Raw genomic sequence first — 72,089 nt, forward strand, 5'->3', positions numbered from 1 at the left:
GGAAAGAAATGTTCTAGATCTGAAAGTTAAAAACAAAGAGAAAGAAGGAAATTGAGAAAATAATTCAATTGCCAAAAAATTTAAATTTGATTTTGAAATAAATACTTACTGTTTTTAAGTCATCACAAATATTCAATGAACACTTTATTACTTAATAGACGATAAATATTTAAAACAAAAATTTTCAAATATTAGAAGTGTAAAAGCGTAAATGAAAAAAATATATCAAAAGACAAAATCTGACTATATATTAAGGATAAAAATATATTTAAGTATTTTTTTAATTATATATCACAAATTCATAATTTAAAATATAAAATATATATTTTTTAAAATTATACGGTATATTCCAATTACTAAGCGGATGCCCGTAAATAATTTCATCACCTCTTAAGTTATGACCCAAGAACTAACAACTCAATGATATGAGTAATAATGAACTCGATCTTTAAGTAAAATTCTCGGATTTGAGGGTAGTCGATAACTCTCTACACAATGATTTTAAATAATAATAAAAAAACAAAACTCAAGAGCCAAGAGGTCAGAAGTGACATGTGTACCTGCCCTGCACTGCACTACAAACTACAAACCTGAGAAACAGCACCACCCTTCCTTCCTTCCTTCGAGAAAAGAAATGGAAGACGTGATAACAGAAGCAGCACCCCCATCAAGGTTCCTGGAAGAAGACCTAAACATCTTCACACCCCCATCCCCACCTCTCCCCACACCCTTCCTCATCTTCCCACACAACAAACTACCCCTCAAACCCTCTCTTCTCATCATCGCCCTCTCCCCCTCCTCCCTCGCCCTCTTCAACCAAACCCTAACCCTAACCCTAACCCCTCTCGCCTCCCTCATCCTCCCAGAACTCCCCCTCTCCCTCCCCGACCACAACGCTTCCATCCTCCCCCTCTCCCCCGACACCCTCCTCGCCGTCGTGCCATTCCCCGTCCCTCCCCACCGCGCCCACGCCGTCGCCCGCACCCTCCTCTCGATCCGGCCCTACTCCGTCCTCGTCCTCGACTCCCTCGACCCCACCAACTTCCGCGGCAAGCTCTCCTCCGACGAGGCCGTGGCGTTCAAGCTCGAGACCTCCGCCGAGAGAAAAATGACCTCCTCCGAGAAGCTCTTGGGGGAAGAATTGGATTACTACCCTTCCGGGAGCGTTGTGGACGGGCTGGGTGCCGCGATCCTCGCGCGGTGCCAGGTGATGAACGTTAGGGCGAGCTTGTGCTTCTCGTGGCCTCGGTTTGATATGTCTGTGGTGGCGTTGATTAAGGGCTTGCTTCGGCGGGGCGTGCTTCGGGGGTTCGAGTTTGGTTTGAGTGATGACGGGGTTTTGAAAATTGGGAAGGGTAGGGATAGGGTTTTGCATTCTGAGTTGTATATTTGATTTACAGTGTAATTTTGGATAATATGAATGTTTTGATGCATGGGGACTAGTTCGGTATATGAATTAGTCGCAAACACAGATTTTAGAATTTAAACATTATGACTGAAGTAATTGATTTTTGAAGTTTACCAAAGGGGATTGTTGGTTTTTGGTTTTTCTTTGATTTATAGCTTTGATTATTTATTTTAGACATGGCCATGGATTGGATGCACATTTGTACTAGTACAAAGCTTAGATGCTGTGTTTTTTGTGATTTTGATGTTGTTCTCCGTTTAGAATTGAGATTTTATCTTGGTTTTACTTTTAATGTAGATTATCAAGGTGAAATTCTGATTCTAATTGGAATACAACTGTAATGACACTTAAAGTATTGTATCTAAATTTTATCCTCTGCAGTATCTTTTGATTGGCTAATTATAGCTTTGTCAATGTATTTTACAAATGCTTATGGATGCCTAATTTGCATTAGCTGCAGGTGTTCTTGCAATTGATGCCTCACTGCCTTGCAATATGTGATCTATGGCGACGGTGGATTCCTTGTTAGATAGGAACCCACTATCAATGATTTATCTCTTTCTCCTAGGCTGTGTGCTGTTTTTATCTTGTGTGGTCGATTGCTTGAATGTTTCTGCTTATAGCCAATGAACGAACTACTGATCTAAATACTCTGTTGGATTGAATGTTTCTCCTAGGCTGTGTTCAATAATTGCAATATGTCAATTGCTTGAATGTGTTGTGATATTAAAACTAATGGTTGCTATCTTGGATCATAACTGCATTCCGCCATGGCATATCAGTTGCTGTTGTTGTCAAAACTGGATTAAGCTATGAAATGTAATTGTGTCTGCAATGTAATTGTGTCTGTGGTCTGTGTGAAATGTGTCTCAGAATCAGTTTTCAAGTTAGTTGTGAAGCAGTAGATGTTGGTTAGTTACTGGCCATAACAAACATATAGCTGAAAGATCTCAGATGGTTGGTAATACAGGTAGTGATGCATATATAGATGTATAATTTTTTTTTCATTATCTAACTGAGATATATGCTAAACCTTCTGCAATAACACTGAAACTTTATACTGTGAAAAATCAAAGTGAACAGATATATTGAGGGTGTGAGCAACAGAGATAAAGCTAGGGGTTCTTGGAATTATTTTTTAAAGAGTGAAACAGAAGAGACAAGAGCAGCCAAGGGAGATAGGCTCTGTATTAAAGAAACTTGATCTTGAATCTTGATTACAATAAATATATAGTAAAATTGCCATCTCTTGTGAATGTAGGCCACATTTGCTGAAACATGTGTATATGATGTTAATCTCCCTTATTATTTTTGGTTTTGTGGTTTTTTGTGCTTGTGTTGCTGTGTTGCCTGGTTTACTAGAAGCTTCTTAACCCAATTTTCATAACGGTTTGCAATGGCTGCAATCTAATTGTGACTGAAATTTGACTGCAACAATTTAAAACCTTGACTATAAGTAGTAGGAGGCATAATCAATGTAATTTCATTCAATTGTTCTTCTAAAGATGCTTTTCAAGCTGTAGATGTTAGTAGTTAATGAATCATGGTTTTGAACAATGGTAGCTATGGAGGACCATAGGTGCCTACCTTAGTGATAAAGATAATCTCCATGCTGGCTCTTGATTCTGGTGTTGTTCATCATGTGTAAAGAACCTTTCTAGTGTTAGCTACGGGCAGTTTTGTATTACAGATTCCCCCCACCCTGGATACTATCAGGTGTGAAAATTCTATGTCCAAAATTCTCTAGAATCAAGTTATTTTTTATGAATATGTGTGGTCTTTAACCCAAACTAGAATCAAGTTGTTCACTTGTATTGCCTGAGGACCTGTTGTTTGGGGTTTTGGCTGTGTGATAGACCTTGTTTCAGTGAATACCTTTTTACATATTATTCAATGAATGGATAATACTAACAAAATTGTCTTTTAAAACAAGCTGGATGATCCTGTTAGAGACCACAGGATCAGTATTGAAAGTATATTTCGCTTTCTTTGGTTGCTCAATTTGATGATTTCTCTGAATTAGTTTTACATCTAGAATTCCCTACTACGTAACATGCATTCAGGAAAAGCAAAATGAATGAGTAATTATTGTAGAAAAAAATCAACATGGGTGCTCTGAAACGACAATCTCAATCTTGCCTTGTTCTGTATTATTTGCATTCTTTATGTTGGGTTTTGAAGTTCCCATCTTGCACTATCTCCTGCACTACTTATCTGAAGAGATGGGATTGACTATTGAGATCAGAAAAAGAGAGGGCGGGGGGGACTACTAAATTAGTCAATATGGATGAGAAATTTGAAGATATTTGCTGTCTATTCTTACACCGTTAAAATATATATTATTAATCATATACTTAATGATCATGAATGAAGTCGCAATATATTTTCCTTTCTTTTGTAAAACCAGCAAGAATTTGACAAATTCCAAATGCAATCTTATTCTTGGAGGAAAAAACGAGAAGACTAAACGTGCAAATTGACATTATACAAAAACAATTGACGGGTAGAATATATACTAAACTCACTGTTACTAAGATGGCTTTTGGGACAAGAAAATAAAATTGGTCACACAAAATTAAGGTGATGTCACGCAAAATGGTTAAACCTAATTAATTCAAAGTTGGACTGTTAAAACCTGTCACGGAAGACAGAAAGATGACAACAAAACATGCAAATAAATTTATGGAACATTTCACACTCTATTAGATGCTCAAAGGACAAGACAATTTGGGTTGATTTCATGTAGAGAAAAAACTGTACACATAAAGTGAAGATTAGCTGTTATTAGTTTTTGTTTGGTGACTAGCCTTAAGATTTAAGGGAAATTGTTAATGGCGGGCGCAAAATGTTTAAAACTTTTATATTTTTACTCTCTCTCTATGGGGAATGTTACTTTTAGTTTAAGAACACCCACCAACTTAATCATATTAGTTGCATCTTCTCTTGACTCTTAGCAACATGTTTTTCTAAATACTCAAATAGCCAATGAATGAACAAGGTCCAACACTCTATTTGGTGCAACTTATATATACTCTTGATTCTCACCCATCTCTCCCACCCACCCTTCATTTTTTTCAAACAAAGTTAAAGTAGTAACAATGAATCCTTCCTTTCCTTCAAAATCCTTTATGTATGTTGTTCTTATCTTTTGCTTTCTTGGTGCCACCAGATTGTATGCAAGTGACCCTTATCTAACACTGGATTACTATGCATCAAGTTGCCCCACCGTGTTTGACATTGTTAGGAAAGAAATGGAATGTGCAGTGCTTTCTGATCCCCGCAATGCAGCCATGATAGTTCGGCTACACTTCCATGACTGCTTTGTTCAGGTATATAACTTTATTATCTAGTATTGGCAGTGTTTTCACGTGAATAAACAAATTACATAGTACTAGTCATAGTTACTTAATTCTCTCAATAACTTGTATACTGGCTACCAAATTCATTGAATCACGTATTGAAATCTATTTAAAGTCTTATACACACATATTAACATATATAATGTACAGAGTAAATTACACCAATATTCTCTGAAGTTTTTGTCAGATTGCACATAATATCTTATTTTCCTATCCCTACACTAATTCCCTTAATTGTTTAAAAAACATTACATCATATACCCATACAAGGGAGATTGTTGTAAGCACAAGGTGTCGTGTGCAATATGAAAAGGAAAAAAAAAATCAAGGATATCAGCCTAATTTACTTTAATGTATAAAGTGGATAACCAACCGTGTACCGACACTAACCATATGTAGTCATATTTTATACCCGTACCACGTACCTGGTAATTATGGTACTATTAGTAGTTCTATAGTTTCATTTTTAGAAAGCCAATATGAATCTAATGAGAAAAAAGTAAATACACACTAACAAAATGTTACATTCTTGGGCTCAGGGCTGCGATGGATCAGTTTTGCTTGATGACACAATCACACTTAAAGGTGAGAAAAACGCCGCTACCAACATCCACTCTTTAAAAGGCTTGGGAATTGTTGATAAGATCAAGAACATAGTTGAATCAGAGTGCCCTGGAATTGTTTCTTGCGCTGATATTCTCACTATTGCAGCCAGAGATGCTGTTATTCTGGTAAAAGACACTGCTTGCTTCTAGATTTTATCACATAGTTTATACCATGTTTTTTCATAAGCTTTAATCTTTAATTTTCTACATATAAGTTACTAGAATTATGCACATGCCTCTGTCCTCTGATCTTTTGCAGGTAGGTGGACCTTACTGGGATGTTCCTGTGGGAAGGAAGGATTCTGTCACTGCAAATTTTGATCTTGCCAACACCAATCTTGCCACTCCAGATGAGAGCCTTCTGTCTATCATTGCCAAGTTTCTTTACCAAGGACTATCTGTCACGGATATGGTAGCCCTTGCAGGTATATTAATGAATAAAACTTTGAAGGTTTAAATATGTTTTTAATTTTCACAAATATGACAAATTTTGATTTTAGTCCTTTAAAAAATCTTTTGTCAATTTTAGTCCTCATAAATTTATTTATTTTAAATAGTATCTATCATCATTTAATGATGATAAGACATGCATTTAGATATGTCACATTAACAATCATTCTAAGATCTGATATACTTAGATATATGTCTCGTCATTTGTAAATGATGATACATATCATTTTTGAAACTTTGAAATATATCAAGACCTAAATGAATATTATTAAACATTTGGAATATTTATGCGAATTAACAAATATATTAAACTAACTTTGAAAAACAAAAAAAGAAAATTTATTGGCTCTTCATTCAGATCCTGAAGACAGTGGGTTTTGTCTGCAGTTGTAGTTGCTACCAGTAGCAGCCAAAACTATATCATGTAAATATGACAACTTCAAGTAAACACGGCAGACAGCTAGACTGCCTAAATAGAACATACAAATGTTTGAATTAAAACAAGGAAATAACTAACTGAATATATGAATTTCATGACTAATAGACCTTAACATTTTTTTAACTAGTAATGTCACTTATGAGATAGATACAGTTTAATAAACAAATTCTAGATGAAGTGTATGTTACCATCAGGTATATTATTATTCTAGCAAGCTTATAAAGAGTAGTGTCAACTAAGTTTCTAAAAAGATTGTCTTAAGTTTTAACCACAAAAAAACTCATACAATCTATTAAGTTGAACTAACAATAATCATAATATGATCACTAGTATCGTGATCTACCTCCTCATCTTGCCCTGCTGCTCCAAAGATACCTAGCTGTATGTAGCACTTTCTTCATACCACATTTTCTGATCACTAAGCCTGCAGGAGCCCACACCATTGGCATGGCACAGTGTAAGAATTTCCGGTCAAGAATTTACGGAGACTTTGAATCAACTTCAATGAAAAATCCAATCTCTGAGAGTCACCTCAGCAACTTAAAATCTGTTTGTCCACCTATGGGGGGAGGAGACAATAACATAACAGCAATGGACTACATGACACCTAATCTCTTTGACAATTCTTTCTACCAATTACTACTAAATGGGGAGGGACTTCTCAACTCAGACCAAGAAATGTACTCAAGTGTGTTTGGAATTGAAACTAGACAGCTTGTGAAGAAGTATGCAGCAGACCCTCTTGCTTTTTTCCGACAATTCTCGGAGTCAATGGTGAAAATGGGAAATATCACAAACTCAGAAAGCTTCTTCACAGGGGAAGTTAGGAAGAACTGCAGATTTGTGAACACATAGACTTCATTTTTGTGTTTTTTGTATGTTTTGTCTGTTTCCATACACTAAGAACCACCAAATTTATGTGTTTCAGCTATAGCAAGTTGATGTTTCAAATCTAAACTAGCAATTATGTAATGAACAAATTAAGTGAGAAGTTGTTGATTTCCTTTTTTACTTCATATAAAAGGTAGGTGTTGGGTTTGATAATGAAAGTTGTTAAGAGCCAAATCCTGGGTCGTATCTCATACATTTAATGGTATATTTCTATTTTGGTTCCTGAAAGGGTGAGGCAGTGATAAGTTTCCTAAAAGATAAAAAAAATTCAAATTTAATTTTTGAATTTGCAAAAAGTGCAATAAATTAGTCATATGAACAATTTAATAACAAATTGGTCTCAAAATTTTACAACTTAATGTCAAATTGATTATTGATAAATATAACTTATTGTCAAATTGATCCTTGAACATTACAACTTAATGACAAAACTGTCTCACAAATTTAACGGCGGGACCAATATGTCTTACTTTTTGCACATTTGGAAACTAAATTTAAATTTTTCATCTTTCAAGAATCAATTTGTCACTATCTCAAACATTTCGAGACCAAAATGGATATTTACCCTACACTTAATTTATACAAGGAGTTGCTTTAAGCTATTTGTCTTGATAAAACTCATGTCAAATTCCTCATATTGCTATTGTCAAGGTCTAATTTTTTTCCTATATCGACTAAGAGTAAATAATATATATAGTGACATTATTAAGGATTTTTATCCTATCATTCATCCATAAATAGTTATATATGATAAAATTATTAATTCTTCTAATGAGTATCTTAAAAATCATATCGATATCTATAATTAACAATGTTTCAAATTTGATCGAGGCCGTACCCGAATCAAATAAACATTAAAAATGCAGTATCTAGAAAGTGATCCTTGGTCGTCTCCCAACGAGCAATGGTCAACCAACGTTCATAATAGATAATGATAAAACAGTAACGAATTGGGGGGTTGTTTGTTTTTGTAAATTAAACAGCAAGCAAATTTGAATTAGAAAATAACAGAATTAAAACATGTTGTTTCCCCTCCCCTTGATTCACAAGCAAATCTCTTATCCTATGTTATGAGAATTTATCCTTAATCAGTTCAACCACTTAATCAAACCCTAAATTAAATTACTAAGCGGAAATTAACATAAGGTTGTCATTATGTGATTAAGCAACACATACACCAATTAATCATGAACGAAACTGATCATTAAGCATGAACGTAAATTAAGTGCAGAGACAATTAATCAAGCACTAAGCATGCATGGATTAATAGCAACAAATACAGATTAACTGGTGAAGAGGAAAAACTGATCAGAATTCAATAGTAATAACAAAACCTCAAAGAGAGTTGTGCTTGATCCTCAAGAGAAAACAACGTTGGAGACTTAGCCTTCCATTCATCAGTAGAAAACGAAATTGTAGATTGAAGCAGAAACGAAATTGTAGAAAATGAATTTTATTCTACGTGAACAGTGCGCATGAACAGTAAAAACTGGAATTCTAAAACCCTAGAATTATTCTCCTCTTCGAAAAAACTTCCTAAAACTAAAACCCTGGTGCTGTTATATAGGTCCTCAGCCCCAAAGCTTACAAATCTATTTTAAGTCCAAGCCCATAAACGAAATAAAATAAAATTTGGACAAGATAAGATAAGATTGGATAAAATAAAATCTAGATGAAATAAAATATGGATAAGATAAGATTTGATAAAATAAAATTGTCTGTTCTCTTCAAGTCCAAGCCCAATTATGGATTCAAGCCTAATTGTTTATAATTCTCTTGAAATTAAATTAAAAACACAAAATTAGTCAAGTAGGCCCAAATGATAAAACTACATAATTAATTTGACAATTAAGGCTAATCAATAATTAAAATGGTGACAAAAAAGGTTAAGAAATAGGAGAAAATAATGACACATCACCCATTAATTAACTTCCATTAAATATGTTTGTAGAATTTAGAGAGAGAAAATATAGTTGCATGTCATCATTTGAGTGAAAAATGCACAATTATATATATATATATATATATATATATATATATATATATATATATATATATATATATATATATATATCATTAAGTTTTGTCCATTTTTCTTTGCTTCAAAGTGAACTTTCCTATCTCCAACCACTAATAGTTCAATGCCATGTGCACCCCTATCTTGTGCATTCAAGTCCCCTTACTAGTTTGTATGTAAATTTTAAACACATTTTAGATAATGAAGACGTTTTAAGAGTTATAATGGCAAGTTGTGTGAGACTTATACTTTTGAAATTGTTAACAAATTAATGCAACAATCACTACCAAACCTATTCACCTTCGTGCTATGTACAAACTCCTATAAACAATCTTCCATTTAGTCTTTTTCTTACACGCATTCATTCATTTTCTCTCTATCTCTCTCTCTTTTTTAAAGAGTAAATTACACTCACACCCCTGTGTTTTTCTCAAATTACATCTGATACCCCTCCCTTTTTTTAATTACTTTTACCCCCCCCTTCTGTTAACGTCATTAACTAATATCAATTGAAATATGTGAGTAGACTAAATTGTCCTAACATCTTTTTTACACTTGTACCCTTTTATTTTTCTCAAATTGAACCCGATACCTCTCCCTTTTTTACATTACTTTTACCCCCCCTATGAAATATGTGAGTAGACGAAATTGCTATAACATATTTGTTAAATACTCAATAACAAATTAACAATTGACTTTGTAAGTGAACCTTTCTTAAGGCAATAACAATTTTCCTTAAATATTTGACTCTTACTTCATTATTACTAACACTTGAAGAAGATGCAGCTCTTGATTGAGACATTATATCAAACACCTAGCCATCAAAAATAAATATTTCAAAGAAAGGAGTTAAAAACACAAATACAGGAGCAAAACTCTAAAATTTGAAGCAAAGGACCATATTCAATCAATAGGCATTCGCACCAAAAAAATTAAACTAAAAGAAGAAAAAGAAGAAGAAGGAAGGGTGTTAACATATGCGTACCAACAAGGTAGATTCACGTCCAACAAAAAGTTAGGTTCATGTCCAATAAGAGAAAAAAGAAAAAGAATGAACATTGTTAAAATATTTTCGGGTTGAAAATGGTGTCATGTCTTTTATGGACATAAATTTTCATTAAAAGTCATGTGACTAGTATGTGCCTACTTTCTATTAAATTATTAAATGGTGTTTAGGAAGGAAAGGATCTAGGTGTAATGTGAGCTAAACAATTAAAGAATTTTTTGTAGGGGGCAAAAAAGGAGGGATGTCGGGTGCAATTTCGAAAAAACGTAGGGGGTGCGAGTGTGAGGACGAAAATGAGGGTATTTTAGACATAAATTTTCATTAAAAGTCATGTGACCAGTATGTACCTTCTTTCTGTTAAATTATTAAATGGTGTTTAGGAAGGAGGCGGTCTAGGTGTAATGTGAGCTAAACAATTAAAGGGGTTTTTATAGGATGCAAAAAAGGAAGGGTGTCGAATGCAATTTGGAAAAAACACAGGGGGTACAAGTGTGAGGAAGAAGATGAGGGTATTTAAGACATAAATTTTCATTAAAAGTCATGTAACCAGCATGTACTTACTTTCTGTTAAATTATTAAATGATGTTTAGGAGGGAGGGGGTCTGGGTTAATGTGAGCTAAACAATTAAGGGGTTTTCTGTAGGGTGCAAAAAGGAGGGGTGTCGAGTGCAATTTGAAAAAAACACAGGAGGTGTGAGTGTAATTTACTCTTTTTTTAATCACATCATCTATCATATGTATTACTTTCTCTCTCTACATTTTTTTTTTCTTTTCTTCTTATCTCTCTCTTATTTCCACCCAATCCACTCCATTTTGAAATGTACATATATCATTACTCTTTTTTCTTTGGTGCATGCCAGATTGTTTATATAATTCATCATTTTGTTAGGGCTTTGGTCGAAGACAATGCTGCTATAAAGTATATGCTTATTCTCAAATTCTAGATGGAAATCCTTTCAATTTTCCTGTGACTAAAATAAAAATAATGTTGGATCCAATTATTTTTGGATATTAGTATGTGACAAAGAGGAAAATGGATGTGATTTAATGTTGAAAATCTTAATCTTTTATTCATTATTCTTTATTCTTTATGCGAAAGTTAGATTCATAGGTACATGTTCTCAGACAATTCACCAAAAGTCCTTAGATCTAAGACATGCTTGACTATTAAGCATTAGATAAAATGTTTGGATTCGTAGTTAGTTCCTACTGTAAGTGTTCTTCAACAATTGTTATAAGATCATTGTGACTATTCATCACGAACATGAAAAATGAAGCCAACGTCCTTGTGATTCTTCCTAAGCCAAAACCTCTTTATTTCACAATAGGACCTTTGCAACTGTTCATATAGGAAGAAGAGAAACTATGTACGACAAATCCTATATTGGGGACCATATTCTTCTTATAGTGTGTTAACCTAACAGAATTTTCATTATCTCCTAATGGGGCCCGCACTGACAGAGAGGAAAATGGAAGTGATTTAATGTTGAAAATCTTAATCCTTTAATCCTTATTCTTTATGCGAAAGTTAGATTCAAAGGTACATGTTCTAGGACAATTCACCAAATAGGATCTACAACATGCTTGATTATTAAGGATTATATAAAATATATGAATCGTAGTTAGTTCCTAATGTAAGCATTCTTCAACAACTGTTGTAAGACCTTTGCGGCTATCCATGAACATGAACAATGTAAATCACAAACATGAACAATGTAGTCAACGTCCTTATGGTTCTTCCTCAACCGAAACCTCTTTATTCTACTATAGGACCTTCGTAACTCTTCAGATGGGGAGAAGAGAAACTATGTACGACAACTCGATATATTGGGGACCATAGTCTTCTTATAGTGTGTTAACCTAATAGAATTCTCATTATTCCCTAATGGGCCAACACTGACATCTACTAATTCAAGTTCATATCACCTTATTTTGTAGTCTAAGAAGCTCACTTACTTTGACCACATAAAATTAAAGTCCACTAATGATAAATAGTTATTATGATTGTCTTAAATATTAGCCCACATTAATTATTGAAACACAAAATTTCAACAAACTCGCATTTGGGATACATATTTTAACAATTATATCACAATTCCTTAGGCGCACATTGATACACTATTTATCTTTAGACTTTCACTATAACAATTGGATTCATCTCATGAGTCAATAATGGAACCATCACAACTTTCATCTCTACAACAAATGCAACTAGACCCCAATGACTATCACATCAATACACTCATCGGGCGCCTAGGAGTACATGACAAAACAGACCACACACTAGTAAGTCAGGTCACTCTCACTAGGTAAAATCATAGGGAGATCAGTCAAGGTCACGCTGTCTTGCGAGAATGCTCCAATCATGTGGGATTGACACAGGCTTAAAGGAGCACTCAAGCCGAGTGTATTTACCCCTAAGGCCTAGACTCCGAAGAGTCCATCAAGGCCTCTCCCTCCTGATTCAAGTCCAACCCAGAAAACATTTTAGCAAATAGACTCTATCTATGAATTGTACAAAACACACGACTCCTCAATTATTCTAAAAAATAATTTTATCTAGTCGCACTTGTGATTAAACTCGTTGGGTCCCCACAGTGACTCCTATCACAATACTCGTCGTGCATTAACTCGTCGCCCTTTAAGAGTCTTATAGTCGTGTGATTATACGATTCATAGCTCACAACTCAATGCACACAACATCTCAATGCATGTATATATTACAAGTCAATACATACTCAATTTATCACATACGCTCAGTCTCAATCACAATGGTATAACCCCAAAGTAACATGTTATCACACCTCATAAATTATATACACTTTACCTATGAACTATGGAATACACACAACTACTCAATTGTTTTCAAAATCATTTTAACTCATCGTGCCTCAAAGTGATTCAACTCGTTGGGTTCCCATCGTGGATCCCATCATAATACTCGTCGCGCCAAAACTATTCGCCCTTAAAGGGTCTTACAATTGTGTGATTGCATAATTCATAACTCACAACTCAATACACACAACATCTCAATACATATGTATTTCATCATTCATTAGAGGTTCAATTTGTCACTTACTCACAATTTGAATCACAATGTCATAATCTCAATATAACAATTTATCATGTCAATCTAGCGAATTTTGTCCAACGTATAAATAATTTATACAAAAATGCTTCTCACAACATAGGGAGTAAAATCCCTCAAACAATTGCACACAATCATATCAAAATCAATGAATCAAAATCATAGGTCAAAAACATGAAAACACCAAGAGCACTCAATTTTATCAACCAATTCGCATCAAGACATCCGTTGGTCCGTCAAGCACAACCACATCATATTTATAATCATAAAGGAAAAATTATAATTCAATAAACATCTCAAAATAAACCAAATTTAATCCTCTAAGGATCCATACACATGTTCATTATAACCCCAATTGCGATAAACTCATCCCTTACCTCTAAGCGGGCTCACATGTGTATTCCGGCAGCGATAACGACATCTCTAGCAGTTCCCTAAGATTTCTCAAGTTTTTCCTCCGGCTGCTTTGTGGTGACACCATATACTGTAAAGTCTCCACAACTTCACCCTACAATTATTAGCGTCAAGAAATTAATGCTCATGCTTAACAAAATAATTAGAAGTTAAACATTGAAAAACAGATAAATACCAATGTAGTTGTGCTTGCATTGTTTGTGTCAACAAACATCTTTGTTTTACGCCTATACCCCACCATGTAATCCAGTTAAAACCCAGTAGGACCTCCTGTCGAGGATAAACGTCGACCCTAAACTCAGCTCGATTGTTCCACTGACTAATAATTGGGGCCAACAGGTGGAACCAATTCTCATCTTGTTTGCCTTTGAGCGTTATGCCATGGAGATTCTGCAGTTGCGAAGGACACCCGGGAATAGGTTGTTGCAATCCAAATTGTCGTAAAACTCTATCGGGTTGATGCCACTCAAGAACATGGAAACAAATCAGTGGCACCACTGCGAACCAGGCTACACTTCCAACCACACAAATTGGAGGCAACGCTGCCATCACAGTTGCTATGTATGGCTCCCAGACAAATTGCATATAACAACACACTTGTCAATTTTCAGTCAAACATAACATATTAACATTTCATTTAACCAATACATTACGATCTTCTTACCTCATGTCGTTTCATCGGATCCAATTTGCGACCGAAAACTCTAAGATCATCATTACCAATATGTTGATTTCCACGTCGCAACCACCTACAATAAAAATGAAATCATCATTGTCAACACGTTCCATCATTAAATATTTTCAATTCAAGTCTAATTTTTTAAACGACAAACCTGTGTCCGAGTGGTTTATTTTCTATGACGGGAGGCGTTCTCTTTGGAGCCAAAGTCGTGCATCGTTCTCATGCCTACATTTGGATTAAGATGCACATACCTCCGATTGATTTAACTTTGTAATCAGTGGCGCTGCACATCTCTCTATATAAATACGCAACCACGGCAGGTCCCCACACATACGTGCTGCACTGTTCAAAGTCACGTAAAAATTGTAGGTACCTTAAGGAAACTCTGCTACTACTTTTGTTAACAAAGAGGACACCTCCTATGAATCGAAGGATCCACGCACGGGTAAACCTTTGTAATTGTTCAACGTTACCCCTCATCAATATTAATGTGAGAAAAATGATGAGTCAGCCAACTTAATTTTACCACACTGCCTTCAAGTTCGCCTTCCTATGGTTTGACTCCTAATAATTATTCACATAAATCGGCCCAATCAAGATTTGTTGAACCAATTAATGTAACATCCTAGAAATTTCTACCCGGAGTTTTTGGAAACGATGTATTTTGAATGATTATATATATAAGTATTATTCAGTGTATATGCCTATATGTTCTGGGTAGAAGTAGGAATAGTGGGGGCAAGATATGCGGGTTAGGCTAATTAAGGAAGAGAAATCCATAACTGGGAGGTTATGGGTTAATTCTTAATTAATTAGTTTAAAAATCATCGTTTTGCGTGCGACTTAGAATTTAATGAAACCAACCTCTGAACCACGCTCGGGGTTTTATTCTGAGCGTTTTGATATATATATTGGTTACTTTCAAAAAACTGGCCCCGACGGACGCAGAGAAACGCGAGAAACTGGAACCAGAGAAACGGCACGCAAACCGAGGCAGGATTTTAGTGTTTCAAAGGTCAGATTTTCCTCACTTTTGTGGCTGAGTATGGATCACAGTCAAAAGGGAAAGTGGCCCTTCTTGCTCCACTCAAATGGAGACATGTGGCATTGCATAAATAAAATAATAGAAAAAGAGAAAACCCTTTATTTTAAAACCAAAAAGCTTTTCTCTCTCTCTTCACTCAGCCCCCACACTTTTTCAGACAGCTCTCCCTCTTCCTCACGTTGCTTTTTCCTTCTCCTCCATTCTCCATTGAAACCCCAACAAAGCTCCAACCTTTGGTGCTCATTTCTGCTCCAAATCGCGAAAGGAGAGCATTTTTGGAGTCGTGAAGTGCGTGGCTACGAGTGGGACTTCGAAATTTCAGGTTTGGGTGGACTTCTTTCTCCTTTGATTTCATGGGTATGGGGTTTTGGGAGATATGATGGGTAGTCTTGCTAGTTTTCTGCTTCATGATAGTTATTTGTGAAGACTTTTGTTGAAAGCTTGTTGAAATCGCCATGTTTGGATGAGTTAGACATACCCATTCTGTTTTAGGGTTTTGTGATGATGTTTGTGATGTTTGTATGCTGAAAATTGCCCATGGAAAACTGTTAGAGATGAAATGTAGAGTTAACCTAGGGTTGGAAAGTGAGAATGTGGCGTTATGAGTGGAAAAAGAGTGAGGCTTTGAGAGTTGGAAGGCTAAGTCTGAATTCTGTGGTAAATGAAAGTTAAAGTGAGTTAATACTAGCTTGAAATGTCATTTAGGACTTGGGAGAAAGCTTGAACTGTGCTAGAGAGAAGAACAAATGATCAAAGTGAACAAAGAGCCATTTCTAGGGCAAATTTGGGTGTTGAAGAGTCAAAATTTGATTCGGTGGAATTTTAGGTGTAAATCCAGTTTGAACAAGTCTAAATAGATGTTATGGACTGGTGTGAGGTGAGAGTTTGCTTCAAATTTACCTCATTCTAAATTTCACTTCTCAAACCTAGAAAACCCATTGAATTGAGGGGTGTTGGACACCTAGATTCTGTGTTGTTGTGCTTTAAAGCTTGACTTTGGTTTAGACATGATTGATACATGATTTGGGACTTGTAGGAATTGATTAGGGCAATATTGGATGAGGGAAAGTGTGATTTTCGAAAATCTGCACTTATGCAGAATTTTGCTGTCAAAATAGGTGCAGCAGAATTTTGGCTTTGTGCAGAAAAATGCTTGTGTGTGGTTGGCTGTGGAAAGAGTAGTACAGAATGAGTTCTGGATGTTTGCTAGTAGATCCCAACGGTCACAATGTAGGCTTAAGTATTAGAGACTTCCAGTAAAATTTTCGAGTCGATCCAACGGTTAATGAACCGGAACGAAGGAATTGTTACTGGGGTCTTTAAGTGAGAAAAGCTGTGATTTGGTTGGTGTTTTGGCAGAGTTTTCTGCCTTTGCTCTGTTTTGCTTGGCTGTAATAGCTTGTGCTGTTTGAATTTTGTTTTGCTTGGATGTTGTGAAAGCTTGGGAGGATTGATGGGGACCCGGTGTTGAGAGAAAAGAGGATATGGGCTACGTGGGAGTACGTGAGCTCAGTTGGAGGTGGGCAACAGGGGATGGTGGGTTTATGCGCGCTTTGTGGATGTGGAAAACTTGTTGTGCACCATCGCCCGACCGCCACCTAGTACCACATGTGATGGGTACCCCATAATCCTACAAGCTTGAGATGAGAAAGTGTTGAAGGGTGAAACTTCCTGCTTTTATTGTTGACCACAGAGTGGTACCTGGAGATATGTCGCGGGGGTCAGGAGACCTTGGGGACGTCAGGTGGGGTGCTATTGCCCAAAACCAAGCTTGACCAATCCCGACCCAACCCGGGCATAGTCGGTCAGTGAGAACCTGTGATGTACCTAAACAGGCGAGCTCCTGGCAGTCAACAGATAAAAGGAACAAAGACCACAAAGCAAAGGCTTGTGGTGGCTGGCCAGCTGTGAAACTTGATTGATATGTGAGATATAGTCTCTGGTAATCGATTACCAAGGGTGGGTAATCGATTACAAGGCTTAAAAATGAAGACAGGAAGCTAAGATGGTCTCTGGTAATCGATTACCACGGGGTGTAATCGATTACTAGGCTTGAAAAACGAAGTCAGGAAACTAAGGGAGCCTTTGGTAATCGATTACCAGCCTGTGTAATCGATTACACAGAGGGATGGGTCACTGGTAATCGATTACCAGGTATGTGTAATCGATTACACAGTGCATTTTTGCATATTTCATGTCCTGAGGCTGTGTAATTCAAGTTTAGCCTCTGGTAATCGATTACCAAGGCTGTGTAATCGATTACCAGAGATGAAAAGCCTTAAGATACTCCTTTTAATTGCATGTAGTGGTTATGAGACGCATTGTGCGGTGGCATAGTTAGATTCTTGTAAAAGAGTCTACCCCTTTCTTTTCTTTCTTGTAGATCGTGATGGCGGCGCAGCTAATCCGTGATCGAGTAGAGATGGAGTGCCTAGAGGGAGCTTGGGAGACCCTCGAAGGCAACACGAGGTGCCGATTTCGAGGCACCATTCGATTCACGGCTACTTCTTTGGTGCATCCAGATGAACCTGCACGGACGCTTCAGCACACGGTGGAGTGGACAGTTCCATGGATTAGTTTTATATATTTTTGAGGGTGGGTGTATCTAGGACTGACTGTTAGGTTTACTCTTTTGTTTTTGTATGTGTAGACCTGATGTATAGGAATTTGATGATTGTATACATGTGGCTGAAGCCACCACTATGGACACCTTTGCTCTGGATGACACTATATATTGTGTAAAACTCCCATATTTTGGACAGCTTTAAATGATGAATGCATTTATGATCGATCTTGTTATTTGAAAAGAAAGCATTAGCAACTTTATTTGTAAAAGAGTTTATCGACTGTATTTTATCCTTTTATTTTCACGTGACGACCTAAAGTAATGGCTGGTATATTCTTCCTTTTTGAAACAGCAAAATAATTTAGAGAATTATGAGCGATAAGAAAGAAATGACTCCGAATAGAGTTGTGAACTGGCCATTCAGGACTTTATAGTGAGGATTTTCCTTCTAAACCTAGTTATGGTGAAAAGAGAAAGAAATGAAAAAGAAAAAGAAGAAAAAAAAATTTACCATGGTTTTTGTTATTTAAATTATTACTATTAAATCAGTCATTAATTTAGGGACGCCACAATTAATGGTGCCTCGTCAGTATGAAGACCTAATAAAACTGACACATCTTGAAGAGTAATGGTAGCCTCTCCGCATCTCAAGTAAAACGTGTGTGTTTCGGGCCTCCATCTTTCAATGAACGCACTAATTAAGGCCGCATTTATCTTTAGGTATCCCATCTTCATTATCCAATAAAACCCAGATTGCCGAAGCAGAGGAACAATTTCCTCTGGTATTTGTTCTTCACCTTGATACGTCGGGACTACTCGTCTGATGTGTAATTTTCTGTCTGGTTCCCCATTCCAAATCCACAAAACGTCACCCTCAATTGGACCAGACCTAGTTTGTATACTTGATGAGCATGACGACGAAGATGTCATTGATCCTACAAAATAAAATATAATACAATTAATTGACGATAAAATTTATACATTAATTATACATACACAAATTAAGTATATTTACAAAAAATTAATTAAAATAATTTCAAAATATACTCTCCAAATAATTTCAAATACATGCAAACACAACTTAAAATAAATAACAAATTATATTTTTCAAAAATTACATATTTCAATAGCAAAATATAATATACAATCACAGAAATTTAAATGTATTATACAAATAAATTAAATCACATCCAAACACAACTTTACATAAATAACAAATTATATTTTTTTTAATTTCAATAACAAAATATATTATACAAATAACCTAATTCATATATATTATATAAATAAATTAAATTACATACAAATATAAATTTAAATATATAAAATAATATTTATATTTTCAACTAAAAATTAAAATAATTTAACATACAAAATCAATAATTTAAAATGCGTAAAACTATTCTAATTTAAACATAACATATGAAATTAATAATAACTAAAAGTAACGTAATATAAAAAATTTAATTCTAACCTAATTTAAAATTAATAATTTACACTACATAAAATTATTCTTAATCTATCATAACAAATATTTAAACTAAATGTAATCTACTATATACAAAATTAATGACTTCAAATAATTACGAGTAAAATAATTTAACATACAAAATCAATAATTTAAAATACGTAAAGCTATTCTAATTTAAACATAACATATGAAACTAAAACTAATGTAATATAAAAAATTTAATTCAGACCTAATTTTAAATTAATAAATTACAATACATAAAATTATTCCTAATCTATGATATTAAATATTTAAACTAAATGTAATCTACCATATACAAAATTTAAACTAAAGCTAATCTAAACTTAATAAGTTATGGTACCTAAAATTATTCCTAATCTAAAATTAATAAGTTATGGTACCTAAAACTATTCCTAATCTATTATATAAAAAATTTCAACTAAACTTAATCTATAATATAAAAATTAATAACTTAGAGTATGTAAAATTATTTCTAATTTACCATATAAAAAATTTAAACTAAATCTAATCTACCATATAACATTAAGAATTAAAACTAAACTATACAAAATTATTAGCTTACACTACCTAAAACCATTCCATTATCAAAATATAAACATCTACATAAATAAAAACATACAAAAGATTCAATGTATCTTACAAATTTTTAAGAAAATGGAAGAACACCAACAACAACAACAACAAGCAAGTAGCTCTCTCTCTTGACACAAGTATTTCACTCTCTCGGATAACACAAGCAAACTCGAAAGCAAGGAGCAAGGAATGCAGGCAAAGAATGAATGCCATGACCCAGCTTTTAAACGAAGAACCACACAAAACGCCAATGGTATCTGCGACTTCAACTCAAAGCAAATCGCCAATGGCATTTGCGTTTTCTCTGCAAACCTGCAGAGCTAGCTTCTGCACCTAGCCTGCTGCTCCGACGGGACGTCACACAGCATGCTCAAAGCGCCAACAGTACTGGCGCTTCCCACTTCACGTGGGCTGAAATCGCCAACGAGGTTGGCGCATCCCTCTAGCGCTCGTCATGTGTCAACCATGCATGAAGTCGCCACTCCCAATTGCGATTTGCATGCTGGGTACGTGCAAAAACAACATCCCCTGATAAATAGTTTGAAAAGAGCCTCAATCTGAAAAAAAGTTTGTAAAATAGTCCCAAACTGAGAAATTTGTCAATCATTTATAAGGTGATCATTCTTTAAAACCATAAGAAACTTTCCTTATATAACATGAGGTCACATTTCTTGTAAAACCACACTTATATCAATTTACTGGATCCAATTATTATTCACAAACTCTTGATATGCCATATGTAACTACCTTATAATGAAATCAGTGAATCGTAGAACATGAAGCCTTATATTAACAATCAAAATGGCAAATTCCAAATAAGCATTCCCTGATATACGTGTAAAACATATAAAACAACAATAAGCTCGAGCCCATATAAGACATATATTATCCCCTATAATAATCGTAAAATACTGTTAGTGTCCATTACGATTTTCTATCGAACGGAAAAGAAAAACTTTTTAGATACCAAAACCGTATTCAAAGCGGGATCAATAAAAGAAAAATCACATCCAGATTTGTATATAATTGAAAATGTTAAGTCCTAATAATCAAATAATGAAAACTTGTTTCTGTTACCACTTGTTTAAAATCTTAATCCTTTAATCCGTAGTTTTTATTCTTTACGTGGAAGTTATATTTACAAGCACATGTCTAGCATAATTCATCAAAAGTCATAAGATTTAGAACATGCTTCATTATTAAGAATTAAATAAAATATTTGAATTTATAATTGATTCCTAATCAAAATATTTTTGAACAATTATTATAAGATCTTGATAATTATTCATCACCAACATGAACAATGAAATCAACCTTGTGATTCTTTTTCAATGATATCTCTTTATTTCATAATAGGATTCTTTGTAACTCTTTAGATTAAAAAAAAAAGAAACTATACGACTCAATATATTAAAAATCATAATTTTCTTACAGTGTGTTAATCTAATAAAATTTTTATTATTCTCTAATAAGTCAATATTGACATTTATCTATTTAAGTTTATATCACCTTATTTGATAATCTAATAAACTCACTTAATATGTTCACATAAACTTAAAATTTACTGGTAATAAATAGTTGTCATAATTATCTTAAATATTAATCTACTTTAATTAATTGAAACATAAAATTTTAACATTTAATTCATATATGCATATCTAACAATGTGTTGGATATGGATGAAAAAGAAAATAATATAAATTAGTATAAATTGAAGAGCACAGTTATCCGGCCCAAAAGTAAATCCCGGGTCACATTTTTATTTATTTACTAATGTGTTTGATGAATAATATTAATTTAATGAATATGAAATAATATAATCTTATTAAAATTTATTAAATTATTTTATCGAAAAATACCCCTCATCATTTTTTAAATTTATTTATTTTCACTTTAATTAGTTGCATATTAAATACTAATAGTATATATTTTAATATATTAAAAATACGATAAATTAAGTTTTAGTTTCCTCTAAAATTATTAATGTTTGAATATGGTCCCTCTAAAATTCTTCATAATATTTTCATCCTTCTAATTTTAAAATAATTTTTCCCACTAAATTTAAAATGTATCATTTTTTATCCTAAAAGTGCTTTAGGTAATTCTTTATACAAGAATAAAAATGATTTAGATAACACTTAAAAATAATACATGTCACAATTAAAGAGACCAAAATAATAAGAAAAAGTTTTGAGGGACAGAATTCAAATATTAGTAATTTTAGAGGAACATAAAACATAATTTATCTTCAAAAATATTTTATATTTTATATTATATAGTAAAAATTATTTTATACCTGAGTTTTATATTAATTGTATGTAATATAAAGTTCATATAATTTTAAATGATTTTACTATTTAAAGTCAATATACACTATTTTGAATAATTTTAAATATAATAATTAATTAAGTTAGATGAAATTACTTAAAATAAATTATTTTTTATATTAAAATTTTATTTTATATTATGTTAATTTTAATATATTTACGTCATATTATAATATATTTACTTCTAATATACTTTTTTATAAGATAATATTTTACAATTATATTAACAAGAGAAAAAGTACATAAATTAAATAACTTAACAGTTAGTACATTTTATTTTCATAAGTTGAGGATAATATTAAATACTTATAACAACTCATCTTCACAAATTCTATTGAAATATAAAATTTTCTATTAGGAATTAAAATAATAATAACTAATTTATTTTAAGTAGTATTAGATCTCAATAATCTGCATCTAAATTAATTAAGTTTTGTATGTTAAATTGTTCGAAACATTTTTATAAACATTAATATTATAATTATAAAAAATTATTTTTATTTATAACATAACTATAAAATAATTGAATTATTTTACCATTTCATATTTTAAAATTATAAAAATATTTAAATTTAACATTTATTTTTTAAATTTTAACATAAACTCCTCGTATAATTTTATAATATTTTAAATAAAATACAAAATATTTGAAGTTTTTTCACTTCTTAAATCAGTAAAAAAAAAATATAAGATCATGATCTAAAATAGATGATGATTACTATTTTGAAAGGATGAGGGCCTAAATTTAATAAAGGCTAAAAGACGTTTTCTATCCCTATAAATATCAAAAAATTCAGAATTCATTCATGCAAAAATTTTGGTATTTTTTTATCCTCGTAAAATTGAAATGTGTTTTTTTTATCTAGAATTAGGCTTAGGGATCTGAACCTACTAGACATTTTTTAATTTATATTTTAAAATATAATTTTTGGAATTTAAAAATCATCACAAATTAAAGATTTTTTTTAAAAAAATCAAATCGCAATTTGTGAATGTTAAAACCGGCCACAAATTGTAGGATTTGTTTTTTTTTAAATATAAAAAAACCTTTCTCCCAAACCCATAACAACCACTACCAAACACCACCCTAGCGTCGCCGCCATCAAACCACCAAACATTGCGCGCATTCTTCTCTCCCTCAAATATGTGACCCCAACATCGTCGAACATCTCCATCACCACCATATCACCATCTGCGACCCTGACATCGTCATGCGTGTTGTGCTAGTTGGTGCAGGTAGTGGCACACGGTGGGAGAGAGAAGAGGTATTGCAGGTGGTGGCATGACGCGGAGGAGATGGGTAGGGTGGTGATGGCACTATGATCGAAGGAGAATCGAAGGGGGTCAAAGGAGAGAGAATTGGAGAAAGAAAAAGAGGAAATATAACTCCATGTGTCCAATTTTTAGTGGACACTTAGGTTTGAATTCGTCCAAGTTTAGTTCCAAGTCAAAAAATAACAAATTTCAATTTTACGAGGACGAAAAATATACTGAAAAATTTTGCAAGATGGATTTCGAACTTTTCGATATTTATATGGACGAAAAACATATTTTAGTCTTTAATAAATTAAGAACCAAAATAAATATTTTAAAAGATAAAAGACCAAAACGAGTGTTAATAAAAGAAAAAAAATATAAATTGATAAACAATATATAACTCAAAACAGTAAAAAAGATAATACAAGAAAATCATAATTATATATATTCTTTCTAGAAAGAGTAACTTATTTATAAATAAAAAAAATAAATAAGATCACACAAGATAATTAAAAACATCAAAAGTAAAAAAATAAATTATTCATAAAAAAATATATTTTAATTCAAATACCATTAATGTTTTTTTTTTTTTACCAAAGTACTCATTGCAACTAGGCATGACAATGGGGTCCGAACCCGCGAGGCCCATCTTGGACCCGTTCTGATTTTGACGTAGAAAACTAAGTTGATCAGGTTAGAGGTTGGGTTCAGATTTTCCCTATTAGTCAAAGTCGAGTTTGGGGTCGGAGATGAGATTATTAATACTCGAACCGAACTCGTCCCCAAATCCGCTCGCTAATAATTAATTTACAAAGATATCATTATATAACACTAAAACATGAAACTATTAGATTAAATTTTATGTTAGTGTTGGATTAGATTTTATGTTGTCATGTATAATCTAAAAATATGTTACAATTGTTATTTGAAATTATATTTTTCACTTTATGAAAAAATATATTTTTTATAGCATGTCCGAAACGGGACGAGGCGAAAAAAATGGGAGATAAATCTACATTTCTGTTAGATTTCGAGAATGGAGGCGAGAGAAAATGGAGAGTCAAGCATGGGGTAAGCAAAACCTGATCTGACTCGCCCGATCGTCATGCCTAACTGAAACCTACAACCTACAGTACAAGAGACCTACGATTTCACGAGCATCCATCCCATCCATCAATAGAAAGCCCACTTCACACGCCTTTAACACATGAACTTGTTGCTTGGACGATTAACTGTCGTACAGAGATAGCTCATAGCGCAGTCCATGCACATGGCAAATTAGCAATCATAAATAGAAGCCCTCATTGACGCGTCACTTAAAAAATAACACACATTCATTTGACCAGCTCTATTAAAGTATTTATATACTTTTTATCTAATAAAAAATAAAATACTATTCATATAAATTTTATAAATAATACCTTAATAATATAATATATTACATTTATAGAAAAATTCGTTAATACAAAAAATTAGCATATAGGTCAAATGCATTTGGACTCTAAGAACTTTATTCAAATTAATATACATATTTTTTGTTTTATATAAAATTATGTTGAAAAAAAGAGTCAAATAGTCAATTCATTCTTTTTTTCCCTCTTTTCTCACAATGTTTCAACTCATTTTAAGTTGCCAATATATTTTATGAAACGTGGGGCTACATAGTCCACTTCAATATAATACATTTTTTCAACCAACAAAGTTGGTACAAGTAGTAGTCGTCCTTTAGCTATCAAATAAATCACGTTGAAAAAAAAATATTTATTTTATGTGTATTTACCATCTTTAATTTTCAATATATCATGGTAAAAAAATAAAACAATAATATATTTTTTTGAGAATTACATTTGTATTGAGTTCAATAATAAAATTGGTGAGTTTACCATTAAAATAAAAAAGGTATATCTTTCAGGAAAAAAAAGTGTATATATATAATACAAATTTTAGGTGTGTTTACTATTTTTGATAAAGATTTATCATTATTTTTTGTAAGATATAACTTTCTACTAATATTATGTTCATAACATATATATTATTTTAAGAATTACATCTTTGAGTTCAATACTGAAATCAGTGAGTTTACCATCAAAATAAAAAGTATATCTTTCAGCAATATATAAATTATACAAATTTTAAAATTTATGTTTCATTAAATATATTATCATTAATAAAAGATCAAATTTAAAAGTTAAATGACTAATACAATTTTTTTTAAAAAAGATAAAAGATAATTAAAAACAAAATAAATGAACAAAAATATTTTTCTTAAAAAAAACTAAAATATATTTTAGCCCAATACTATTCTTTATATTTAAAATTAATTTAAACTTTAAATGATTAGTTTTGTGAAAATTAATTTTATCAAAATTTAAAATAATCACATCCAAAATAAATGTGCCTAAAAGTCATTTCTTTGGAAAGGAATCCATCGTCTGAGCTTGATTGCAAAGAAAATGATTACTTCATTAATTAAACGCAAGAAAAGCCGTACAATTATTTGTACGTCTTATACGCTTCTATTGATTTTATATATATATATATATATATAAACAATCATTATTCTTTATAAATTTATTCAATCAAAATCAAACATTGTGGCAACAGATACAGGGTACCCCACTAGTGATAGAAAAACGAATAATTGAGTGCGGGTACGTAATGCAGAAAGAAAGAAATACCCAAGTTGACTTATAACTTGATCAATGGTTTCAGTTATTGAATATTGATCTTCCGAACTGCAAGTCAAATCATATGTCAGATTGAAATTCTAACTTATTTGAGAAAGGATAACTTTTGTAGGACCGATGAAAAAGAAAAAAGGATTACATCTATTAATTTGATTGGCAGATCGAATTTGGCCACCCTTTATGTTAGTCATTTTCTCACTGTCCTCTTTCTTTTTTTTTTTTTCTTGGTTGGTTAAATGATCATCGGGAGAATCCATTCCTAGTGTCGCATACCTGAAAGTTTAAACCTCCCATATTATTTATTTGGGTAATAATTTATTAACAAATTGCATCCTCAAAAATAAAAATATAAAATTTAATTTTTGATAATATAAAATATACCATAAATATATTTAATTATTAATTTTTGTCTGTCACTCGTTAATAAGATAATTTACGTGAAACATATGAATGAAATTATCACTGAAATGATTGATTGTTAACATGACTATCTCTAATTGTCAGGAGCATATTTGTCATATAATATTTTTTTTTTGTTTTCCCATTTCATAAACAAATACATTTAGTCCCCGAAAAGGTGAAAAAGTACAAGAAACAATGATTTTCTTGTCGTTTTTCAATAATTTTTTTTTATTTTTCTCCTGTGTTGATAGTATTTATTCAAGAGTTAACAACCAAAAAATTGATTTTTTTGTAGTTGAAGAAAATTAAGAAAAATTTTCCAAAACAATAAAAATTCATTTTCATTAATAATATTTTATGTATATCTCAATCGTTAATAAAACTTGAAAAGTATATAACAGAAACAGACACTTACCATTGTGATGTAGCTTTCCCAAAATTTTATCGCAATCATTATAAATTTTTTCAGGTTATAATAATTAGTCACAATTTACTATTAACGTTCAAATATATTTGTTATACTTTTTACACTTTCGGGGACTAAATTTTGTATTTTTATCTTTAAGGGAATCAGTGAAGTACGAGAACGAAAAGTAAAAAAAAAATAAAAATTATATGACAAATATGTCCCTATACTAACAATTAGAGATGATCATGTTGACTATCATTTTAGTGACAAATTCGTTCTTCTGTGTCAAGTAAGCTATTTTATTAACGGTGACGGATGAAAGTTAACAGTCAGATATATTTGTCACATTTTTTACACTTTTCGAGATTAAATTTTGTATTTTCATCTTTCAGGGACACATTTATTAACAAATTACACATTTAGGGACAAAAGTGATTATTTATCCTACTAATTTCACTTCTTTTCTTGTTAAGAATTTTTTTAGCAATGAAAAAATTGAAAATATTACGTTTGATTTTCTTAAGATAGGTCATAAATTTGAATTTTATGTATGAAAAAATAATATGATTGAAAAAAAATTCACTAAATCTGATAAGTTATATCAATAATATAATAATAAAATTATGTATAACTAAGACAATTTATACCTTAAATAACGATCTTTTTAGAATTATCAATAGTTAAATACTAAATCAAACATTCTATTAATTTAAATTTATTTTGAATTTGACTTGAGATCTAATCTGCATAATGAGCTATCTTGACCTAGAGTATTATATCAGCCAATACCATATATGTTGACTGAAGTCGTCATCGTCCAAATGCAAGATTCTTATGCTATACCTGTGAATAACAAACTATATTTTGCCGCGAAGTAAAGTTATTTTAAGACAAAGTAATATTGTCATGAGAGGCTTTCGGCTTCATGCTTAGGATTCAACTAATCCCACCTCATATTCTTATAAAAACAATCAACAAGCTTAGTTTCTGGTAACTTACACGAATATTAAATTTACATTTTATAACTTATAAGAATAATATTTTTATATCATTTGAATTTTAATATATTATTAATTATTTACTTTAAATTTTAATAAATATATGTTAGTATATATGTTAATAAATATTTGAATATATTATATACACACACTCCATAAAATTGTTATTATTAAAAGTGTTATCTTATGTAAAATCTCATTCACTTTATTGTGTCTTGCATGCTCCCTTTCAACTTGGTTTTTTTAAAAAAAAATTAATTTTGTTCATTTTTGTTTTGTTTGCATGCTTGATTGGATTTGGAATAACAAAAATTGAGTACAATCATTTAAGTATAATAAAATTTCATGCCTTGTTAATTAAATATATTTATTATGATTTATAGGCATGTTTTATATTTTTCCCTTGTAGTTCAATTATCATGTTAACATTGTAGTGATATTAAAAGAAAATATTCACTTAAATATTATAGTGAACACTGAACATCCAAAAATATTTTTTAAGAGAAAATTATTGCTAACAAATATATTCAAATAAATAAATATATTCAAATATATAACTAATATTTCATATTTACGAAAAATCATTTAAACTGTGAAATAATGTTATTTTTTACCATTGACAATTTTTTATAAGATTATTAGATGTATATTAAAAGAGATAAACAGTTAAAAATTACTTACTTTTTTGTATTTGTATACTAAATGTAAGCATCCAAATACCAAAAAGTAATTTAAGATAGTTAAGATATTTTTGCAAATTACAAAATATAGCGTGTGAAATATATATAGAAAAATTAAGGAAAAAATAAAAAGTGAAAATCTCAGCCTTTTTATTGTATATTCTGAATATATTTACCATGAGTGAAAGAATTCTTCATATAAAGATCATGATTCCATAATTTGCTCATCAAGTGTCAATTTAGTGACGGTGAAAATATTTTATTGCAATAAATATTGCAAGTGTGACTATTTCAAATATTCCCACACCCGAAAACAAGATAGCATAACAACTTTAATATAAAACACGTAAAAGTGCTAGACCCCCAAGTGTTGATGGAGAAACTTCACCTGTGAATTTACTTATAGAGGAAAGCGGGAATCGTATTTGAAATTTATATTATTAATAAAAGAAATATTATTTTTGTGTCCACAAATTTTAGATAATTTTATTCTTTTTTATAAGTTTTTATACTTTTACTGTTTGCTTATAGCAATTACCCACTACTCTTACCTTGTTAGTTACTTTTTAACTCCTAGTATTATTAATGTAATTATTAAAATGAATCTAGGGGACATGAATAGTTATATGTTAAAGTGTCAATCAATTAAAAATGATTGTTGTTTTTACGGTAATTTATTATAAAAATCAATAAGAATTTAATAATACAGTATAAAATGAACTCATTATAATTACTTTTAATATGATTTTTAAGATAATTATTATAAAAATTAATAAATTTATTATATATTTATATAAAATGTAAAATTATTTTACATAATATATTCATTTTTTGTAAAGTTAAGTTGAATTGTGTGATGGTATAAAATGGTTACATCATGGGTCATTTTTTTAATATAATATTCATTTAATTTATTTATTTTTTTTCTTCTATTTTTCACCCTACTTCCTTATGAAGAGCTTCTTTTTCTCTCTCTATATGATTTTTGTTCTCTCTTGGACCGTTTGCAGATTCTCTAGGAATTAATACCACATCCCCAAAAGATCCCGGAATGGAGAAAAATCACATTCTATTGATTTCGGGGAGAAGGGTAACATCCAGAAAGAAATAATATTAATACTAATTAATATTGATACATTTGATATATATATATATATATATATATATATATATATATATATATATATATATATATATATATATATATATATGTGTGTGTGTGTGTGTGTATAGAACCGACCTTGAAATGATGGGTTCTCTTCTGGATTGTGGTTGTGGTTGTTGTTGTTGCTGAACTCACTGTAACTGCTCGTTCAGGGAGCCTCGGTGAGTGCTCTGATCATCACAGGTGTGCACATTGGATCAATTTTGATGCTCATTCTCTTCTGGGTATTCTTGTTTTTGTGCCAAAGCTTGAAAATTTTGGATCCAGAGTGCTTGCAAGAACTCAGTTTTTTGAAGGCCTTTTGTGGATTTTGCTTTGCTTTCGAACAACTTCTGTTGGTTTCTGTTTCTGGGCTGTGCCTTTTTCTTTTTCTTCTTCTTCTTCTTAATCTCCCTCTCTGTTAATTTTGTTATCTGGGTGATCCTTTTCATGTTTTTAAAAAGTTGTTAGTTCAAGGTTTTATATTTTGTTTTTCATTTTTGGAGGAACAATTTTATTCTTTTAGGTTGGATACAGAAGTGCTGTTGTGTGTGATGTTGGAATTGTGATAATCTAACGGAGAAAATCCCTGTGTTTGTGTTCAAAATAGAATCCTACTGTTTCTGTGGCAATTTTTAAACATGATATTTAAATTTCACTCTTTGGGCCTGTAGGATCTTTCATTAAACACAATATATATTTTCTGGTTGAGTTTGGCTTCTTTAAAGTGGGAGTTGTACTTTAAAGAGTGTGAGAAGTTATTACAGATGTGCATATGTTTTAATACTATCTCAGCCATTCATTCAACAGTTGTAATTGCACTTTTCTTTCAATAGTGCATCCTTCACTCCCTTGTTTAGAGGAGCCAAATCCTTTGTGGTTTACAGTACAATTGAGATTTATTGTTTAGCTATAATGTGAGTTATCCAGCAAGGGCTTTAATAACTGTATTGTGGATCTTTGTCAACACAACTTGCTAGTGCTTTTAATTTCAAGCTTTAACGTGTGCAATTTCTTCAAATATTGATGTTCTTCCTAGAGTGTAACTAGTTTGTAGGCTGTAGACGATGAAACAGAATTATAATTTCTATAATTTGTCATTAGAGAGCGTTCCCTGGCGTGCCTTGGTGACCGTTTGGTCACGGGTTCAAATTCGGAAACAACTTCTTTGCATATTCAAGGGTAAGACTGCATACAATGATTCTCTCCCGTACCTTCACATAGTGAGGAGCCTTCTGGCACCAGTGTATAGTTCATAATTTGTCATTACTTAGATAACTTCTATCTTTTTCCGGTAGGATGAGTTGGATGAAAACTACAGTTGTGTACCAAATTACATATCCGCTGAAAAAAAGATAGTAAGAATACTAAGGCTATTTTCTGGATTTATGTCCAAAAAGTTAATAGTGTGACTATAATCCAACATTGTTTGTTTGTGTAGGGATACTAGGATATATCTATGGGTCTAACATGAATGTTAGGCTATGTTCATTTATTTATTTATGTATTATCTAACAATGATTTCTTTTTTTTTTCCTCTTAAAAAGAAATCAGGAGTTGTTCAATGGCAAAAGATTCTGCCGATGCTGATTCCCATCACAGGCGTCTTGGTCTTTTGAAAGATCAAGTTCACTTGGTTAAAAGGAAAGGCTCTGATCGCTATGAGATTGCTCCAATCCAAGACCAACTATCATTTGAGAAGGGGTTTTTCATAGTGATCCGTGCATGCCAATTGTTATCCCAAAAGAATGATGGAATAATATTGGTAGGGGTGGCAGGTCCTTCAGGGGCTGGGAAGACTATATTTACTGAAAAGATACTCAACTTCATGCCCAGCATTGCAATCATTTCAATGGATAATTACAATGATGCTAGTCGAATTGTTGATGGGAATTTTGATGGTAAATCATCTGGCCTTTTCTTATGTGTTGCTTTTATCATTCTTACTATGGTGCATTATCAGGCTGCAGGCTGCATAGCATGATTAACATAATTCTCCTGAGGGTAGGAATGACATAGTTTATCTCCTGCGCTTTCCAAGTTTTAATTTGAGAATAAAATATTTTGATTATTATGAAATTTAAACTCTAGCTAACAGTTTTAAATTAGGACACCAATAACCAATCTCTTGTCAACTCTTTTATCCCTTTGTGCAGATCCACGCTTAACAGACTATGACACATTACTCCAGAATCTGCACAATTTAAAGGAAGGAAAGCCAGTTCAAGTTCCCATATATGATTTCAAGTCCAGTTCACGTACAGGATACAGGTTAAATTTTAAGCCATCTTGACTCTTGAGTAACTACCCGAAATTTTGTAGAGTTTAAAAATTGTTCTCTTGGGACAGTGACCAGGGAACACTATTTTGGGTAATAATTTGCAATCCGTAGATATGGGTGTGTATGAGAATATTCTGTACCAGCTTCTGTATTAGTTTTCAGTTGTACACATGTATTCCCTCCCTGTCACAATCGGTCATTAGGGAGTTAGGTTATTTCTAATTCTATAAATAATACCTATACTGCACTTCTTAGTCAGTTGATTGAATAATAGAAAACCTCAAAGATTAATTTGTTATCAAATTCTCCAAGACTCTTAAATTCAAACCTAATAAGGTGTAGGGATGTAGCCCCGTATCATTGTTTCATTTTGGCATTCAAGTTCTGTTTGTGTTCTGATTTCCAGCAATTTCAATGTAAATCTGAACTTTAAGATTAAATGTAATTCAAAGCTGGTTGCAATTGATTCAGAGTACTCCATGAAGTCCATTTTTTATTACTATGCCCTCAATTTCATATTAAAAATGCACCCTGCTTACAGGACAGTCGAAGCCCCGAGTTCTCGAATTGTGATTATAGAGGGCATCTATGCCTTGAGTGAGAAGTTGCGACCCCTGATGGACCTTCGAGTCTCTGTTACAGGAGGAGTTCACCTTGACCTTGTAAAACGAGTTATACGTGATATACAACGTGCTGGTCAAGAACCTGAAGAAATTATTCATCAAATATCAGAGACGGTTCATACTTTTATAATTCCTTTCATCTTTTTATACAGATTTAGAAAATATCTGTATTTCTAGAAGTGCTTAAGTTTAAACATTTTCAGGTGTATCCAATGTACAAGGCATTTATCGAGCCAGATCTCCAGACAGCACATATAAAAATCATCAACAAATTCAATCCATTTACTGGATTCCAGAGTCCTACTTATATATTAAAGGTTAGTTCTATATAATAACTCATTATTTTAAATCCACTTGTATAAATGAAAGGAGAAAAAAAAAGGATAGTTCTGTTGGTTCTGATGTTGATGTCTGACGTCTTAATGAAAAATCCTTTGTATAACTGTTCTAGTCAGGAAGGAATGTAGAAGTTGATAAAATTAAAGCTGTTCTCGCTGAGGATTTTAAGGAAACAACAGAACAAACTTATGACATATATCTTCTACCACCCGGTGAAGATCCAGAAACTTGTCAATCATATTTACGGATGCGAAATAAGGATGGGAAATACAGTCTCATGTTTGAGGTTTGGTTCCTTGTTATATTTTATATTTTGATTGAACCTGATTGTCCATTCAATTTGTGATAGCAAATTTACTTATAAGAATATAGTTGAATTAAAATATGGGAGAAAGATAAATAGGACATTGAGTAGTTGATTACTTGATTTAGATTGGTATGCCATGTTTAGACACAAACCATAACATTATTTATACAATTGATTTAGGTCAAGTACAAGTGTAGAACAATCAGTGTTATAAAATAATCGTTATGACACCATCATGGCGCTATAACGGGGCTTTTTGGACCCCTCCACCATTTGCCATTCATTATTTTCAATTGTATGGTGTTGTCTACCATATCTGACATGGTGCCTGCCATGCCATGTCACTGTGTTGGAGCTTCCCCTGTGTGAATAAGTTATGCTGTGTTTAGACACAAACCATAAGATGTTTTTATAAAATTGATTTAGGTCAAGTACAAGTGTAGAACAACCAATGTTATTAAATAATTGTTATGGCGCCATCATAACACTATAACATGACGTTTTTGGTCCCTTCCACCATTTACCATCCGTTATTTTCCATAGCATGGTGCTGACTGCCATATCAGCCATGGTGCCTGCTATGCCACAGTGTCCCCCCTGCCCCCATCTTTTGTTTTTTTTTTTTTTTGGATTTCATTTTTCAAAAAACCCTTTTATGGGTTGCTTTGTACTTGAAGCATATTGAACCACCATTTCAATATGTGTATCGCTCTTTCTCTCTTGTCAGTCTCGTGAAAGTGTAAACCTAGGGTTTTAGTTGTCTTCTCTCTTGTGAACCTCCTAAGCTTTAGCCAAGCACTCAGTTCTTCTCTGTTCTTTCAAAATTTCAGAGTTTAGTTCTCTGTTTTGTAGAATTTCAGAATTTAGTTCTCTGGTTTTTAGAATTTCAGAATTTACTTCTCTGTTTTTTAGAATATCAGAATCATGTTGTTCTATGCTTTTATTTATTAAACCAATTCTTTTTCACTTTTTGGACAATGATATGCACCCAAAATCAGATTCTTTTGAGACTTGTGATTTCTTGGATTTTTTAGTCTATGATTGCGTTGTTTTTAATTTAATTTTTGTTTTTTTAGTTTTTATACATACTCACACATATATGATTTTTTTAGACTCACGTCTGTAGGCTGCCATCCGCTATTGATAACCTTTAGTACAACTAGTACAAGCCCAACCTAATAAAATTGGTAACAAAAGAAATCTCCTACATGAATAACGTGATTTTCTAAATGATGTCTGTAAGGATATTTAAAAGGGAAGTTTATAAAAAAAGATATTTAATAGAGAATGATGCATAACGTGGTTATTGAATCGCATAACAAGGCCATATTGTCAGATTCGTATTGTTTGAGAACTTAGTTGTATGACTTGCACGATGAATTTCAAATTGTGTGATTTGTATAACTACTAACATAAATAACCTTGACAAGGAAATTTAGTAGGGAAGTTTATAAAAAATAACTAGTAGAAGATGATGCATATTAGAACAGTTGTATGTAATTGGCTCCAAGTAACTACGAGAGTTTTGTTTTACAGACAGTATGGAAATTTGATCTGTGCAGCAGGATTTAAGTAGCTAAAACACACCTTGCTGGTTGTGGAAGTTCAACACCTTTTGATCTGTTTCTGTTGGTAATTCTTTTAAATTAGCTCAACACCTTTTGTGGATTTGACTGTTTTAAAAAATATGATTAAGAGTAACAACATTTTGGATGTTAGGATAGATTTGCTCCTTCATGTAGGTGCTGGGGCTGATAATACTAGGAACTATATGAAGCTAAACATCTTTTGAAGTTTGAAATCAGCTCTTTCGAATTTTGTTTTCATTTTTCTTTCCTAACCTCTCTTTATTCACTTGCATATGACATTAATAACTTTTTAGAATGTTGAAAACAAAGTTAATTTACATCTGAAAAAGACTATTACTGGAGTGGAGGAGGAGATGTACTTTTGATCTTCACAAGAAAGGATGAAGTAATTTTATAGAAAGTCAGTGCCAATAAATAGAGAATTATGCTTTGAAATTCTTTGTATTACACTCCAAAAAGGTGCACTAGATTATTGTGTACAGAATAGATCGCCACATCATTTATTGCCCCTCCTAAACACTCTAAACTGCTACGTTTGTTGATGAATGACAGTAGTTTGGAATTCTGTTTTGATGCTTGAACATTTTCAATTCTGCTGTTTCTCCAATGTTGGGTTTATTAAGCTACAAGTTTGTAGTAGAAATACTTCTGTGGAAATAATGTAAGATTTGTTTTTCATTTTTGCACTTTAGAATTTAAAAGGCTCATAGTTTGTTGGTTGGTGATTTCCTCTTTCATTTCTTTTTGGACCACAATAATACGCATTTTCTTGCCTTGATATGCTATTAAGATCTCATACTTTGGTGTTTTGTGCATTATATATATATATATATATATATATATATATATATATATATATATATATATATATATATATATACCAATTCTCCATACACGATTTGAAGAGAATGAACTTTTTACATGGTGTTAACTAATTGATGTCTTGTAACTTTTCAGGAATGGGTGACAGATAATCCATTTGTCATATCACCAAGAATTACTTTTGAGGTCAGTGTGCGCCTTCTTGGTGGACTAATGGCTTTGGGATACACAATAGCCACTATCCTTAAGAGAAACAGCCATGTCTTTTCTGATGATAGGGTTTGTGTAAAACTAGATTGGCTTGAGCAACTTAATAGACATTATGTTCAGGTAATACTAGATTTAGTCTATAATACTCTAATACTACCATTAAATGCTTTACTGGAATAGCTTGGTTGTTAGAATTTATGGGAGTCAATAAATATTTACATTTGATTGAGTTTCATTTGCACTTAATGGTAACAAGTTTTATGACAAGCTGTTCAGTTTCAAACTTTTAACCTAAAGCTTGAGAGATTATAACTTCTTTAAGAAAGAATAGATTTCAAATAACTTGTTTCTTTTGTGTGTGTTTTGACCATCCTATGGAAAGACCTTCCAAAGAAAATACACATTGGAAGTTAAAATTGTTTAAATTAATATGTGACCACAATTTTATTTCCATGTTGAGTTGGGTTGCTTCTGGTAAAAGGTTTTGTTTATCATTTGGCAGAGACAGGTTAAACATTTTGTACTTTAATTTTTTTTGTTTTTATATTTCTTTTGAGTTTTTGGTTGATAATGCATGTTTCACTGATTTGTTTGGACTTTGGAATCTATTAATATACAGGTACAAGGCAGAGATCGTTTAGTTCTAAAATACATAGGAGAACAGCTGGGTATAGAAGGTTCCTACATTCCTCGTACCTACATTGAGCAAATTCAAATTGAAAAGCTTGTGAATGAGGTTATGGTACGACAGCTTCCCATCAGCTAATATGTTTTCCTGTGTCAACATTTTCTGTCTAACTGTTCCACAGGCTCTACCAGATGATTTGAAGACAAGGCTCAGCCTAGATGAGGATTTGGTGTCAAGCCCGAAAGAAGCACTATCTAGAGCTTCTGCCGGCAGAGTTGCCATGAGGAATAAACATCTGAGGAGGTGAAAATTTCCATCTAAATACATCAAGAGAAACCACTGAAAGACCTTGCTCTAAATGGTTTTACTAAAAAATTGATTTTTGATAACATTCAATAGTGTTGATTAATTCATAGCGAACCCTACCTATTGGGACTAGGCTTATTTGATGTTATTGGAAAATCGCTGGTGAATATCATATCCATGGACTACCTACCCATTGATAAAATTTGAATGAGTGAAGCTATTTAGTGTTATATTCTGAGAAAATCAATTTTCTTGTTTGACCAACATGAATGATGTTGGTAGTGGTATGTTATGTTACATCATTTGACCAGGTTTTAACGGCTCTAATTAGGTATTTGTTGTGATGTTGAGAAAATTTTAGTGGATTTTGCTGAAGAGAGAATATGTGTGGAGCATGTGTGTGAGATCATCTAATTCTAAGCAGGGCAAGAGTAGTTACTGTGGGAAACATGTTATATACTTCTTGGAAAACTTCTTCAGTTACCTAATAATATTACTATTTTTATCTTCAACAGTGGAATATCACAGTCGTATACCAATCAGAGGGACAAAAATCTAGCTAAGGTTACTGGATATGGTGCCAACAATAGAAGGTTTGGTGAAAGCAATTCAGATTCCACCGCAATGCCAGTAAATCAGGTACTTTGAGTTACGTGCAGTAGTTTTTAATTCCTGTAAAGATACTGAATTCATATTATCACTTCTATATTGGTCCATTCCCCAATAACTATCTACTTTTTGTCTTCATTTACCTAATATGGTAGGGAACCATCAATCAGCTTTCAGACCAAATTTCTGCCCTCAATGATAGAATGGACGAGTTTACAAATCGCATTGAAGAGCTGAATTCCAAGTTAACCATCAAGAAAAATTCTCCAAGCCAACAAAACATGTCACTTCAAGCTGAGACATGCAATGGTTCTGCTCCCACCTCTTACTTCATCACTAGTTTGGGCAGTGGTTCCCTTACTGGATCTAAAATGACAAATTCCTCTTCGTCCTCGCAGTTAGCTAAAGATTCTCCTTTGATGGATGAGGTATTCTGAGTCTTATATGTCACTTTCAGATTATTTTATACTCCAGTGTTTTGACCCACGTTGATTCTCTTGGAGGTGTGTTTTTTAAGATGAAAATGTTAGATCGTTTCCGTTATAACTGTTGAATTTAGAATGAGAGCTAGAGAGAAATAGAGACATTAATGAACTTCCTTTAGTTAAATTGGTTTCTTATGTAGTACATCCTCTATGCAGAAATCTAGATGCATTTAACATGTGATATATGTGGATAGTCTAACACTGACCCCCAAGATAAATTTTACTGAGTTTTAAGCTTGTTATAAATAAACCCTTTTAAAAAAAATAGGCAAATGTAATATAGGATCGACTAAACATAGATGAATAGGCAAATGTAATATTGGGTTTTGGAAACGTAAAGCATTCCATATTTTATTACCATGGTGGTGGAACTGGGATGTGATAGGTCACGTAAGATGGCACCTTGTCAATATCTGATAGGAAGGACAGAGTTCTTTTGTGATTAGGAGGCCTCCTAGTCCTCGAATTGGAGGCGTGCTATTTCTTAGATCTTTTAGATTTTGGACTTTGGGGCTATCTCAACCTCAAAATTGGTTTGTCAGGTGAAGATTGCCCAAGCTTTATAAGCACTATTTAAACCTTATCTTAGTCGGTGTGGGACTAAACACACCATCATCCCCTTCAATGCTGGCAATTAAAGCCTCTTAAAGAGGCCATAATTAAGTCTGGACAGGGCCACATGGGTGATCACAATTAAGGCAACTTTCGAACACACCTCATGCCCAGGGCTATGTGCCTGGAGCGGGACAATGTAGGTGGCCTAACAACGGATCTAGAATAGATTCTGCTACTATCTTAGAATTTGAGCTTAAGGTTTAACTCAACCTCACAAAACCAGCTTGAAAGGTGAGGTTGCCTAAGCTTTATAAGCACTACTAACTCTATATCTCTAGTCAGTGAGGGATTAAACACACCCTTTCAATACAGCAATTAAGGCGAGATAGAGGTGACTGAAATTAATATGACTTGCCAACGTATACTAATTAATAATTCTTACAAACACTAACTCTTTGTTTGTCTGAGTAGAAATGGAGTGGTAGGCAATAAAGAGGAGGTAGATGGAATAGAAGTATCGAATTTTGATCGTTTGTCTATGATAAGGACTTGGGTATTATGAGGTGCTAAGTCCCACATCAAGTAATATGGGATGCTTGGTTGAGTACAGTGGCCCCTTGACAACTAGCTTTTAAGGGAGGGTTCCCCGAGTGGGTGCTTATCAATTAGTATACAAAGTAGAAAGCCTGAGTCGAGTGTTTTAGAGTATCATTCACCAAGATGTTGGCTCTCATGCGATGCTATGGTATGGACTTGGGTATTTTATGGGGTTCCTAAGTCCCACAATGAGTAGTATGGGATGCTCGGGAGAGTTCTTAAGTGGCTTGGTTCAACCACCATGACAACTAGCTTTTAAGGGAGGGTTGTCGAAGTGTTTCGATGCTCATCCGTTTGAGAGAAAAAATAAGGAAAGAAGTTACTTTTGTGGGGACGGGCGGTGTTGTTGAATGATCTCTCCTTTTTATTTATTTATTTAGGTTCTTTGAAAATTAAATAAATATTGATAATATAAAAATTAAAATGATAATAAAAATTATATTTTTATGTTAAGAAAAATATAATGGAGTGAATTTTTTTTTAATTAATATAAAAATATTTTTCATATGATTTATTTATTTCTTTCCACTTTTTTACTCTTCCAAACAAGAGAAGAATTTTTTTTTTTTTACTTCTATTTTTATCCATCCAAACAACACATCTTTTCGACTCTATTTCTCTTTTATGTCTACTTTACTTCTTTCCTTTTTATAGCTTTCATTTTTATTATATTACTAATCCAAGCAAAGCATAAATACAATTAACGTGCGATACCTGAACTGCATGTATATTTTAAAATAACCAAACAAGTTCAGTTTCTCTCATGTAGTTAAATTCATAATTTGGTTGTTCTGTGCTTATGGCCTTATCCTAATGTTAGGAACTTATGATAGATTAAAACATGGAAGAGTGACAAAAAAGGAAACATGATTACTAAAATATGGGATCCCTTGAAAGTTGTAAGGTGGTGGGCAGTGGCGGACCTACATTGGTATGAGGGTGTGCACTTGCACCCCCTCATTTTTCTAAATTCACTAAATTTGTAAATAAAATCTTATATTTTTATATTTTATTTTATTTATATTTATATAATTGAACCCACTGATTTTATTTTTTATAATTTGCACCCACTGACTCAGGGTCTTGAATCCGCCATTGGTGGTGGGTAATGAAAGTCATGATTTACAAAAAAAACAGTTCTGCACATGTTTCTTGCTATTGTGTAGATTCTGGTATTCTACCAGATGTTCTTTTTATGGATACAAGATGTTAGTGATCTAGCTCTAGAGCATTGGGTTGACTTATGAAAGTAAAACTATCAGAATTTTCTCTTTCTTGGTGTATAGTTAGCTTTCCTGTGTTTATGACTGCATTAGTAAATGGAGAAATAACGGTAGCAACCATTAAATGTTTTTTGGTCACCATGCAAAATACGACAGCTTTTAGAAATTATCCAGTGATGCTTTTGAATTAGTTGGGATGCAATTTTTTTTTTTTAAATGTGCCAAAATTTTCTATTTTTTGTTGAATAGAATTTTTTCTTTGCTTTTATTGTGTAAAAGTTCTGGGCTGTTACCATAAGCCAATGCAATGCTGCAAATGCATATAAACAATCTGAATCACCAAGTTGTAATATGTGTCTCTGGAATGAATGTTGCATTATCTCTTATTGATATTTTTTATTACTGTGTTGTCAGATATCAAGCATCGCACGCAGTCAGCGTCAGGTCATGCATCAATTGGACAATCTCAATAATCTTCTCAGGGGGAGCTTGGGGGAGAAGTCTCGCCCAACAAGAACCAACAGCGGGAAAAGCATCACCATGTCATCGGATTCCATGGGAGCTTGTGTTATGGCGGTGGTCACAGTTGGTTGTTTGGGGATCTTCTTGATGAAGGGTTTTTTGAACAAAAAGTGATTCATTCCTCTAGGTATAGTCAGCTTTTTAGGTTCAAAAATATTTTTCTTCACTGTGACAACCCTTCTGTTAAGAAAGGTGTTGAGACATTGCCAGTTGAAGATAGATTCAGGAGACAGTCATTTTAGGATCATTTGAGGGTCAGTGAGAGGATGGTGCTCACTTGAAATTTTGTCACTTCGCGGACTTATTACTTTGTTATCACAATTTTATGCCATTTTCAACACAACAAAACAACAGAAGTAGAGTCTTTGGTTTAGAATCTTGATCAGGTGGTATACCATATACCTTTCTTTCAACTTTTTTAATCTTTAAATAAGTTGGTAATGGTGAGGAGGTCAATTCAGCAACATCTATGACATAATTGAGGTAGAAAATGCGGCAAATACAAGACGATGTACCGAGGTGTTACATGCAAATTGTTACAAATGAAACAAATCATGCTGTTACCAAGTGATGGTGCCTGTTACTCTGTTACTTTCCTGAATTCCTTCATTTTCTCGTGCAAATGCCTCTTCGCTAGCGTTATGTTATCATGTTCGTTCCTTTACTCTTAGTTGCGTATAATACATTTGGAGTAATTTTACTGTATGCTCTATTCACGCAAATTTTTCATAGTGAAAACAGAATGGCATGATTTAAATTAGGAATCAGTATTTTTCTTAATTCAGTATATTAGAACGCTGGTGTTTAGGAAAACTAGATGTAATCCCACACGTTGTACGGTTACTTAATATCTTAGAATTTTTTTTATATAATATGCTATTCAGGTAAATTTTTTAACAGTTAAGTGATTAATATGTTGCTTTAGTGATTAACAGTTTAAACCAGAAGAAGTAATTAATTTAACAAATTTATTTGTAAAAAAAGGAAATAATACAAAAGATATTTCAAAATACAAGATTATTCATGGTTTAGTAATAAAAATTATATTTTTATTTTTTATTATGCATATTTGTTTCAAGATTCGATATTGACAATATACTATATATAAAGATTCTTCCTCTCTTCCTATCCTAATACTTTTTATAGATATGAAATGATATAGAAAGACATTATAAACATGAAAGGAAATATTTGAAACAATACCCGAAGATTCTATATTATTCAAGTTTGAATTCGGATTTCTTTGAGTTAATTTTGAAATGTGTCCTCATGTATTATTATATAAAATATTTTCTTATGGAGGGAGAGGAAAAAACACTATTTAGAAATATAACACAAATAGAAATACAAAAGTCCAATCTTTATAGCGCTATTTAGCCTTTCCAAGTTTCTCTTAAAATTAGAGTGGACCATAGACCTGCACATTATTTAAATTTTGTTTGATAAAAAAGTACGTAAAATCAAATATATTATTATGTGTAAGTTTATTACGACAAATTTGCTATGGTATGTATTTAAACAACGTTTACTACAATAAGCTAATATTTTAGACTCGTTTATTTAAAATTACTTATTAAAAAAATCAATTGTTAAAATAAAATAATCATTTTTTTTGTATATTTGTTTAAAATGCTTTTGTTTTAAAAATAATAATTTCCTGCTTTTCTCAAAATAACAAACTCTATCTATTTCTTAATAAATATTTTTTAAAATTTCTTTTTTTAAGTTTGTTTAAACGACCCTTTTAAGAGATTTAATTTATATCTTTTGTCAAAGTCTTATTTAAGCATGTTTTTGGTTCTTAATTATTAGATTTGACACATGAATGAGCGATATATTAAAAATGTACGAGTAAACTATATTATCAAGTCTTGCAAAAATTTTCTTTCAATATCTACATTTTAAATATGTATCGTTAACTATTAATAATACTAAATTTATATGAATTTTCATTTTTCATTTTTTTTTTAATTTTCTTGCCTCTCACTCTTGCAACAAAAAAAAATTATATTCACTTTATTTGAAATAAGTACGAAGAAGTGAAATACCAAAAATCACACTAGAAGGTGGAAGTTGAGTAGTGTGTTAATTAAAGAATATATTTTTCACAAATGAAGGCTTGTTATCAAACAAATTTTGAAAAACAAAAAACTGGCCTTGTCATCTAGGAACTATAAACAAGGTTTTCACAAAGGTTTTTCGAATAAACACTTGGTGAATAAGTGTGCCAAGATGAACTTAAAATAATACTTAAATAAATAGCTTAAGAGAAAATTAGAAACATTTGGTTTATATTGGTTTACTCAAACAAACCTACGTCTAGTTCTCCTTTACAAAACTGCAAAGGGTACGTTCCACTAGTATTCTATATTGTCACTCCTGACTACACAAGTATTCTTTGGACCACTACTGACACACCCTTACACTCTTTAAATCTAAGAACACCTAAGTACTATTTTTTATTGAGACACTCCTAGCTTTCACAAACAAAATTTTGAATAAATACTATGATTCAATAACACTTAGAGAATGAATACACAATAAAGTTCAAATACAAATAAACTTTGGTTAGAAAAGGATGAAAAAATTAAGTGAAAGTGTATCATTCACGGATTTTAATAGAGTTTCACTTTAGAGAACTTTTGCTCATTTTCACTTGATATTTCTTGGTTGGTGATTCCTGAGCATTAGATACCTTTTATAGATATCAATGAAGGATTTGTTACAAGATTAGCGCTGAGTCTTGAAATGACCGTTGTCTTACAACTAGAGGCTATGCAACGTGGCACGCTCTGATCAAAGAGGAAACGAATAAAAGTATAGACAACTCCATGTGCTCCTCTTTCGGGACGAAAGCGACCCTTGAGCGAATATTTTCCAAATTCCTTTCTATTCTATCCTTTCCTTAAATTCAAATGTTAGCAATTTAAATAAAGAGAGACAAATATGAAATTCAAAAAGAAATTTTGTGCACTTCCTTTCATGGCTAACATTGTCCTTTCGTATTTTGTTGGACATCACTTATAAAGATATAAAATGAAGTGTATAAGTGATTCAAGTTCTGTGGACGTGAATAAAAACAACTTAGTGTGTAAACATTGGTTTTTGCAATAACTAAATGTGGTTATTTTAACAACGCATTGGACGTTGAATATAATTAATAAAACTATTTTCCACTTATGGGTGAATGCATACTTACTAGAGCTGTAGACAATGATTTAATAACATGTTACCTCATTTATATAGTAGGTCCTGTTCCCTTAACAATTACTCATTAGTCCATCAATAATTTATACCTTTGTAATCATCAAAATCCAAGGTAGTATAGGTTATCCAGTGGTTAGTGGACCCTTCTGATCTAACAATCTCCTCCTTTTTGATGATGACAAATCATATAAATTTTGACTTAGATAAAACATAATCATGATAAGATAGAAGAAGTAAAACATGATTATGAGTTATGTATAAGAGCATATTAGAGCATACATATGTGTGTGTGTAACAACGGAAGTAAAAACTCAAAGTAGCTCAAAAAACCACTTTTTGTATTTAACCAAGAGATGTGCTTTACAATGAATCAAAATTCATTTTCCTTCTCCCCATTTTGTCATTAACAAAACGACACACTGTTAAAAAAAAGAAGTGATGATTGGACATCATTGTCACTGTTGAACTTGTGGTGATGGAAAAGGATGTTTTGGTGCTGATAGTGTATGTTTAGCAGCGACAAATGGAACACTTGTTGGTGGTTGATCAAGAGCAGGTGGTTGCTGAATGGATGGAGTTGGACGTTCAACTAGTGTTGTAATAAAATTTGCAACAACAGGGGTGCCACAACAGCTCTAAACAGAGACACCTGGGCTTGTTGTAGGTTTTGCAGCCAGGTAGCACCCAGATTGGTGAACTGAGTAGTGATGACATTTTGCATAGAAAGACTGAACTACTAATTCTCTTGTCTTTGTCGCTCAGCAAAAGTGTCCATGGCTTGACTAATCATATCTTGAACTTGATCTCTGGTCACATCGTTTGGAGGTGCATACTTGATGGGAATAGGACTTGAGCTTGCGGAATAGACAATCACTACTTCAGGCACATCTTTTTCCTTGGACATAACTTCATGTGAGGTTTCTGACTTCTTGAACATAGGTTCCTGTTGTCGGCTTATAACCTCATCAGCTTGAGCTTCCTTGGACGCTTTTGAGTTCTCATCCATGACACCAGTGTTAGTGAGATCAATGATGACCTCATTAACAATGTTCTCATCCACAGCTTTGCCAGCAACTTTAGCCTAAGCTTTTTCTCCTTATTAGATTTTGCAGTAGCTAGCTCTTTTTCAAACTTCTCTTGCTTTGTCATTTAAGCATCATGGAGTTGAATCACATGATCTCTGAAGTCCCTTTCATCTATCTTTGTTAGATAATAAGTAGTTTCATGGAAGATGATGGGAAGGTTCTTCAACCTAGTGATGAAGGCATAAGTATTCGTATCCTTTGTGAAGTACACACAAGCATCATCAAAGTGGTATGTCTTGACAGGACGCAACACTTGAACGAAGTCATGGTGTTCAACATTATCCCTTTCCATCATAGCTGGAAATGAAGCTTTTAACGTGTCATTCAACACAATCTGATTCCAAAAGGTCTTTGCATCAAACATATTTGGATCTTGTATCAACTTCTTGCCATTGAAGAGGAAACTCCAGTTTCTTGAAATGTTCACCACTTCTACCTTCATCTGCCTAATAGGCATCTCAACATAATGATAGAGTTTGAAGCTTTTTTTCTTTGTTGCTTCCTGTTTCTGGTGATGAGACGCCCTCTACCCCTCACATAATTATATACTAATAATAAAAGGAATAATAAATCAGAATTAATTAAAAGTTTTTAAAACACATTTAAATACAAGCCTTTCAAAAGGGTAAAAGACTCACATTCAATTTTCTAACATCGTAATAAAATTTGTCCAAATAAATAATAAATTATCTCGACTCAAAACAAGGTCATCCAAGACTTCATGCAATTAATATAGAAACCTATACCCTAATGTCACATCCTATCAGAGCATTGTGTTCCCGTGTCCTCTAGCATGAGTTTCTTCATAGTCATCCACCTAATCATCTGCTCCCACGAACACAAAGTTCAAGATCATCACAAGATCCAAAAACAAATAGCACACAGGGAGCGAGTTATCACTGATCGAGGCCGTATCTGAATCAAATAAACATTAAAAATGCAGTATCTAGGAAGTGATCCTAGGTCGTCTCCCAACAAGCAATGGCCAACCAAACGTTCATAACAGATTGTAATAAAATAGTAACGAATGGGGGGGGGGGTTGTTTGTTTTTGTAAATTAAACAAGTAAATTTGAATTAGAAAATATTAGAATTAAAACATGTTGTTTCCCCTTGATTCACAAGCTAGTCTCTTATCCTAGGTTACGAGGATTTATCCTTTATAAGTTCAACCACTTAATTCAACCCTTAATTAAATTACTAAGCGAAATTTAACATAAGGCATTCATTATGTGATTAAGCAACACATACACCAATTAATCATGAACGAAATTGATCATTAAGCATGAACGTAAATTAAGCGTAGAGATAATTAATCAAGCACTAAGCATGCATGGATTAATAGCAACAAATACAGAGTAATTGGTGAAGAGGAAAAACTGAGCAGAATGCAATAGTAATAATAAAACCTCAAAGAGAGCTGTGCTTGATCCTCAAGAGAAAACAACGCTGGAGACTTAGCCTTCCATTAATCAATAGCAAACAAATTTGTAGTAGAAAACGAAGAAAACTAGAATTATTCTCCAAAACAGAAAGCTAAAACGAAAGAGAGAGAGACTAAAACTAGAACCTTGGTGTTGTTATATAGTTCTTAACCCCAAAGCTTACAAATCTGTTTTAAGTCCAAGCCCATAAATAAAATAAAATCTAGATAAGATAAAATCTAGATGAAATAATATCTAGATGAAATAAAATCTAAATAAGATAAGATAAGATCTAGATAAAATAATATTTAGATGAGATAAAATCTAGATATGATAAGATAAAAGAACCTTTGATACTTTGTGAATGGGGATACAAAAGAATTCTCAGGCGGTTAGTTCTTTGAATACTTTTGTATAAGGGAATGGGAAGAATCAAAAGAATTCTCAGACTGTGTCGTTTTGAATTCTTTGACAAGGGAGAAGAGAGACACAAAAGAATTCATGCGGTTAGTCCTTTGTTCTTTTGGAAAAGGGAGAAGAGAGACACAAAAAGAATTCAGGCGGTTAGTCCTTGGCGAATTCTTTTTGGTAAAGGGAGAAGGAAATGAAAAAGATGAATTACACAAGTTTTTGAACAAAGAACTTTTCTTGGAAGAAAAAGTTTTGAACAAACACTTTTAGAAAGATGAAGAGAAGATGAAACAGAAAAACTGTTGAAAGAGATGAAAGAAAATATTGAAAGATGATTGAAAGAGATGATTGAGATGAATGAGATTGTTCTTTTGTTTTCATGCCAAGGTCACATATTTATAGTTTCTTGATGACTCAAGTCAAAAACTTGTAACTCTTGGCAATTCCTTTAAAACTAATCACTTAAAAAGATATGACTTTTGAAAGAATCTTAAAAAACAAGTCACTTGAAGAAATGTGACTTTTGGAAATGAATTTTTCGAAAATAGTCACTGGTAATCGATTACCATAAAGGTGTAATCGATTACACATCAACAAATGTGACTCTTCATTTTGAATTTTGAAAATCTTAACGTTTTAAAACCACTGGTAATCGATTACTATAATCTGGTAATCGATTATCAGAGAGTAAAACTCTTTGGTAATGATTTTGTGAAAACTTCTTGTGCTACTCAATTGTTTGAAAAACTTTTTAATACTTATCTTGATTAAGTCTTCTCTTGATTCTTGAATCTTTGAGTCTTGAATCTTGATCTTGATTATTCTTGAATCTTGAATCTTGAATCTTGATTCTTGATTCTTTCCTCTTGATCCTTGAAGTGTTCTTGACTCAATCTTGAACTCATTCTTGAATTCATTCTTGAATGTCATCATCTTTGTTGTCATGAAGTGATCTTGACTTTTGAGCTTTTTGTCATCATCTTTGTTATCATCAAAACTCCTTGAATCAATCTTGATTCATCATGAAGCTTGCTTCTACAATCTCCCCCTTTTTGATGATGACAACTCTAAAATCAAGAAACACACACACACACACACACACACACACTTTTTCCTAGTCGATGACTCACATAAATTTCCATTCTCCCCCTTTGTTTTTGAGTTTATGCTTCAGTTGAAATTAAGTTAATTACTTGTGTGAGTTCTTGATTTATTCCCTATTTCTCTCCCCCTTTGGCATCAACAAAAAGCCAAAGTGCGTAACAAGTATAAGACAAACATATACTATTAATCATTCACAAGGCATACATTGAAGAATATAAACCAATCATGAAGCAAGAAACATGAATAGATTAAATATATAAAAAAACCACATAGTCATATAATATAATTCATAATTGTTCATTCAAACCATGCAAATAAAGAAATACTAAATTATCCAAATGTCATAATATAGCCAAATACGCGGCTAGAAAGCAAAGTACTAGTAATATTAAATAATAGAAAACTAAGATGATGGTGGCGGCGGTGGTGGTAGATCAAAGCTTGAACGAATATAAGAAACATCTTCTTCGACCTTGGCAATTCTTGACTCCATCTCATTGAAGCGCATGTCCACTTGTAACTCCAAAGTAGCAAACCTTTCTCCAACAAAGGTTTGAAGACCATCGAACCTATCCAAAATCTTTTGAAGAAGAGATGAATCTTCTTCACCATGTCCTTCTTCATCAACATGTTGAGCACCCTTTTTCACCCAAGAGCCATCATGCTCTTTTTGATAACCAAAGGATGCAATGACTGAAGCGCCTATTAGAAAGGATCTCTTGATTGAAACATAAGGTTCAGAATCAAGAGGGATGTTAAAGTGTTGAAGGAAGAGGGTGACTAGGTGTGGATATGGAAATGGAGCATTTAATCGCAATGCCTTATTCATGCGATATTGTACTAAGTGTGCCCAATCAATTTGTCGGCCTTTATGAAAAGCCCACATAACAATAAGATCTTCTTCATAAACCTGTGCAAATTTTGAAGATCTTGGAAGCAAGATACGAACAATAAGGTAATGAAGGATGCGGCTCTCAAAATCCAATGAACCGGGAAGAAGCCTTCCGGTCATATCCGCTTGGTTGGTGCAAACCAACCGGCGGGCATCATGCACAAAAAATTCATATTTCCAATCATCAACCAATGTACCTTCAAATGGTACACCTTCAGTAGATAATTGGGTTAACTCATAGAATAGGGATTGGTCAATGACCATTTTAATCCCATAAACTTCAGAGATTAAAGTGCCTTCTTGGATTTCTAGGTTTGAGTAGAAGGCTTTGACTAAATCAGAATAAACAGGCAATTTTAAAGACATGAAAGTAATAAGATTGGAGTTTTCAAATGCTTGAATGCATTCAAAACTCTCATTTGAAAAGAAATCCATATCAATGAATTTTGAATCAATAATGGAGCGAGATGAAAAGAGGTTTGTGTACCGTATTTGCTGTTCTTCGGATGAAAATAATGAGGCACAGGGAATAGAGGAGGGAATCGGCATTTCCTATGTCTCAGAATGTCGTTGACTTCGACTCGAAGTACCCATTCGCTTCTTTGATGGTTCCGCCATTTGAAGAGATTATTTGAAATTTTAATCGGTTCAAATGAAAGAGAATGAAAAACTATGAAGTTTGGGCTTTGTGGGGAGTGATTTGAACAAGAAATGAGTGAGATATGGTTGAAGAAAGATTTGGGGATGAGGGTTTTCGAGAAGAAGAGGAGTTGCAGATTTCAGAATTTGAAATTTGAATATATAGGTGCAGGGACGCATGGTAATCGATTACACTAATACGGTAATCGATTACCAGAGAGCAACATAGCCAAAAATAATTTCTTGTAATCGATTACACTAATATGGTAATCGATTACCAGAGGTTATTTTAGCCAGAAAATAAAAGCTGATTGACTTTTTAGGGGAGAAGAAATTTGAATGAGTATCAAAATACTTTATAATAAAAAATATATTAAAAATACTTTATGAATGAATCTTAATCAAGTAATTCACATATTATATCATGCAAAAACATTAAAACATGTAGATATTCAATAATATCAAAGCAAACAAACACAAGTATTGAAGAATAATGATTATAGATATTATCAAAATATTTGAATGAAAATTTCATGCAAAAAAGATAAACTCAATCAAGAACACATACTCATAATTTCAAACAATCAAAACAAACAAATAATAAAAACATTGTTAGTCATCATAATCAAATACATTGAAGGAAAATTTCAACTAAAATATATTTTAACAAGAGAATGGTTTTGATATTACCTTTTTCATGATTAAGATGTCTAGATCTTCAAAGATGAAAGTCATACTTTTGCTCTTTGTTTAACCTTCTTGAGAAATGTTTTCATCACTCTCATAATCCTTGGTTAGAAGATTGATCTCCTTTTCTGAACCATCGGATGAATCATTGTTGTCCCATGCAATGTAGGCCTTCTTGGTTCTTCTTTCATCATACCTTTTCTTATCACTTTTCTCAGGCCATTCTTCATTTGAATGACAATTAGCATTTATATGACCAAGTTGATTGCATTTGTAACATCTAAGAATTTGAGAGTCTTCTTGTGATCTTCTTCCATTGTTAAAGTTCGGACGCCTTTCTATTCTTTTTCTCTTGACAAATTTCTGGAACTTCTTCACAAAGAGTGAGAAGTCTTCTTCATCATTGGATCTTCTTCTTCATTTTCTTCTTGTATTGATGATGAGGCTTTAAGTGCTATACTTCTATTCTTTTTGTTGATTTCTTCATTATTATTAAGACGTTGGAGTTCCATCTTATGTTCCTACAATTTTCCAAATAAAGTAGCAAGAGACATAGAAGAGAAATCTTTACTTTCAAAAATAGCAGTTACCTTGGGCTGCCATTCCCTACTTAAGCATCTTAAAACTTTATTAATCAAATCTCCATTAGGAAATATTTTTCCTAAGGAGGCAAGATGGTTGACTATATGTGTAAATCTTTTCTGCATGCTATGGATGTTTTCATTAGGGTTCATCCTAAACAATTCATACTCATGTGTAAGGGTATTGACTCTAGATCTTTTTACATCAGTGGTTCCTTCATGTGTAAGTTGGAGAGTATCCCACATCTCCTTGGCATTTGTGCAATTTGACACTCTAAAATACTCATCTATTCTTAGGGCTGAAGTAATAATGTTTTTGGCTTTAAGATCATACTGGATTCTTCTTTTATCTTCTTCTGTCCACTTATCTCTAGGTTTTTGTGTTGTGGTGCTTGTGCTTACATCTACTACAGTGGGTATGTATGGTCCTATTTATATTGCTTCCCAAATGTTTAAATCTATGGCTTCAATGAAAATATGCATACGGGTTTTCCAATAATGGTAACCCTCACCATTGAAAATGAGTGGTCTATGAATGGAATTTCCTTCAGGAAACAAAGGATTTGAAGAGGCCATGAATCTTGAAGTTGTTAAACTTTCTACAAGATACCTGCTCTGATACCACTTGTTGGATCAAGTGGCCTCAGAATAATTAAGAAAGGGGGGTTGAATTAATTATTACTAGACCTTTACAAATAAAAAATTTACCCTTCTTAGGCTTTTACTATGTTGTTAAGAAAATAAAGAATAGAAAAGAAACTTAAACAAAAGTAAAAGAAGGAATTAAAGTGCATAGCGGAAATTAAAAGAGTAAGGAAGAAGGAGACAAACACACAAGAGTTTTATACTTGTTCGGCAAAAACCTGTGCCTACATCCAGTCCCCAAGCGACCTGCGGTCCTTGAGATTTCTTTTCAACCTTGTAAAAATCCTTTTACAAGCAAAGATCCATAAGGGATGTACCCTCCCTTGTTCTCTTTGAATAACCTAGTGGATGTACCCTTCACTAGAACTGATCCACAAGAGATGTACCCTCTCTTGTTCTCAGTCAACAACCCAAGTAGATGTACCCTCTACTTGTACCACAAAGGATGTACCCTCCAATGTGTTAAGACAAAGTTCTCAGGCGGTTAGTCCTTCGAAACTTTATGAATGGGTAAACAAAAGAATTCTTAGGCGGTTAGTCCTTTGAAATCTTTTGTTTTAGGGAAAGGCAAGAATCAAAAGAATTCTCAGACTGTGTCGTTTTGAATTCTTTGACAAGGGAGAAGGGAGACACAAAAGAATTCAAGCGATTAGTCCTTTGTTCTTTTGGAAAAGGGAGAAGAGAGACACAAAAAGAATTCAGGCGATTAGTCCTTGGCGAATTCTTTTTGGTAAAGGGAGAAGGGAATGAAAAAGATGAATAGCACAAGTTTTTGAACAAAGAACTTTTCTTGGAAGAAAAAGTTTTGAACAAACACTTTTAGAAAGATGAAGAGAAGATGAAACAGAAAAACTGTTGAAAGAGATGAAAGAAAATATTGAAAGATGATTGAAAGATATGATTGAGATGAATGAGATTGTTCTTTTGTTTTCATGCCAAGGTCACATATTTATAGTTTCTTGATGACTCAAGTCAAAACTTGTAAGTCTTGGCAATTCCTTTAAAACTAATCACTTAAAAAGATATGACTTTTGAAAGAATCTTCAGAAACAAGTCACTTGAAGAAATGTGACTTTTGGAAATGAATTTTTCGAAAATAGTCACTCAACAGATGTGACTCTTCATTTTGAATTTTGAAAATCTTAACATTTTAAAACCACTGGTAATCGATTACTATAATCTGGTAATCGATTATCAGAGAGTAAAACTCTTTGGTAATGATTTTGTGAAAACTTCTTGTGCTACTCAATGGTTTGAAAAACTTTTTAATACTTATCTTGATTAAGTCTTCTCTTGATTCTTGAATATTTGAGTCTTGAATCTTGATCTTGATTATTCTTGAATCTTAAATCTTGATTCTTGATTCTTTCCTCTTGATCCTTGAAGTGTTCTTGACTCAATCTTGAACTCATTCTTGAATTCATTCTTGAATGTCATCATCTTTGTTATCATGAAGTGATCTTGACTTTTGAGCTTTTTGTCATCATCTTTGTTATCATCAAAACTCCTTGAATCAATCTTGATTCATCATGAAGCTTGCTTCTACAAGATTCAGATTCAATGCATAAGGAGTGATAAGTATGCAGATCTGATAAAAATGGATGGTTCCTACCATGAAGAACAAAATCAAAATCAAACATATAATCATCAACAATCTGATCAATTATCTCAACACGAAAAATAGAATGATCCTCAGATGGATGTTTCATGGCATCAAGAATGTTAAAATGAACAACAATATCACCAAATTCCATAGACAATGTGCCAGCATAAACATCTATCTTGGTTCGGGCTGTTCTCATAAATGGCCTGCCTAAAATAATTGGAACTGAACCATGGGAAAATCCCTCTTCCATATTAAGAACATAATTAATCAACAGGAAAAATAAGCTCACCAACCCGAACCAGCACATCCTCTATGAAACCTTCGGGGTAAGCAACACTTCTATTTGCCAAATGGATCACAACATCTGTAGATTGCAAAGGTCCAAGAGATAAAGAATTGAAAATGGACAAAGGCATGACACTAACTGATGCTCCTAGATCTAGCATGGTATTCTCAAATTTACTGTTCCCAATAATGCAAGGTATACAGAAAGTACCTGGGTCCTTACATTTCTCAGGAATGTGAGGAATAGATTTACCTATCAATGCTGACATGTTTCTGCCCAGGCTAATCCTTTCATTGCCTTTGAGCTTCCTTTTGTGGGTGCACAACTCCTTTAGAAACTTGGCATATCTTGGAATCTGCCTTGTGGCATCCAACAGAGGTATGTTCACCTCTACTTTCCTGAAGGTCTCCAAGATCTCCTTTTCCACCTCTTCCATCTTTTTGTTTGGAATTGCTCTAGGTTGGAATGGAAGAGGGATAGGAGGCTGCTGTAAGTCAGAATTACTAGAAGAAGGTCCACATGCATGAAAATTTTTGTTAGGAAACTTTCTCTTTTGTGCAACTATCTCATCCTCTTTTTCAGGTGTAGAAGAAGCTTGACAGGTTCAGGTGCAGGTGCTGCTACTGGTGGAGGCACTTGAATTTGGTTGCCAGACCTCAAGGTGATGGCACTCACATTTTTTGGATTCTGCAAAGTTTGTGAAGTCAATTTGTCAGAATTTTGGGACTGAGCTTGATTCATCTGAGTAGCCATCTGCCCCATTTGATTTGTCAGACTCTGAATGGAGGCTCTTGTCTCTTGCTGAAATTGCATATTCTGGATGGTCATTTGCCTCACTAACTCTTCTAAGGAAGGTTGAGGAGGAGCCTCAGTTTCTTGTTGTCTTTGTTGTGACTGCTGCTGTATTGGAGGAGGAACATATGGCTTGCTTGGACCAGCAACATTCTGAAAAGGAGGGACAAGCTGTTGTTGTTGTTGTGGAGGACTTGTCCATCTCAGATTTGGACGATTCCTCCAACCTGAATTATATCTATTGCTTGAAAGGTCATATTTATTCTGCTGTTGTTGGTTTTGCTGCTGAGGAGGTCTATTATAAATGTTTGCAGCATAAGCTTCAGGTTGCTCATTGACTCCAGATTGCTGCAAAGAAGGACAAAGATCTGTATGATGATCTGCAGAAGAACATAGACCACAGACTCTTGCAACAGGTGTAGATTTCTGATTCATGGAAAGCTGGGTTACTAGGTTGACCAAGGCATCAAGTTTTCCTTCAAGCTTTTTATTTTCAGTAGATAAGGATGAATCCGTGGCCACCTCATGGACTTCTCTAAGAACAATAACATCATTTCTTGCACTGAATTGTTGGGAGTTGGAAGCCATCTTCTCAATCAAATTCCTAGCTTCAGCAAGGGTTATATCACCAAGAGCTCCACCACTGGTAGCATCAATCATACTCCTATCCATGTTGCTAAGTCCCTCATAGAAATATTGAAGAAGGAGTTGCTCAGAAATCTGGTGGTGGGGATAGCTTGCACACAATTTCTTGAATCTTTCCCAGTACTCATACAAGCTTTCTCCACTAAGTTGCCTGATGCTTGAAATGTCTTTTCTGATGGCAGTGGTCCTAGATGCAGGGAAGAATTTCTCCAAGAACACCCTCTTAAGGTCATCCCAGCTGAAAATGGACCTGGGAGCAAGGTAGTATAGCCAATCTTTTGCCACTCCCTCCAGAGAATGAGGAAAAGCCTTTAGAAAGATATGATCTTCTTGGACATAAGGGGGCTTCATGGTGGAACAAACAATATGGAACTCCTTAAGATGCTTATGAGGATCTTCACCTACAAGACCATGAAACTTGGGCAGCAAATGTATTAGTCCAGTCTTGAGTACATATGGAACACCCTCATCAGGATATTGAATGTACAAGCTTTCATAAGTGAAATCAAGTGCATCCATCTCCCTAAGAGTCCTCTCACGAGGTGGAGGTTGAGCCATGTTCTTAGTATGAAAATTAGTAGTGGAATGCTCAAAATCAGAATATTCAGAATCACTCTCAACAATATGCTCAAAATGCATAGAATGACCAGGATGCACACTATGCCTAACTAATCTATGAAAGGTTCTATCTATTTCAGGATCAAAGGGTTGTAAATCACTTGGATTGCCCCTAGTCATGCACTATATGTAGCAAATAATGTGTTTCTCAACAAGAACCTAACAAGGGGGTAAAACTACAGCTATACTCAAACGATATCAAAATAAGCTGAAATTTTGTGAGGAACACCCTAAAATCATGAAAAGATAGCACAAAAAATTTCAAACAAAAATTCAAAGTCTAACTATGAAAACTACCTAAGCAAAGTTTAGAAAAATAGGACAATAATATTTGAAAAATAAAAAAAAATAGTAAATGGCTGATTTTTGGAGTTTGGGAGACCCCAACCGGCTTCAACAAGTAGCCACAATATGAGAAATTTTTTCTACCCCAAATGCATATATAATAATAGTCATTCTGATATCCGAAGCAAAAGTTATGGCCGTTTTAAGTTTTGCTAAAAACAAGTTTCCAAAATTTTTGTCTCTCTCAAATACTGCCACACTAAGTGCTCCTGGAATTTTTCACACGAAATATGGATCAAAAGAAGCTACCACAAAAAAATTCAGCCAAAAATAACAACTCTAACTATCAAAACAAAAATCGCTAATTAAATTGCAAAATCTGTCGCTAATTCCCAGTTGCTAATCACTGTTCAACACTGTTCAAAGCAAAACAAAAGGCAGAATCAGTCGCTAAAGCAGTCGCTAAACAGGGAATGCAACTGAAATGCAAAACAAAACGCTACACAAAATAAGATAACTAAACACTATTATGAACCTTTGGCCCACTGCTCCCCGGCAACGGCGCCAAATTTGATCGAGGCCGTACCCGAATCAAATAAACATTAAAAATGCAATATCTAGGAAGTAATCCTAGGTCATCTCCCAACGAGCAATGGTCAATCAAACATTCATAACAGATTGTAATAAAACAGTAACAAATTGGGGGGGGGGGGGTTGTTTGTTTTTGAAAATTAAAAAACAAGTAAATTTGAATTAGAAAATATCATAATTAAAATACGTTGTTTCCCCTTGATTTACAAGCAAGTCTCTTATCCTAGGTTATGAGGATTTATCCTTTATCAGTTCAACCACTTAATCCAACCCTAAATTAAATTACTTAGTGAAATTTAACATAAGTCATTCATTATGTGATTAAGCAACACATACACCAATTAATCATGAACGAAACTAATTATTAAGCATGAACGTAAATTAAGCATAGAGACAATTAATCAAGCACTAAGCATGCATGGATTAATAGCAACAAATACAGAGTAATTGGTGAAGAGGAAAAACTGAGCAGAATGCAATAGTAATAATAAAACCTCAAAGAGAGTTGTGCTTGATCCTCAAGAGAAAACAACGTTGGAGACTTAGCCTTCCATTAACCAATAGCAAACAAATTTGTAGTAGAAAACGAAGAAAACTAGAATTATTCTCCAAAACAAAAAGCTAAAACGAAAGAGAGAGAGAGAAAGAAAGAGAGAGACTAAAACTAGAACCTTGGTGCTGTTATATAGTTCTCAGCCCCAAAGCTTACAAATCTGTTTTAAGTCCAAGCCCATAAATAAAATAAAATCTAGATAAGATAAGATAAGATAAAATCTAGATGAAATAATATCTAGATGAAATAAAATCTAGATAAGATAAGATAAGATAAGATAAGATCTAGATAAAATAATATCTAGATGAGATAAAATCTAGATATGATAAGATAAAATCTAGATGAAATAATATCTAGATGAGATAAAATCTAGATAAGATAAGATTTGGTAGAATAAAATTGTCTGCTCTTTTCTAGTCCAAGCCCAATTACTTATAATTCTCCTAAAATTAAATTAAAAACACAAAATTAATCTAGTAGGCCCAAATGATAAAACTGCATAATTAATTTGACAATTAAGGTTAATCAGTAATTAAAATGGTGACAAAAAGGGTTAAGAAATATGAGAAAATGATGACACATCAATCACATTCCTAACTAATGGAGAGAAACAAGACAACATGTAGGTATAAATATCATATAAACAAAATAAAACTTACTTTAACATAGCTCACGTCATTTCACCACTTTGTCGCCCAACATCACATCACAACACAACATGTCTCATTCATTTTCACAACATTCACGTACTTAAGGATCAAAACACAATATCACCAAGTCAATTAATATCGATCAATACACAAGTGTTATGCAACATATACACTAAGACTCAATCCTATATGTTATGTGGTACCATGTTAGTGAAAAACCTTGTTGGGCGCTTAGGAGTACATGACAAGACAAACCACACACTAGTAAGTCAGGTCACTCTCACTAGGTAAAATCATAGGGAGACCCATCAGGGTCACGTTATTTTGCGAGAATGCTCCAACCATATGGGATTGACATAGACTTAAAGGAGCACTCAAATTGGGTGTATTTACCCCCAAGGCCTACACTCCAAAGAGTCCGTTAGGGTCTCTCCCTCTTGATTCAGGACTGTCGCAACCTACCCTTCGGCGGGAGGGCGACGTGAAGCTTGCGGGTGCATCTTCCAAGAAAGGAAAACATGCAGAGTCGCCACCAACGTTTATTTGAGGAAAACGTCGGAAAAACCGGAAAAGACGTGATCTACGAACTTTAAGTGAAAGGTTCGGGAGTTGTATTTACGCACGAGGAAAGTATTAGCACCCCACACATCCGTCACAAGAGACGACAACCTTTAATCAAATGTGAAAATATGACTTCAATTTATATTCTTTTCCCTTTTTACGTTCTTATGTCTTTTTTATGCCTTTTTATGTTTTTATCTTTTTGTGGTCGACAAGGGCGTTTCCCTTTGCTCCTACGTATTCCTCAATTGTGATGAGAAAATCAGACCTACGTAGTTCTTTTGTGAACAAAGCGTTTTTGGTTAACTTATTTTTTATCCTTTTTTTGCAAGATATGTTTTTATTGAATGAAAGGTCATTTAAGGCGTTTGGACCATTAGACAATCTTTCGATTCTTTTGAAAAGTGAGAAAACATTAAGGCATTGGACCATTAATGATTTCTTTATTTTTGAAAGAGGTAACAAAGTTACATATTGATTTTAGACTTTTTAGAAATCTACACTTAGCAAATAAAAGCGGAAAAGACCATTTCCAGGCGTTGGACCTTTGAAAATGGCTTTTTTAGGCGATGACAAAAGTTTGGTTTATGAATTGATTTTAGCCTTAGTTTCACTTTGGTTATTAGTCGATTCGATTTAAGAAAGAGAAATCCCAAAGAAAAACGTTCGATTGATTTTTTTTGATTTATTTTACTAAAAGATATTTTTGATTATTATATTATTATTTTACCTCTTTTTGGTTTCCAACGTGGTTACGACATGACCGAATGGTCGGATTTCATTTTAACAGAAATTAACAGATGTTACAATTCAAATGATCGGTGGAAATTTATTTTATTTTTGATTAGGGGAGAAAATGACTTAAGTAAATGACTAAAGCACGTCAAAAGGGGGTACGGAAAGTAAATGAAATGAAAATAAAAGTACGTGAAACAAATGAGGACCACTAAGGGTACATAGAATGAATTGAAAAGTTCGATTTCGGGAACTTATCGGTTGAAGACCGAAGAACGACGAAGAACGAACGAAGAACGTCGAAGAACGGTTGAAAATTTTCGCGACATCACCCACGGAAACGTTACGGAAGCGCCTCGGCTTGGATTTTCTTCACGGAAACAATTTTTCTCACTAATTTTAAGTGATCCCGAAATACCAAAAGGGCTGAACATTTTTCTTCTTCACTCCTCCCCCTATTTATAGGAAAATAGGGGAGGAGCTTGCCACCCAGCTTGCCCAGGCGAGCTAGGTTGCTTCCTCCAGAAGCAACCGCCTTCTGGAGGAACATCCTGGATGGCCCAAGTGGGCCTGGTTGCTATTTGCACCCCCATTTTTACTAAATACACCCCTTGCTCTTTTTTGTTGATTCTTTTTTCGTAACGTTACGAAACTTTACGAATTTCGTAACGACACTTGTTTTCCTTTCGTAATGTTACGGAACCTTGCGAATTACGTAATTATCCCTTTTTTGACTTCCGGAATGTTACGAAACCTCACGAATTGTGCAACGATGCTTTCTTTTGATTTTCGGCATGTCACGGAACTTCACGGATTGTGCATCAATGCTTTCTTTTGATTTCCGGCATGTCACGGAACTTCACGAGTTGCCTAACGATGGGTGCCAAGCACGTCAAAGTGGTCAAACGAAAGTTGCATGCCGCCAAACAATGGTCCCCGGACGAAATTAGGGTATGACAGTTGCCCCTCTTTACTTGCCTTTTATTGGATATAAAAGGGAAGTAAAGATAAGACACTAATTTCGTTCCTCTCGGTTGATGAAAGTCACGGGTGACCATAAGATATCTTCGCATGCAACTGACTCGTTGTCCCTGGATGACAAAGGCACAGAATTCGTCTATGCGCGTTTACCACCCAACTTGCTGTTCTTGAATGATAAAGGTAAAAATACGGGACCAACTGGTTCCTGCATGTCATCGGGCCCGCCGCCTCTGGATGACAAAAGGTGCAGAAGACGACGTTAGTCTCTGCGTGCTATCATGCTTTGAGTCTTAGAGATAGCAAAAAAGGTTTAAACGGATAACCACTCGGGTATCTCCGCATGTCATGTGACTCCAGTGTCAGTATGACAAAAATTGTCTGCACGGAAGATGCCGTAAATCTCCGCGTGTCAACAGGCTTATTGGCCGCGATTGACAAAGGGTGCAGAAGACGACATTAGTCTCTGCGTGCTATCATGCCTTGAGTCTTAGAGATAGCAAAAGAAAGTTTAAACGGATAACCACTCGGGTATCTCCGCCTGTCACGTGACTCCAGTGTCAGTATGACAGAAATTGTGGGGCGGCCGACAAAAGCGAGGCTCTTGCTCCTACGTATCCTCAATGAGGAACTCAGACCTACGTAGTTCTGGATAACTTGTGAGACTAAAATAGTCTCGGTGTTTTCTTCATTAAAATGCGAACACACTTTAGTAAAGAGACAAAACTTCCAACCAATTAGAGCAACATATGCTTCGGATGAAAAACAATGTGTCTACCGGGAAATGGGAGTATGCTGATGAAATCTTCTCATAACCACAAATGAGATTTTGGATGTTTAGCATTTCATTTCTAAATGACCATTTAGAGGAAACACTGGGTTCAACAAAAATAGAAGAAAATCACTCAAAGTGTATTAATCTCACACAGGTAAGTGTTTCATCCTAATTCCGAACCATAGATATGCCATGACTTGATCCTGCAAATCATTTCTTATCAAATCAAAGATTACATGCGTGATCATGGATCAGTAGGACTTTTTCTTGGGAATGGTGTTTTTTGTGGGAATTTTGGCTTTGATGTTTTTGGCCTTTTCCTTTTCTGTTTTTGTTTAGTGCGAGGCGAACAAGTCACCGACGCACAAGATTTTGGTTGGTAATCAAAGGGAGAGGGCCACTTTAGGTCGTGGTTTCCGTTTTTTTTTGTTTTCTTGGTGACAATTATGTATTGTTCAGATATTGTCTGGTCCAAAGACCTTTCTGCATGTTTCTTCTATTTTCTTTCGATCTTTGATCGGGGATTTTCTTTCTTCTTTTTTTTTTTGCTTTCTCTCCCTCTTTTAATTGGGAATTTTCTTTCTTTTTTTTGTTTCTCCCTTTCTTTGATTGGGGATTTTCCTTCTTTTTGTGTTTTCTTCCGAGGGCAAGGATTGATATTCTCACCCTGGGTCAAGGTTTATGGTAAGTTGGGATTTTGGCTCAAGACTTGTAGCACGACTGGACATGATATATGTTAGGGTTTGGTTTAGTTCAAGGATAAAAGGGGATGTCCCACATTATTTCCATGACACAAATGTAACAAAGATGATTTGGAAATTGTATGCAAAACTAGTCATGCATGCACCTATGCGGACACTCAAGTGTCAAACTTTTATGGTCATGTGATGCTAGGGCTCAGGATTCATTTCCTCTATTTTAGTCAGCCCAGTGTTTCCAAAATATGTTCTTTTATCAATTTGTGCATTCATCCGAGTCTATCTTGGATGTTCGGAAAAACTTTCACAGCATTTACCCTTCAAATGTGTACACACATTTTTTTTTTCAAAAAACTAGTTATGATCAGCGAATTTTTTCCTTCAAATAAAAGTTGGAAATTATCTCTTTTCACGAGCATGTTGTTTTTTAGCTAGACAACTTTTATTCTTATTATATTTCTTTTTTCTTTCCTTACTTGCTCTCTTTTCCTTTTCCTTTTTTTTTCTTTTTTAAGTTATTTATCATTTGTTCATTTCCTCTCTCTTCTTTCTTTTTTTTTCTCTTTTTCTCTCTGAAAAGGTCGTGCGGACGAGGGCGCACACTACCTACTTACGCCTAACCACAAGGTGAACGAGAAACGCACGAAAATGGTAAGTCGCAAAATGGTGACGAAATAACTGAGAGCCATAACGCCGAAAATTTCTAACAGAAACGAGCAATAATGATAGTAATGTTAGTAACCATATGAACAAAAACAGAAGACAATAATGTCAACAACAATATAGACAATAACAGAAAAACGTCAATAGCAAAAAACGTCAACAGTAATGTCAAAAAATGCAGTGACCTCGGTCACGTGGCTCCGCTTCCTCCCAAGAAGCCGAGCAAGTCTGTCATCTCCTCATCCATGCGGGCGTCCTCTACATCGTTGGGAGCTCCTACAGGTGCCTCCTCCGTCTGACCCTCGGGACAATCTCCGGGCCATGCGACCTCAGCCCTAAACTGATCTGGAGTATGGCATGCAAAAGAAGCGAAACCCTGGCCCTGCTGACTGAGGTTGAGCTGGTAGAGACACTCATGTATCTGCACCTGCTCCCGGTGGTTGGCCGCCTGTTGGCGAACCAAGTGCTGTAGATACTGCTCCATGCCTAATGACCCAGCAGGATCAGCCTGATGAGGTGGCGGCGGTGCATCTGCGGCCTGCGGTGCATCGCCCTGCGCCTGTCTAGGAGTGCAATACTTCTCAATGAAGGCTCGGGTGATCGGCGGTCGGATCACCTTACTAGATGTGACGGGAACCCTGAATGACCGGCAGAGGCCCGTGATCAATGCTGGAAACCCCAGGTGATGCAATCCTACCCCGCAAGGGCATTGGATAGAAAACTCCAAGTAGATTGGGCCAGAGATGCAAGAGAAGGCCCTAGGGTTCTTATGAGCCTTAGGGTAGATTTCGGGCCCATGGGCTAAGTATGAGCCCACTTATCTTTGTAAATATTAGATTAAGGTTTCATTATTTTTGGGCCTTGTATTTAGGGCTCCATAATGTAGGTAGGGTACCCTAGAAATATAGGATTTTTCAGCCCTTGTATTTTAGGGCACCTAGACTAGTTTTTGTATTAGGGGTAGTTTTGTAATTTCACATGCACTAAGTGGATATTTGATGTGTGTGGTTGGAAATAAATTTAATTGAATTGGTAGAAGCCCAATCCAATTAAATTTATTTTTTCCATGATGCAAGCTCCATTGGAGCTTGTAGGCCTAGGATCTTCTTCATCAATGGATTCCTTTGCTTCTTGGAAGATGAATGGCAGCGGAATGGAGAAAGGGAGAGAGAGAGGAGACGCCACTTCAAGGAGAAGATGAGTCTAGAAGAAGCTCACCACCATAGGAGGCCATGGATAAGAGCTTGGAGGAAGAAGGAGATGAATGAAGGGAGAGGGAGAGAAGAGCACGGAATTTTGTGCTCTAAATGAACTTTGAAAAATCCTATATTTCTAGGGTACCCTACCTACATTATGGAGCCCTAAATACAAGGCCCAAAAATAATGAAACCTTAATCTAATATTTACAAAGATAAGTGGGCTCGTACTTAGCCCATGGGCCCGAAATCTACCCTAAGGCTCATAAGAACCCTAGGGCCTTCTCTTGCATCTCTGGCCCAATCTACTTGGAGTTTTCTATCCAATGCCCTTGCGGGGTAGGATTGCATCACCAGGGCCCTGTTAGACTTATCCGGGTCTAGAGGGTGCCTGGTGGGTGGCATACCTGCAAATAAATAGATGGTGTCAGCAATCAACTGAGCCACATGGATGCTCATCCGTGTCAGGATGGCATACACCAGTTGACACTTCGGCAGAGGAAGGTCGGAGTTATGATCACTGGGTAGGACATTGCTGAGCAGCAACGTCATCCACATCTGTGTCAAAGTGGTCATACTGGTGCGCATGATCCGCACCCGCCTCCCGGCAGCGGTCCGGGCAAAATCCTGACCCGGTATGCATAACAGCTGGGCAATGGCCTCCTCGTCAAATCCATCAGCCCGATTCCTTCTTTGACTAAACTCGCACTCCTGACCTTCCTCTAACACCAGCGGGTCACCTAGGAACTGGCTGAGGGCATCTGCATCAAAAGGAATCCACTGACCCCTCACCCATGATCGCATGTCCCGCACTCCCTCTTCTATGGGCCAAGCATTGACATAAAATTCCAGGACTATCTCTGGGTCAAACTTAGCCATGGGGGTGACCAACGACGTCCAACGCCGGCGAGCTATCTCTTCCTGAAAGTCGGTGTACTCATCGTCCCTGAGCTGGACGCGTCTCTCTCGGGGGAACGACCATCCTTTGATGGCCTCGAAAGGCTGCTGGTGCTCGGCGCTCCTGAAACGGTGGCTATCAAACTCGGGGGCGGCACTGGTCCCTTCAACCGCGGCGTCCCTCCTAGATCTTTTCGCGGAAAGCTTTCTCGAAGCCATTTCCTACGGGGACAAACATTTGGAATGTTAGTTTACAAGAAAACGCTTATTTTAAAAGCAAAAACGGCATGCTAATCTTTCCGATTTAGAACAAACTTGTGCTCACATTTCCTTAATGTAAAACATTTATGAACATGCATATGTGTAAAATATCCTACTATTTATATCAACATACAAGGATATTCAAAACATTCTAGTTACCACACATATATATTATTTTGAAAAGAACACATATACACATGCTCAAGGTATTGTGTCAAAATTACAAATGTTCATATCCTAAGTATTTTGCTACCACAAACTACCTACGCACATTTGGAGTATTTTATTAACATATACATTTTTGTTGTTTCATATTTGTTTATATATGCACATTGGAGAGCCAAACTCATGTCATGCACACACTTGCATTTATTTGAGAAGGAACTTTCATGTCATCTATCTACACTTGAAAGGCAATTCCACATCATATATTCATTTGGGAAGAATTCTCGTGCCATTTTTGACATGGGTACATTTTTTTGAAAGGCTCCTTATGCTACCTACCCACAAATATACATATTTGGAAATGCATTTTTACGCTACCTATCCTACATATACAGATTTTTGAAATGCATTATTTGCTATACATTCACACTTTGCAAGGTATTTTTATGCTATATATTCACACACTTTGCAAGGCATTTCCATGCTATATATATTCACATATATACATACCGTTGAAAGGTATTTTCCATGCTACCTAGGTGCAAGGTATTCCTCATAGGGCAGCCAAATTTAAATTCTAATAAAAACCTCTCAAACATGTCCTAATATTCATGCCTTTTTACATTCAAAACCAAAACTTAGATTCCTAGGCGTAAGTCATGCTTCCTTGTATTGAAATTAAAAGCTTGGGTTCCTAGGCCTAGAATCGCATTCGGGCACTCATTTTAACCTCTACGTGTTGTCCTTATACATATAAATCAGCCCCACAGTCCAAAGCTCACAAAACCATGCTCATATGTTGTTGAGGCATTTCACCGAGCACTTGGTGGGCGCATGTTTAGGCATGAATATCAAGAGAATGGGGGCAATGTGGCATGCCCCATTACTTCAGAATGCACCCTAGGCCTGAGGCCATCCCTTACAACCCCTCAATTCAACAAAAACAAGCAACAATTCAAGGATAAATCCCTTACGTTTTTGAGCAGAAACCTCAAACTCATGTTCTTTTCTTTTAAAAGACTGTGACGAGAAATATACAGTAGATGGGAATCCCTGGGGGAAACCAAGAAGAATACACAAAAAATAAAAGAACATGCAGCGATATCCTCAATTGCCCCAGATTCTAAGCATAGTATCGCTTGACAACATCGGAATTCACGGGTAGAGGCAGCTCCTCGCAATCCATGTTGGTAAGCACCAGGGCCCCTCCGAAAAAAGCCCTTTTCACAACGAAAGGTCCTTCGTAGTTCGGGGCCCACTTCCCTCGATTATCTTTAACAGCGTGGGACATCTTTTTTAGCACAAGGTCCCCTTCATGGAACTTGCGCAAACGCACCTTCTTGTCGAATGCGTTCTTCATTCTTTGTTGATACAGGCGCCCATGGCTCATGGCCGTCAAGCGCTTACCTTCAATAAGGTTGAGTTGGTCATAGCGTGTTTGAGCCTACTCTGATTCTTCTAAGTCTGATTCTGCTAATATCCTCTGGGAAGGGATTTCTACTTCAAATGGGAGTACTGCTTCCGTTCCATAAACCAAGGAATATGGCGTTGCCCCAGTAGAAGTTCGTACCAAAGTTCGGTATCCATGCAAGGCAAAAGGCAACATCTCATGCCAATCTTTGTATGACACTGTCATCTTTTGAATAATTTTCTTAATATTCTTGTTGGCTGCTTCCACGGCTCCGTTCATCTTTGGCCGGTAGGGCGTGGAATTGTGATGTTGGATTTTGAAATCCACGCACATTTCCTGCATCATCTTGTTATTCAGATTGGTACCATTGTCGGTAATGATCTTCCTAGGGAGTCCGTACCGACAAATCGGCTCCCTCTTGATGAATCTGACCACTACACTCCTCGTGACATTGGTGTAGGAAGCCGCTTCGACCCATTTGGTGAAATAATCTATTGCCACGAGAATGAAGCGATGACCGTTTGAAGCCTTGGGTTCGATGGCCCCTATGACGTCTATCTCCCACATGGAAAAAGGCCAAGGGGAGGACATGAAGTTCAGAGGATGTGGCGGAGCATTGACATTGTTCTCGAACGTTTGACATTTATGGCATTTCCTTACATGGATGCAGCAATCATTTTCCATGGTGAGCTAGTAATAACCTGCTCTCAGGATTTTCCTGGCCATAGCATGCCCATTGGCGTGCATTCCGAACGAACCCTCGTGGACCTCCTTGATCATGTGGTCTGCCTCTTTGGCGTCCACGCATCGCAGGAGAGTCATGTCATGGTTTCTTTTATATAGTATGCTCCCGCTCATGAAGAAACCGGCCGCCAATCTTCTCAATGTCCTTTTATCGTTGTCGGAAGCCCCCTGTGGGTATCCTTTGCTTTCAACGTATCTCTTGATATCGAAATACCAAGGCTTACCGTCCCGTTTCTCTTCCACCTGACAACAATGTGCGGGTTTGCCATGACACCAAAACTCAATGTACGGTAGATCCCCATGCAGTGTTAGCTGGAACATGGACGCCAAAGTAGCAAGCGCATCCGCCATTTGATTTTCCTCCCGGGGAACGTGATGGAAGGAGATCTCATCAAAGGAATCAGCCAACTCCTTGATATAGGCTTTGTAGGGTATCAGCTTGGGGTCTCTAGTTTCCCATTCCCCTCTCAGCTGGTGAATCACCAGTGCTGAGTCCCCGTACGCTTTGAGCAGTTTCACATTAGAGTCAATTGCCGCCTCGACGGCCAAGGCACACGCTTCATACTCAGCCATATTGTTGGTGCAGTCAAACCCTAGCCTGGCTGTGAAAGGTATACATTGATTGTCTGGAGAGACCAATACTGCTTCAATGCCATGGCCTAGAATGTTTGACGCTCCAGCAAACCATACGGTCCATTTGTCCCGGTCTTTGTCTAGTTTTTCCTCAAACAAGGCCATGATGTCCTCATCCGGGAATTCGGGATGCATGGGCTGATAGTTGTTGAGGGGCTGCTGAGCCAAATAATCCGCTCAGGCGCTCCCTTTTATCGCCTTTTGGGTGACGTAAACTATATCAAACTCGGACAACAAGACTTGCCACCGGGCGATCCGTCTTGTGAGAGCTGGCTTTTCAAAGATGTACTTAATCGGGTCCATCTTGGATATCAACCAGGTGGTACGACTCAGCATGTATTGTCTTAGACGATGGGATGCCCAGACCAAAGCACAACACGTTCTTTCAAGTAGGGAGTAATTCATTTCACATGCCGTGAACTTCTTACTCAAGTAGTAGATAGCGCGCTCTTTCTTCCCGGACTCGTCATGTTGCCCCAGCATACATCCCATCGACTCGTCCAAAATCGTCATATACAAGATGAGAGGCCGTCCGAGCACTAGTGGCAAAAGCACAGGAGGGTTCATGAGACACTGTTTGATCCTTCCAAATGCTTCTTGACAATCCTCGTTCCAGAGTTTGAACAACGGCTCACAAATAACGGTGAGCTGTGATATGAATCTGGCAATATAATTCAAACGTCCTAGGAAACCTCAGACTTGCCTCTCGGTACGGGGTTCCAGCATCTCAAGGATGGCCTTCACCTTTTCGGGGTCCACCTCTATCCCTTTCTGGCTTACGATGAAACCTAGCAATTTCCCTAATTTGACCCCGAAGGTACACTTAGCGGGGTTTAACCTCAATTGATACTTCCTAAGCCTTTCGAACAACTTTCGCAGGTTGACAAGATGTTCCTCCTCTGTCTTAGATTTGGCAATTATGTCGTCCACGTATACCTCGATCTCTTGGTGCATCATATCATGGAACAAAGCTACCATAGCCCGTTGATAAGTTGCTCCGGCATTCTTGAGTCCAAAGGACATCACCTTGTAACAGAACGTTCCCCACAGGGTGACGAAGGTAGTCTTTTCCATATCCTTCGGCGCCATCTTTATCTGATTGTAACCGGAGAACCCATCCACGAAGGAAAACAAAGCGAAATTGGCCGTATTATCCACGAGGATATCGATGTGCGGCAAAGGAAAGTTGTCTTTGGGACTGGCCCGATTCAGGTCCCGATAATCCACACACATTCGCACCTTCCCATCCTTCTTAGGGACTGGTACAATGTTGGCAACCCATTATGGGTACCGAGCGACAGCCAAAAACCCAGCGTCAAATTGTTTCTTTACCTCTTCTTTTATTTTCAAGGATGTCTCGGGCTTCATCCTCCTCAGTTTTTGTTTTACCGGGGAACACTCGGGATTTAGGGGTAATCGGTGCTGTACAATGTCAGAACTCAAACCGGGCATATCTTGGTACGACCAAGCAAAGATGTCTTGGTAGTCTCTTAGCAGGGCTGTTAATTCTTCACGGATGGGTGCGGTCATACCCGTTCCTATCTTTACTTCCCTTTTTCCACTGCCAGCTCCTAAGTCTACTAGTTCTGTCTCTTCTTGATGAGGCCTCATTTCTTGGTCCTCATGGGCGACCATCCTTTGCAACTCCGGGGGAAGTCCCACATCCTCGTTCTCTTCATCTTCTGTTTGATTCGTTTCTTGCTCGAAATCGATGGGCGGGTGGTCGAGGCCGTACCCAAATCAAATAAACATGAAAATGCAGTAACTAGGAAGTGATCCTAGGTCGTTTCCCAACGAGCAATGATAAACCAATTGTTCATAATATACTTGCAGTAACATTAACGATTGGGGGGGGGGTTGTTTGTTTTGTGATTTAAGGAGCAGAACAAGTAAACTGGAATACGAAACTAATAATGTTAAAAATGGGTTGTTTCCTCTGATTCAGAAGCCATTCTCTTATCCTGGGTTATGGAGAATTCGTCCTTAATAGTTAACCACTTAATCCAACCCTATTTCAATTTACTAAGCGAAAATCAACCTAGGGTTTTCAATACGTGATTAGGCACCACATACACCAGTTAGCCCTTCGTCCATTAAGCATGAACGCAAGTTAGGCTCAGAGGCAATTAATCGAACACGAAGCGTGCACTGATTAATGTTCACGAATTTGGGTTAACTGGTGAAGGGAAAACTGCCAGGGAATCACATTATAAACGAAACCTCAAAGAGAGTTGGGCTTCTTCCTCAGAAGGAAACAACACCAGAATAATTAGCCTTCCATAGATTCGAACAGAAAACGTAAATGAAACATGAAGCAGAAACGTAAATAACAGAAACGAAAATGAAAACAGAAACGTAAATTAAAGTAGAAGAAGAAACAAGAACGAAATTGTAATTAGAAGCAGCAAATGGAAAATCGCATTAAGAACGAAACAGTAGCATTAGAATAGAAAAACTTCAAAAACATAAACCCTAAGCTCTGAATAATAGTCTCACAGAATGCCTTGCATGAATCCCAAGGCTGCTATTTAAAAAGAGTCACTCAATGTCACTGGGCCCTATTACAATACTCTGGCCCAAAACGAAATAAACACTGAACCACATAAAATAAAATTGCGAAATTTCCTAATTAGAAATTAACTAAGGTAAGCGCTGCTTTATTTGCCCTCTTCAAGTCCACAACCAAAATCTAGATTAAGCCCAATGTTTCATTAATTCCTGAAATTAGATTAAAAACACCAAATTAGCTAAATGAGCCCAAATAATAAAACTGCCTAATTAATTGACAATTAAGACCAATCAGTAATTAAAATGGTGCAAAAAGGGTTTAGAAAATAGAAGAAAATGATGGCACATCAGCGGGTCCCAGGTATTAGTACCTTCGAGGGACTCGTCGTCGGATCTGGTGTTTTTAAACGTAAATAAATAAACATGCAAATGGATGAGAATGGGTAGAGATGCAGGAACAGATAAAGAAAGATCTTTGTATTATAAATTCAGGAACAAAAGACACAAAGCCTTAAACAAATGAAACTCTAAAGCCTAGGCCCAACTGTAGAGCTTTTTAAAGCCATAAAAAGGTTTACATTATGCTTGTCACGTAAATGTCCGGGCGCTCCTCCACTCGCCAATTTCCTAGTCGGAAATCAGGAGGGCATGGTCGTACCAAATCCGATCCACTCGGAGCATCATCTTCACATATTGCAACGACTTGGCCTTCGTCCCCTAGACCCGCGCTTATAAAGCTCCTACTTATGTGGCAGGGCGGGCCTCCTTCGCCTTCTTGTCTTAATCGCGAGCCTTGACTTCCACTTTTCCTTCCCGCAATGCTTTTCCTTATATCTACCTGTGTGGGTTTAAAGCCTAACCCAAACTTCCCACGGTTTCCTTTGGCGCTTATCAGGCTAGTTATGCCGCCGTTGTCCTTGCCTAAACCCATTCCGGGCTCGTAACCATTCCCCAACATTACTCGGGCCACCATTACTGCCGTATCTGACAGGCAAGGTTGCCCAGAGAAGGAATCCATGGAGGAAATGCTTACCACCTCAAAAGACTGGAAAACGGTTTCTAACGACTCCTCCGCGGCCTCCACATATGGCATAGAGGATGGGCAACTCACCAAGATGTCTTCCTCTCCCGATACGATAACCAAATGCCCCTTCACTACGAATTTCAATTTTTGGTGGTGTGTTGAGGGAACAACTCCCACCAAGTGGATCCACGGGCGTCCCAACAGGCAGCTGTAAGCGGGGTTAATGTCCATTATTTGAAAGGTAACTTGACAGGTATGGGGGTCTATCTGTACAGGGAGGTCATTCTCTCCCCTAACCTCTCGGCGGGTGCCGTCGAAGGCACGGACTACCATGGAACTTGGCTTTAGATGGGAAGCATTAAACGGTAATTTCTCCAAAGTGCTTTTGGGCATCACGTTTAAACTGGAACCATTATCGATGAGCACCTTGGCTACAACGTGGTCCATACACTTGACTGATACATGCAAAGTCTTGTTATGCCCTCTTCCATTGGCAGGGATTTCTTCTTCGGCGAAGGCGAGATAGTTGTTGGCGGTGATATTATTAACGAGCCCTCCAAAGCCTGCTACAGAGATATCTTGGGCCACATGAGCTTCATTCAAAACCTTTACTAGCAAAGCCCGATGAGGCTTGGAGCTCATGAGTAATTCCAAAAGCGAGACCCTGGCCGGGGTTTTGTTAAGCTGTTCAATGACCTTGAACTCGCTCTGCTGAATGATGCGGAGAAACTCGATGGCTTCCTCTAGCGACACCTTCTTCTTGCCATAACCATCCCTTTTCTCCGGAAGACCTTTCACCGGAATATCCTCATTCAGAGTGAGGGGCGTTTTATCATCTTGTTCTTCCACTACCTTTGCCTTCCCCTTGACGTTCGTGGGTTGGATTGGTAGGTTGGGGGGCGCAAACATGCGACCACTGCGGGTCACACCGCTCAGCCTCATGATATTGTTTACCTTGGCCGACAACGAGCTGATGTCGGTGGCTTCTTCTTTCCTTTCGTCCGGAGGTGTGTACCTCCACGGGACTGCGTGACTGTTTTGGTATGGGAAAGGGATAGGTTTAGCTGCCGAGTCCCGTGCGTAAATACAACTCCCGAACCTTTCA

At 35.0% G+C, this 72,089-nt stretch overlaps 3 protein-coding genes across 6 annotated transcripts; all 3 read left to right on the forward strand.

Annotated features, from left to right (window-relative positions):
* Window positions 1–489: 489 nt before the first annotated feature.
* Window positions 490–1,650, forward strand: LOC114412709. Its single transcript, XM_028376717.1, has one exon. The coding sequence runs from the start codon at window positions 635–637 to the stop codon at window positions 1,391–1,393; it is 759 nt and encodes a 252-aa protein (XP_028232518.1). The 5' UTR covers window positions 490–634; the 3' UTR covers window positions 1,394–1,650.
* A 2,798-nt stretch (window positions 1,651–4,448) lies between these two features.
* LOC114412717 (peroxidase 11-like) lies at window positions 4,449–7,326 on the forward strand. Its single transcript, XM_028376729.1, has 4 exons — window positions 4,449–4,737; window positions 5,307–5,498; window positions 5,632–5,797; window positions 6,692–7,326. The coding sequence occupies exons 1-4, from the start codon at window positions 4,507–4,509 to the stop codon at window positions 7,114–7,116; spliced, it is 1,014 nt and encodes a 337-aa protein (XP_028232530.1). The 5' UTR covers window positions 4,449–4,506; the 3' UTR covers window positions 7,117–7,326.
* Window positions 7,327–30,000: 22,674 nt separating this feature from the next.
* LOC114412725 (inorganic pyrophosphatase TTM2-like) lies at window positions 30,001–41,613 on the forward strand. Of its 4 annotated transcripts, none has more exons than XM_028376744.1 (13): window positions 30,004–30,143; window positions 31,044–31,121; window positions 31,487–31,840; window positions 32,096–32,210; window positions 32,762–32,957; window positions 33,047–33,160; window positions 33,295–33,468; window positions 36,036–36,230; window positions 36,730–36,852; window positions 36,920–37,041; window positions 37,560–37,683; window positions 37,809–38,081; window positions 40,928–41,613. In XM_028376744.1, the coding sequence occupies exons 3-13, from the start codon at window positions 31,504–31,506 to the stop codon at window positions 41,147–41,149; spliced, it is 1,995 nt and encodes a 664-aa protein (XP_028232545.1). In that variant the 5' UTR covers window positions 30,004–30,143; window positions 31,044–31,121; window positions 31,487–31,503; the 3' UTR covers window positions 41,150–41,613. The 4 variants fall into 4 exon arrangements, with proteins under 4 accessions (XP_028232553.1, XP_028232545.1, XP_028232540.1 ...); XM_028376760.1 differs by having other exon boundaries at window positions 30,007–30,121; XM_028376752.1 differs by lacking the exon at window positions 31,044–31,121 and having other exon boundaries at window positions 30,001–30,121.
* Window positions 41,614–72,089: the final 30,476 nt, after the last annotated feature.

The sequence above is a fragment of the Glycine soja genome, chromosome 1, assembly GCF_004193775.1.
Source record: "Glycine soja cultivar W05 chromosome 1, ASM419377v2, whole genome shotgun sequence".
Taxonomy (NCBI): Eukaryota; Viridiplantae; Streptophyta; class Magnoliopsida; order Fabales; family Fabaceae; genus Glycine; species Glycine soja.

Excerpts from the sequence above, each read along its gene's own strand:
- LOC114412709 (XM_028376717.1), top strand. The coding sequence starts at position 635 with ATGGAAGACGTGATAACAGAAGCAGCACCCCCATCAAGGTTCCTGGAA.
- LOC114412717 (XM_028376729.1), top strand. The coding sequence starts at position 4,507 with ATGAATCCTTCCTTTCCTTCAAAATCCTTTATGTATGTTGTTCTTATC. Across the intron at positions 5,499-5,631 it reads CCAGAGATGCTGTTATTCTG|GTAGGTGGACCTTACTGGGA; the intron begins GTAAAAGACACT and ends GATCTTTTGCAG. Across the intron at positions 5,798-6,691 it reads GGATATGGTAGCCCTTGCAG|GAGCCCACACCATTGGCATG; the intron begins GTATATTAATGA and ends CTAAGCCTGCAG.
- LOC114412725 (XM_028376752.1), top strand. The coding sequence starts at position 31,504 with ATGGCAAAAGATTCTGCCGATGCTGATTCCCATCACAGGCGTCTTGGT. Across the intron at positions 36,853-36,919 it reads AGCTTGTGAATGAGGTTATG|GCTCTACCAGATGATTTGAA; the intron begins GTACGACAGCTT and ends ACTGTTCCACAG. Across the intron at positions 37,684-37,808 it reads CCGCAATGCCAGTAAATCAG|GGAACCATCAATCAGCTTTC; the intron begins GTACTTTGAGTT and ends CTAATATGGTAG.